This window comes from Mauremys reevesii, unplaced genomic scaffold (genome assembly GCF_016161935.1).
Source record: "Mauremys reevesii isolate NIE-2019 unplaced genomic scaffold, ASM1616193v1 Contig21, whole genome shotgun sequence".
NCBI lineage: Eukaryota > Metazoa > Chordata > Testudines > Geoemydidae > Mauremys > Mauremys reevesii.
Window position 1 is genome coordinate 213,953 of NW_024100831.1, and position 61,048 is coordinate 275,000.

General features: G+C 56.5%; 3 protein-coding genes, 1 non-coding gene and 1 pseudogene across 4 annotated transcripts; 2 read left to right on the top strand and 3 right to left on the bottom strand.

The window, feature by feature from the left end:
- Nucleotides 1-10,766: 10,766 nt before the first annotated feature.
- LOC120393496 (antigen-presenting glycoprotein CD1d-like) lies at nt 10,767-18,438 on the top strand. The gene is made up of 6 exons (XM_039518085.1): nt 10,767-10,881; nt 14,144-14,422; nt 15,800-16,081; nt 16,414-16,710; nt 18,129-18,228; nt 18,308-18,438. The coding sequence occupies exons 1-6, from the start codon at nt 10,767-10,769 to the stop codon at nt 18,345-18,347; spliced, it is 1,113 nt and encodes a 370-aa protein (XP_039374019.1). The 3' UTR covers nt 18,348-18,438.
- A 12,299-nt stretch (nt 18,439-30,737) lies between these two features.
- Nucleotides 30,738-34,469, bottom strand: LOC120393497 (T-cell surface glycoprotein CD1b-3-like). Its single transcript, XM_039518086.1, has 6 exons — nt 34,267-34,469; nt 33,278-33,399; nt 32,352-32,633; nt 31,723-32,019; nt 30,857-30,956; nt 30,738-30,777 (listed from the first exon to the last, which is right to left on the bottom strand). The coding sequence occupies exons 1-6, from the start codon at nt 34,467-34,469 to the stop codon at nt 30,738-30,740; spliced, it is 1,044 nt and encodes a 347-aa protein (XP_039374020.1).
- A 5,778-nt stretch (nt 34,470-40,247) lies between these two features.
- LOC120393523 lies at nt 40,248-40,428 on the bottom strand (annotated as a pseudogene).
- A 5,184-nt stretch (nt 40,429-45,612) lies between these two features.
- Nucleotides 45,613-60,117, bottom strand: LOC120393507 (zinc finger protein 436-like). The gene is made up of 3 exons (XM_039518104.1): nt 60,091-60,117; nt 58,186-58,389; nt 45,613-48,423 (listed from the first exon to the last, which is right to left on the bottom strand). Exons 2-3 carry the CDS (start codon nt 58,322-58,324, stop codon nt 46,724-46,726), a joined length of 1,839 nt encoding a protein of 612 aa, XP_039374038.1. The 5' UTR covers nt 58,325-58,389; nt 60,091-60,117; the 3' UTR covers nt 45,613-46,723.
- A 421-nt stretch (nt 60,118-60,538) lies between these two features.
- On the top strand, nt 60,539-60,657 carry LOC120393522. Its single transcript, XR_005592064.1, has one exon. It is a non-coding gene; the product is annotated as a 5S ribosomal RNA (ribosomal RNA).
- Nucleotides 60,658-61,048: the final 391 nt, after the last annotated feature.

Genomic DNA, 61,048 nt, shown 5'->3' on the forward strand with positions numbered 1-61,048 from the left:
GGGTGGCACACACACACACACACACACACACACACACACTCTCTCTCTCTCGCTGATTATTTCCCCAATGAGCCGTAACCTCTCATTCACCCTCTGACCATCCGTACAAGGCTCTTCCGAAAAGCACCAGAATCTCCCCTGAAATGAAATGACGAGAACAGGAGGGGTGGAGCAGAACTTTGACTCCACCTTGTTCTCCGCTAGCCCCACTGCCAGGTGCTGATGCCTCCCCACTCGCTCCCTGCCGGGCTCCGGAACTCGATTCCACCCCGACGAGTGCAGAGCCTGGTGGGCTGGAGCCCATGGGTGGCGCTGCTGATCAGCATTGCCAAAAAGCGTGCGTCGGACCCCCCCAAATCATGAGCTTTTATGAAAAAAGATTATCCTGGGATTTTAGGTCTTTCAGATTTCTGACCTCCCCCGGCCCCCGCACACGTGACGGTTAGCCTTGCTCACTCTCCCAGGTGTACGGGGTAAGGGGAGTTTGGCCTCTGCTGCAGGAGCTCTCAGCCCCACATCTGCCCCTCTCCTGCCCAGCCATTCATCCTGTCCCCACAACCGCCCTCAATTTACCCCCCTCAGTTCAGTCCCTCAGCCCCCATCATCACGACCCCATCAGTTCAGCCCCCCCCCCGCACCACCACCCTCAGTTCACCCTCCCAGCACTCACACCATCTACTCACACCCTCAATCCAGCCCTGCCGCCCCACCAGCCCTCACCCTCCTCACTTCGGCTGTCAGGATTAGGGCTTTTCCTCTAGCCACATTGTGAAGCCCGAGGCCTTTCTCTGCAGCCAGATTAGGAGAGCAGCAGCCATGAGCTAAGGAGCAAAAAGTCACATCCTCACATTCCCTGTAAACTACATGAAACCAAGGTAATATCGGGCTGTTAAGGGGGTTTCTCTCCTAACAGTGCCCATCATCACCAGATAAAGGAACAGAGCTTAAGCTGGTTAAAGAAAACTTAGTTTCATGCATCTAGGGTGACCGGACAGCAAATGTGACAAATCGGGACAGGAGGTGGTGGGTAATAGGAGCCTGTATAAGAAAAAGACCCAAAAATCGGGACTGTCCCTATAAAACTGGGACATCTGGTCACCCTACATGCGACCTGTCTGGCAGGCAGGCACTTATCAACAGTTGTGGTTATAAAATCCCCATTTCTTTATGGTTTTGTCTTTATGTTCCCCACTTCCCTACTGTTTTCTCTGTGGTTGCTGTCTGGTTCTTTGACTGTTTCTGTCTGTGACGGTTCATTTTGTGAGGTACATTAATGACGGTTGGGGGGTAGGATTGGTTAGAGAGTTGGTTACACTAGGTTAGGGTGGGTTAGGAACATGTTACTACAAGGGCCGGTTACAGTCCAGCTCAGCAAGACTCAAGTTTCACTATCTAAAGTGGGGTGCAAAAGGAGGTTCTTGGGAACCAACTCCAGGACACAGCCCCGAGGTCAGAGCTGCCGGAGCTCCCCAGATGCCCTGATCCTGACGGTCCAGCAGGGACAAGTTATCTGCCTTTCTGGGAGTGGGAGTCGCAGCATTTGGGTTTAGTCTCTGCATTGTTTTGGGTAATAACTGTTAATAACGAGCGGTTACGTGGGATATTGCTCTGTGAGGCTCTTTGCCTGGTAAAAGACCCCACACACAGGGGCGCCAACTTATATGGGCTCGAGGGGCTTAAGCCCCAGGAATATTCAAGGCTGAGGGCTCTGCTCCACCAATATTTGGAGCTGGGTTTCTCCCCTGCCCCACCTCAGAGCTTCCCTGCCTGAAAGAAAACAGCCAGTGCCGCTCTCCTTTGTTTGTGCTGCTTCTGCCTAAGGCTATAGAGATCAGCGGCCAGCAGCCTCTTGGAGCACCGGGGAAGGGGAAGAGGGAGAGAGGAGGAGGAAAGAGGCACACAGGTCCTTGGGAGCTCTCTCCCCCGCCCCCCTGGGGCAGCAGCATGGGTGGGGAGGCCACACATGATGGCAACGCCCCCTCCCCCCGCCCCGGTGTGATGAACTGGGAATGTTCTTAATGTTTTCTCTGAATACCGTGTTGGTGCCTCAGTGTCCCCTCTGCAGTTCTTTGCTGCAGAGCAAAAGGCCAGTGCACCTAAATGCCTGGCACTCTGTATCCTAGCAACTGATGGCCTGGGCCCCTCCTCTGCAAAGGTGCCAACTGAAGGTGTTGTAGGCTGTACCTACAAGCTCTGTTTTAGACCGTGTTCCTGTCATCGAATAAACCTCTGTGTTACTGGCTGGCTGAGAGTCACGTCTGACTGCGAAGTGGGGGGGCAGGACCCTGTGGCCCCCCCAGGGCCCCGCCTGGGCGGACTCGCTGTGGGAAGCACACGGAGGGGCAGAGGATGCTGAATGCTCCAAGGAGAGACCCAGGAGGTGAAGCCGTGGGAGCTTCTTGCCCTGCAGACAGGCTGCTCCAAGGGAGAGGAGGCTCCCCAGAGTCCTGCCTGGCTTTGTGGGGAGCAGTTCCAGAGCAGCGCCCGGGGACTCCGTGACACCCGGTACCCACCATAGGGGAGGTGAGTGGGCTTTCTGGACCTGAGAGAGTCCCTAGGAGCATGTGCAGTGACTGTGGTCCAGAGTGAGTGTGCTGCAGGGAGGGGGGAGAGCAGGGGTCCCTCCCCTGGAGCTTGCTGCTGCCGGTAACGGGGTGGGGGGGGAGTCCCCTCTGGCCCTAGCCCTGGGGCAGCCTGTCTGCATCCCAAGTTCCTTATCCCCAGCCCTGTGCCCCCAGCACCTCAATCCTGAGCACCCTCCTGCACTGTGAACCCCTCATCCCCAGCCCCACCCCAGAGCCCTCACCTGAGGGGAAAAACGTGCAACTTAAATTTGGTGGTCAGTTTGGTGGTCAGTTTGGAGTATCATTGTGTTTAGCACAATACTTGATTATTTTACACCCCTTTAAAGTATATAACTAGTCGTATACAGGTGTTACAAAGTGGGAATGTTCTTCTCTGAATACTGTGTGGGTGCCTCAGTTTCCCCTATGCATTTCTCAGGGATCTAGATGGTGGGATAAGGGGGTGTGATTGTTGGAAAGCCCTAGAGGGCCAGTGTGATGCCGTCTGCACAGAGAATGGCTGCAACCCTGTCTCTGGGCAACTGATGGCCTGGGCCACTCTCCTGCAAGCTGCCAACCGAAGGTGTTGGAGAACAAAGAGATCAGGTGGCCTCCTAATGCCTGGAAAAGAGACAAAGGCCAGAGGAGGGAGTGTCAGTGCCTGTGCAGACTTCCGGGAAGCGCATGGGGTGGAAGGGGATGCTGGGATGCTTTGGAACAACTCCATACAAAGCCAGTCAGGACTCTGGGGGAGCCTCCTCTCTGAGCAGACTGTCTCCAGGGCAAGTAGCTTACACCTTCCTGGGTCTGACCTCAGAGCATTCAGCATGCCCTTCCACGTCATGCACTTTCCACAGCGAGTCTGCCCAGGCGGGGTTCTGGGGCAACCAGAGGTCCCTGCACCCCAACTCCGCAGTAAACCTGACTCTCAGCCAGCTGGTAAAACAGAAGGTTTATTAGACGACAGGATCACAGTCTAAAACAGAGCTTGTAGGTACAGAAAACAGGACCCCTCAGTCAGGTCCATCTTGGGGGGTGGGGAGCCCAGACCCAAGTTCTGGGCCTCTCCCGATTTCCCCAGCCAGCTCCAAACTCACACTCCCTCATCTGGCCTTTGTGTCTCTTCCGGACAAGGAGGCCACCTGATCTTTGTCCCCAACACCGTCAGCTGGCACCTTGCAGGGGAAACTGAGGCACCCACACAGTATTCAGAGAAAACATTAAGAACATTCCCACTTTGTCACAACAGGTGCATCAAAATTTAGTACCGTATATTGAAGCAGGCAAGTGCTGCTTCTGACTTTCCACTTTTAATTGACCCTTGTAATCTTGTGGTGCCGACATTGTAGCTTCATCTTATATCGGCTTACAGGGTTAGAGATGGGGGGGGGACCACCATTTTGGGCCCCACCAAAAATTATACGAACCTGCCGCCTATGGCAACACACCCACAGTGCGAGGTTACCCTGAGCCCTCGGCACGGGGAGGGGGAGGGGGCCTAAATGACGAGGGTTACTCCTTGAGCCCTAGGACCAGGGGAAGGTGGGTCCCCCTGAGTGTGCGACGAACAGAGAATTGTGTGCGGGTAACACAACCCCCCTGCAGGCCCCAATTTACCCCTCCCAGCCTCAGCTCTGCTCCTTAGGGTTCTTCACCCTCCCCAGGCCTGCGGCCTGCCCTGGGGTCCCCTCTCTCCCACTTCCCAGGCTGGCAGGAGAGCAGCCTGCCCGGGGCTGACAGCGGGACCCTCTCCTCAGCCCCCACAGCAACGTCCCAGGCAGAGAGCTCAGCTGAAACCATAACTCGGTGACATCTGAGAGTTCTAGCCCCAGCCCGCGAGTCAGGCTGAATTGTACTTAGCAATCGCACCTCTGGCGATGAACTGGCGAGCGTTGGCATGTCTGTCCCTGGCACGGCCCTTGCTCTGCGGGCGGCGGGGGTGCCAGATCCCAGGGGAGGGGGAAAGGGCGGGAGACGCAGGGCTGGCTCTAGGTTTTTTGCCGCCCCATTATTATTTAGGAAACTGGAGAGTTCAGCGTGGAAAGACAGACTGGCCAGTAGAAGAGTAATGTGGGATTTTAGTGTTTTTGGGGAGCTTATCACAGAGTGAGGCTTTATGTGTTTAAACGTACGTGTATTATTGTGAGATGCGTCTGACGCTGCAAGATGAAAAAGCAGCAGTGCTTGACCCTGGGTCACTGGAGCACACCAAAGCGCCTTGGGCGCTAGAAACGGGAGAGAGTAGGGAGAAAAGCGTAAGGCTCTTTGGATCTGCTTCTCATCCTGAGTCAGCTCCTTCAGGTGACAGTTTCCTCAGCCCCAGACCCCCCTGAGCCATACTTGCGGCTCAGATCCCAGCCTGGAGAAGAAAAGCCACAACTGGGGCGGGGGCAAAGAGCAGATGCGTGAACAATACCTGGGCGGGGGAGCAGTGAAGTTCTGTCGAGCTGCGCTGACTCCCTGGACGTAGAAATACCTGACGGGCATCGTGAGCTCCACATCCGGACCAGGCCCCCAAACCAGGCTCCTCTCTGCACTCACGGGGCTGGAGGAGCCTCCCCGACTTGCAAGAGCAGCAGGAGGAGACGCTGCAGCGGCAGAGCCTCTCTCAGCAGCAGCTGCTGCCATGATGGCAGCACAGAGGCACAGCTGCACCCCATCCTCCTGCCCGGCACGGAGGTGCTGGGGGGGGGCGGAGGTGGGAGCTCGACACTTTTGGGGACGGGGTGCTCAGGGAGAGGCGAGCTGGCTGTCTTTGACTGGAGGGTGCTTTGACCAATCGGGCGAGAGAGCAACGACATCGCTCTTCTGCTGCCCGGCACAGCCCTCCCGATGGTGAATGGCGGGATCTGCCAGTGGAGGCGCCCGGCCCTGCCGGTGGCGCACACCGCACTAGCGCAGGGGCGGGGCAGGGCCCGAGACACTGGGCAGAAGGGGATCACCCCCCTCCGCGCTCGCCCCACCGGCCAGTTCCTCGCTGAGTCCCGTGTTGCCGATGCAGCCCCAGCTTCCGCCGGCCTCCCTCAGCCCAGGGGCGTCGTAGTGAGGTCATCAGGCTGGGCTAATCCTCCTGTGACCTCGGCCTGGATGTGCCGCCCCTGGAGATGTGCTGCCCCAGGCACCTGCTTGCTTTGCTGGTGCCCAGAGCCATAGGCGCCAGGTTATATGGGCTCCACGGGCCCCAGCCCCAGGAATAGTCAGGGCTGGGGGCTGTGCTCCACCAATATCTGGAGCTGGATTTCTCCCCTGGCCCTGCCTGGAGCGGGCACTGGCCCCTGCCACCACCATCCCCCTCCCCCCCCCCCAGTAGCGTAGTCGGGGGGAAAGGGGGGGGGGAAGCGGCCGCTCCCCTCTGAGCACATTTCCAAAATCGACGTCTTTCCAGGCAGCCAGCACTGGGCTCTGGACTCGGCGTCCGGAGCCGGGTTTTGCGTGTGGCCGCCAGCTGGCTCTGGGCTCGGCGCCGCCCTCCTGCAGCCCCAGCCCTGCTCGCTGGCTCGGGGGCTGCAGGCAGGTCGACCGGTGGCCGGGCTCCCCTCCCCGGGGGAGAGGAGGAGGAGGAGGCACCCGCTCGCAGCTGCCCGGCTCCCGGGGCCGGGGTGGGCTCTGCCGGGAGGGGGAGGGGCGGCAGCGCAGCCCCCCCAGTGCGGCGGGGCTCTGAGGGGCAGCAGCCCCGTTGGTCCCAGGCAGCCCCGTGCAGAGCAAGGCGGCCGCGCGCAGGGAAGGGGCTCTGAAGCCCAGCTGGTGCCGGTGGAGAGGGAAGGAAAAGGGGAGGGGGGAGGCTTTTTTCTCCTGGTCTCTCTTCAGCGGAGGGGGCTGAGGGAGCTGCAGGGCCAGGAGGCAAAGGAGCGACTTTGGGTTATTGCCCCCCCACCCCGTACTTAACCCCCCCTCGGTGTTCCGCCCGGGGCGGTGAAATGGGGCTTAGTGCGGCTTGTGAAGGGGGGCGGGTAAAGGTGCTTTAAGGTGCCAGTTGTGGCTCCTCATCTCACTGCTGACTAGCTGCAGACCCAGTGCTCAGAACTCAGCAGTGATCTCAGGGGCTGCACAGGGCTCTGTAGGAGTTCTCAATTACCTGCCAAATCCTTCCGCAATGCCACCTTTCCACTCAGCTAGCTCCTGAATAGTGGGGGCTGAGGGCAGGGGGGTGGGGGGAGTGTAGCAGATGCCAATTTGAGGTGAATAGGCTCTTGGCCAGATTCTACTGTGTTTATGGTGCTTTGTGGCTGGTGGATAACCAGGAATCTGGTTAATAATTGTTCTCTAAATTCAGCTTTCTTCTTTCTCTCTCTCTGAATTATCACTAATTCAAAATAGTGTGCAAGCTGACTGGATAATGGTAATAGCATAATCTCTTGTTATAGCATTGTAAACCCTACTACCTGATTAGTAATTGGATATGTCGGGTGGCACCTTTTTTTAATGTGTTCAGTAAGGATTTCACGGTTAAGCCAGGCTGGTTGCCTGCCACGTTTGCTATTCTTTCTACACATCTGGATGTTTTTTTCCTGCAACCTCAATAAGGATTCTTTAAAATACAGCCAGCTCTCCTGCACTCCTTTCCCCCTCATGTTATTCTCCCAGGGGATCCTGCCCATCAGCTCCCTGAGGGAGTCAGTCTGCTTTTCTGAAGTCCAGGTTCCATATTCTGCTGCTCCCCTTTCTTCCTTGTGTCAGGATCCTGAACTCGACCATCTCATGGTCACTGCCTCCCAGGTTCCCAGCCACTTTTGCTTCCCCTACTAACTAGTATCATTGTGTTTAGCACAGTACTTGATTATTTTACACCCTTTAAAGTATATAATTGGTTGTATACAGGTGGGAATGTTCTTAATGTCTTCTCTGAATACTGTGTGGGTGCCTCAGTTTCCCCTATGCATTTCTCAAGGATCTAGATGGTGGGATAAGGGGGTGTGATTGTTGTAAAGCCCTAGAGGGCCAGTGTGATGCCGTCTGCACAGAGAATGGCTGCAACCCTGTCTCTGGGCAACTGATGGCCTGGGCCACTCTCCTGCAAGCTGCCAACCGAAGGTGTTGGAGAACAAAGAGATCAGGTGGCCTCCTAATTCCTGGAAAAGAGACAAAGGCCAGAGGAGGGAGTGTCAGTGCCTGTGCAGACTTCCGGGAAGCGCACGGTGTGGAAGGGGATGCTGGGATGCTTTGGAACTACTCCATACAAAGCCAGTCAGGACTCTGGGGGAGCCTCCTCTCTCTGAGCAGACTGTCTCCAGGGCAAGAAGCTTACACCTTCCTGGGTCTGACCTCGGAGCATTCAGCCTGCCCTTCCACACCATGCACTTTCCACAGCGAGTCTGCCCAGGCAGGTCCTGGGGCAACCAGAGGTCCCTGCACCCCAACTCTGCAGTCAGATGTGACTCCCAGCCAGCCAGGAAAACAGAAGGTTTATTAGATGACAGGATCACAGTCTAAATCAGAGCTTGTAGGTACAGAAAACAGGACCCCTCAGTCAGGTCTATCTTGGGGGGTGGGGAGCCCAGGCCCAAGTTCTGGGCCTCTCCTGATTTCCCCAGCCAGCTCCAAACTGACACTCCCTCCTCTGGCCTCTGTCTCTCTTCCGGACAAGGAGGCCACCTGATCGCTTTGTCCCCAACACCGTCAGCTGGCACCTTGCAGGGGAAACTGAGGCACCCACACAGTATTCAGAGAAAACACTAAGAACATTCCCACAAAATATAATACTGTATATTGAAGCTGCTTCTGACTTTCCACTTTTAATTGACCCTTGTAATCTTGTGGCGCCGACGTGTTGTAGATTCATTTTATCCCAGCAACAAAAAAATGATTTGTAGGACCACTAATAATCAACAATGGATTTTTCTGATAGTGACATTGTGCAATAAAGAGAAACTTCAATGCTTACGGCTTCCAGTCCATGTTTACACTATTTAATAAAATATATATATCAGCTTACAGGGCAGGAGTGGGGGGGAGGCACCACCATTTTGGGCACCACCAAAAGTTATACAAACCTGCCGCCTATGCCTAGAGCCGGTCCTGCAGGAGGGGGGTCTCTCCCGGGGGCGGGGGGTTCTGTGTAAGAGTTCCACACACCATTTGCCCCTTCCGCTCTCTAGCACTGAAAGACAGCGCGGATGAGACTTGTCAGCTCAAATCACTGATCCCCACCCTCAGCGCTAAGCCCGACACCTGCCGTGAGACAGCTGGAAGGGACTGCTCAGCCTGCCCTAGCAGTGAGGCCCAGCCGCTAACTGCTGACGTCACCGAGAGCTGGGCTGAGCGGGGTGTGTGTGACGGTGCTGCCCGTGGGAGCCAGCTGAGGTCACTCAATCAGGGTGAACTGCAAACCAAACAGGGCAGACAAACCTCAAATGCTGGTGGTTATTCCAATACTTAGATTTACCAACCAGCACAAAACAGCTTCCGTAGTACCTCACTGGTTACTTAGAAGTCCAAACAATGTAGTTCCCTTAAAGTACCCAGCCTTAGGCCTCCGTCCAGACACACCTGTCAGATATGATGATGGTTACTGAAAATCTGATCTCATCATATAAAAGAAAAGGTTTTTCCAATCCCAGAGGATCAACCACATACCCAGGTCCAATTATAACTTAGATCTTACCCAAAATACACGCTACAGCCAATTCTTATTAACTAAACTAAATTTTATTTAAAAAGAAAAAAGAGTGTGTTGGTTAAAAGATCAATATGCAGACAGACTTGAATTCAATTCCTGAGGTTCTGATACACAGCAGAGATTAGCTTGTAGTTGCCAAAAGACCTTTTAGAAATAGTCCATAGGTTATAGTCCAATGTCCATATTCAGGGCGGCTCCAGTGGCTTAAGGTTTCCCCCTCTTGAAACCCAAAGCAGCTCTGAGATGAAGAAGGATCGTGTCCCAGGTTCTTATACATTTCCTGCAGCCTTTTGGCCTGAGAAAACAATAGGCTTAACTCTCCTTCTCCCAACCATCCTGGCAATTAGCACAGGGTAATTTATCCATTAAACCCTTCAGATACAGGTTACCACAACCTCCAAAGCGACACAGAGACAATAATACTATTTCACTCAAGTATCTTCCTAAACGTTACTTTTTGATCTTTGAATTAAAACTATAGCAATAGACAAGACTTGTTTGCTTACATCACAAGACCTGAGCAAACATCTCCCCTTCTACCTCTAACAATGCAGGCCGCATTTCAAAGCTCTGTTCATTTCCAGATCTTCCTAAGCAGTCTCTAAAGTTCACCATGGTTCAGGTCAGTCTGTGAGTTGATTACCTCTTTCTGGCCCTGTCATCTTTCAAGGAGATATTAGATCAGACTCATAACGTCACAGGGGGCTCAGGATGTGGCAATAGAAACAGGTAGCAACAGAGGAGGCAAAGGCCCTGTCATAGGTTTATTCCCCACTTTGAACTTTAGCGTTCACAAGATGGGGACCTGCATGGACTCCTCTAAACTAAAATCCTAGTTTAGATCTGGTTCTCGCTGCCACCAGCCAAGTTTTAAGTGTCTGACACACTCCCTGTTCCCCCAAAAACTTTTCCTGGGGAACACAGATCCAAACACCTTGAATCTCAGCACAAAGGGAAATAATCCATTTCCCCCACCTTCTTCCCCCTCCCCTTGTCCTTGGGAGAGATACCTTGATTCAAACTCCTTGAATCAAAACAAAGAGGGACTCACCTTCCCCCCTCCCCTTCCCCTGAAAATCCAAACAAGGGAAGAAATCAATCAAGTTCTAAAAAAGAAAAGATTTTATTAAAGAAAGAAAGTACACTATCTCTGTAACACCAGGATGGAAAATATCACAGGGTCTGACTTATAAACCTGGAGAGACTTCCCCCTCCCTCCTCCTCAGAATAATCAAAGTAACAGCAAACAGGAATAAATAATTTATCCAGCAAACACACAATTGCAAATACAGAAAGTAACTCAAAAGACTAATCCGCCTTTTTAACTAATACTCACTATATTGAATAGAAAAGGCTATTTCAGGAAACTTGGAGAACTTGAAGGATATGACTGGCCTCTCTTAAATCCAAAAAGAGACTAACTCCAAACAAAGAAACACAGACAAAGGCTTCCCTCCACAGAGATTTGAAATTATCCTGTCCCTTGATTGGTCCTCTGGTCAGGTGTTCATCAGGTTACTGAGCTTGTTAACGCTTTACAGGTAAAAGAGACTTTAACCCTTAACTATCTGTTTATGACAGGCCCCATGGCCAATGGGGGCACAGTGGTGCGCAGAGTGAACGGTGGCGTCACTCATTGTAACTCCTGCCCCGTGAATGCACCTCTGAACTCTGGGGCTTTGCTGGCCAAGGACCACACCTGTGAGAGGTGCACTGTGTGTGGGGGGGGTGTTAAAGGAGCATTTGTTTGTTGGACTTTCCCCACACAAGGTGAGGAGCTGAGGCAAAGGACACTGCCCAGCGTACTCAGAGGTGGGCGTTTTGCTCACGGTCACACACTTATGACTAGCGGTGATGGTGTTTTCCCACACCAATGCCGGGCTCCTTTCCCCTTTCTTTGCTAGACACGACTCAGGGAGGGGAAGCGTTGGCTCTGAGAGGCGCCGGGGGGGGGTTAGTTTTCCCAGGTTGCGGCTGGGACTCAAGCGGGTTCTGTGCTGGATTGTTCTGAGGAACCCCTGGATGCTGAACCCGGCCCTGGTTGCTGCCGACTCCCCTGGCAGAAGGGTGGCATTTGTACAGCAGGGGCAGGCGATGACAGGGCGCCGGAGTCTCCAGGGCAGGGCGAGGCCAGGACAATCTGGCAGCTGCAGCACCACACAGGAGTCAGGACACCTGGGTTCTGTCCGGCTCTGCTGCACTCTCACTGTGTGACCTCGGGCAGGTCACGTCACCTCCCCATTGGCTTCTCTCTGGGACAGGGGTTCATGGTGTTTCCCTGCGTGGCTGGCAGTTAACTGTCAGTGCCAACCTGAAACCACGCGAGGAAACGAGAGAAACCGCAATCTGCACAGCCCTGGTGCTAACCAGTGACGGGTGTCGGCGTCCTGTCACTGGGAATAGCCCAGGGACGGCGCACGCTGGTGGGCACAGGACGGTCATTCGTGGGCTGCCTCAGGCCTCAAATGTTGACCCTAAAAGGCACAAAACAGCAAAGCTCCCTGCTGCAAACGCAGACAAGCCCCAGCCTCACCGGTGTGAAACCCACTGCACTCACCTCGCTGCGCCCAGCGTCTCCTGCTGCCTCGCAGTGCAGGGACCCACTGCCCCTGCTCCAGGCGGGTCCCGCGATGGCGCGGGGTTTCCTTCGTCAGGACATGTGGGGCCTGTCTGTGGCGGCGAGTGCCCTGCCCCGGCCTCCTGCCCTCCGTCCACGGCCCATGGAGTGTCCTCATGGGGGTCACTCCGGAGGCTACGCCCCCTGCTGAGGGGGCCAAGCTCACTTACTCTGGGCCGCAGGAAACAGCGGACCTTATGGGGGCCAAGGCCCAAGCCGCACTCCTGCCCTGAGCCCAGCAATAGGCCTTAGAGAAGAGCCCCAACCCAGGGAGGAGTTTGGGGGAGATTCTCTGTGGAAAAGCTGCGTCGGCTCCAGGGCCCAGTGGGGAACCCCAAGCAGGGGCTCCCCTCGAACCGTGAGGTCCCAGCGCCCACAGAACAGCCGCGCATGACATGGGGTCACTTCCGCCAGGTGGTGATTTGCACCCAGAAACCAGGGATGGTCACTGAATGTCACTGTTGTCATGAGACAAGCGTGAGGCACCACAGCAATGAGAAGTAACCCTACAATAACAACCCAACACTCCCCAGCAACCCTACAATAACAGTCCAGCCTGTCTACAGCCCCAGAGCTCCGCAGCAACCCTACAATAACAACCCAGCCTGTCAACAGCCCAGCGCTGCCCAGCAACCCTACAACAAAAACCCAGCCTGTCCACAGCCCTGTGCTCCGCAGCAACCCTACAATAACAATCCAGCCTGTCCACAGCCTCAGCTCAGCCCAGCAACCCTACAATAACAAACAAGCCTGTCCACAGCGCTGTGCTCCGCAGCAACCCTACAATAACAATCCAGCCTGTCAACAGCCCAGCGCTGCCCAGCAACCCTACAACAAAAACCCAGCCTGTCCACAGCCCTGTGCTCCGCAGCAACCCTACAATAACAATCCAGCCTGTCCACAGCCTCAGCTCAGCCCAGCAACCCTACAATAACAACCCAGCCTGCCCACAGCCCAGCGCTGCCCAGCAACCCTACAATAACAAACAAGCCTGTCCACAGCCCTGTGCTCCGCAGCAACCCTACAATAACAATCCAGCCTGTCCACAGCCTCAGCTCAGCCCAGCAACCCTACAACAAAAACCCAGCCTGCCCACAGCCCAGCGTTGCCCAGCAACCCTACAATAACAACCGAGCATGCCCACAGCCCGAGCGCTCCCCAGCAACCCTACAATAACAACCAACCCTGTCCACAGCTCAGCTCAGCCCAGCAACCCTACAATAACAACCCAGCATGTACACAGCCCCAGCGCCCGTCAGCAACCCTACAATAACAACCCAGCATGTACACAGCCCCAGCGCTCCTCAACAACCCTTCAATAACCTCCCAGCCTATCTCTTCACCCCGATCTCCCCCGTCACTTGGGGGCAGCCAGGCCCAGCCCCACAGGGCAGGCCTGTCACTGCAGCGGGAGTGGGGGCGGACTCCCTCTCCATCCCCCCGAACCGCCCCTCCACGCTCGGCCAGGCTTGGCTGCAGTGCCAGGGCAGTGGGTGCTGCTGTGGGCGGAGCCCCTGGGCAGGGTGAGGAACAGGACGCTGGCCACGAATGCGAGCCCTGCAGACCAGCCCGGTTTGCCTAGGCGCAGATCCGGCCCTAGCTGTGACCTTGCCACCGGGGATCCCCCTCCCGTGCTGCCGCCGCTCCCCGACTCCATCTGCCCGGATTGGCTGGGCTGGCAGCTGCAGGCACAGAGCTGAGCAGAGACAGGCAAAGAGAGAAGTTGGTGCCGAGGCTTGTGGCCAGGGGAGGAACCGACAGCCCGTGAGTCGTCTCACCGCACTGACACCTGCCAGAGCCTGGATCCCGCTCCCCCTGCCAGGATGCTGCTCCCGCTGCTGCTCCTCCCCTGGGCATGGGGGGCCCTGGCCGGTAAGTGGGGACCCCCCCTGCCCTTTTTGCTACTGCGGGGGGGTTGTGCATGATATAATGCCAGGGCCAGGGTGGGGCAGCACCACATAATAACATAAGAGCGGCCGGACTGGGTCACACCAAAGCTCCACCTAGCCCAGTGTCCTGTCGGCCGACAGCGGCCGGTGCCAGGTGCCCCAGAGGGAATGAACAGACAGGAATCATCCAGGGAGCCATCCCCTGTCGCCCAATTCCCAGCTTCTGACAGACAGAGGCTAGGGGCACCATCCCTGCCCAGCCTGGCCAACAGCCATTGATGGACCTGTCCTCCGTGAACTTATCCAGCACTAGTGACCCTTGCTGGGGTGCAAGAGGAGGGGGAGGCAGGTTACGGTTCAGCAGGAAAACCCTGGAACTGGGGAGCATTAACGAGACTGAGACTCTTTAATCTCTCTCCTCACCCGCTTTGTCCTCCCCTTGTTCCCCCTCCTCCAGCCTCCCCTCCTGTCCCCGCAGGGTCTCTCACCCTCCGGGTGCTCAAAACCACTGTCTTCCACAATGCCAGTTCTAGGACCATGGAGGGGTTTGCTCTGCTCGGGGACCTGCGGACCCACTCCATGGATTGCAGCTCCTGCAAGATCCGCTTCCTGCAGCCCTGGGCCCAGCAGGGCCTCACTCCGAAGCAGTGGCAGGGCCTGGAGACAGTGCTCCATGACTACGTGTCCAAATTCTTCCCTCTTATTAACAAAGTGGTTAAGGATGAAGACGAGCACTGTGAGTATGGAGCGGTTCCCACACCCAACAGGGAGCTGAGAACTGACACACTCACTGCAGTAACTGTGTCCTGACCGGGTGGATCGGGGGCAAGACAGCCAGTTCCTGGCCCTTAGGCTGAATGGAGCTGGTGTGCCCTAGAAGGGAATCGCCCCGTTTCCCATTCTCCACCCCGCTGAGCCACTCCCCCAGCTCTGCGGCCAGGTTGCAGCCTGCGCCCCCAGAGGAGAAAAGCCCCGTGTCCCATCCATAACCATAAGCACATGGTTTTTCACAGCCATGTGCCCGAGCAAAGGCCCTTGTTCATGACACTGGAACCTGGCCAGCCTGAACATTGAAAACTGACACCTTCAACTCAAGAATTGGACAGGCAGGAAATGCAGAGCTAAGCGAATCCCACTCCCCACCCTCACAGCCAGCTCTGCCCAGTGGGACAGGACAGACCCAGCACACCTCTGCTCAGCTGTCTGCGCTGGGTGACACTAAAAACAGGTCCTCGGGCGAGACTTTCTCTCAGGAACCCCTTCCCCACCTGCCCCCAGATTTGCACCACAAAGTCTCCCCTGCACCTTGCTGGGGCAGAGCTAGTTTCAGGGCAATCTGCCTGGGCAGGTGATTTCACAACAGAGTGACAGCCGGCCCTGCGATCACAGCTCACCCCCACGGGAACCTCTCAGCGATGGGGATCAGACGGATGCTCCTGGGGCTCACAGGTTTCTGCCTCTCTGGCTGAGTGACTGTGAGACTCGGTGTGTCATGCCCTGAGGCACCGCTAGGGAAACAATCGCTGGCAGAGGTGTGAACTGTCTGTGGGCTCAGGTGCGTGTCACCGCCGGGCGTACGCACCACAGACAGAACCAAGGCCCAGGGACTTTGTAACGCTGGGAAGCCAGACTCATCCCTGCTACTGGTGCAGAGCTGAGCTCAGGGGAGCCCAGGGATGTACGTTTATTAAGGCTCAGGGACATAATTTTCTCTAGAGCATCACAAATCACTTTTAAAAAAAAATTAACATTTAAAAGGCAGGTGATTTGGGTGGGGGTCTGTATCTCACAAAACCCATGACCAAGGGACCCCAAATTTGCACCACAAACTCTGCCCCAGGCCCCGATATAGTGCAGTGATTTTTGAGCCAATCTGACCATATGTGTGGACCTCAGAGCGCTTTGAAAACATCAGCTCTAAACAGAAACCGCAATGTGCCCTTAACTCCGTCCAGGGCCACCCCACAAGCCTGCCGCCATCTTGTGGCCTAACATCCTCATTCCACCCGACATTATGTCTTTATTCCCCTGTCTCTCTATTTCTGCCCCTACCACTGTCCCCTCAGTGACCTTCCAATGGCCTGTCCTCATTGCCCTGCCGTTCCTATTCCAGACCCCTTTGTGATTCAGGCCTCCATCGGCTGCGAGCTCCACCCCAACGGCACCTCACGGCAGTTCTGTGATGCCGCGGTGAACGGGGAGGATTTCATCAGCTTCAGCGTGGACGAAGGCTCCTGGGTCGCTCAGCACTGGCATAAGCTGGCCCTCCAGTCACGGGACTTTCTTAACCAGGATAAGAGCACGACTGCCACGGCTCAGTTTCTCCTGAGAACAACGTGTGTCAGTGAACTCAAGAGCTTTGTCCAGTACGGGAAAGAGTCTCTGGCAAGGCAAGGTGAGGCAGGACGCCACTTCCCGCTCACTGAGATGCAGCCACTTCTGGGGTGGGCTTTTTAAACAGGGACCCTTGTGTTGTGTACAAATGCAGCTCTATCTGGGCTGGAGCGCAGTGGCGATTTCATCAACACCCTGCACAGCAGTTTAAGACAGGAAGTGAAGGGGGATTCCTTCAGGAATGGTAAGTGCAGGAGCAGAATTGGGGTCTGGCCAGGACAGGGGGGCCAACGCCTGATCCCGGGGAGTGGAGCTGGGCTTGGCTAGTGAGTCCCTGAGGCTCAGGCTGAATCGTCCCCTCTCCCCCGCCCCGTCTCTCTCCTCCTGTCTCAGAGCGGCCGGTCGCCGTGGTGTTTGCCCGAGCGCCTCCCCCAGCCGGGACCCCCGCGCCGGTGCTGCTGGTTTGCCGGGTCACCGGTTTCTACCCCCGGCCCGTCCGCGTGGCCTGGCTGCAGGACGGGGAGGAGGTGGGGCCGGGCTGGAGGCTGAACTCCAGCGGGATCCTGCCCAACGTGGACCTGACCTACCAGCTGCGCAGCTCCCTGGCCGTGGGGCCGGGCGATGGGCACAGCTACGCCTGCCGGGTGCAGCACAGCAGCCTGGGGGGCCAGAGCCTGCTGATCCCCTGGGGTAGGTGCACGTCCCCGGGGGGGGGGGCGGTCGTGGTCTCTGGGGGCTTTTCCTGCACATCTCAAGCAGGGCAGGGTCCAGGCAGTGAGAGTGGGGAGAGGGAGGCAGAGCAGATGTGTGGGGTGAGGGGGGGGTGGATCGGGGGAGCAGGGTGGAGGAGCTGAGGGGAATGGGACGGGACTGGCACAGGAGGAGCAGGCTGGGGGCTGAGGGGAGAGGTAATGGGATGGGGTGGGTTGGGGTGGGGAGAGCTGTACGGAGTGTGGCAGAGGGGAGACAATGGGGCAGGGCTGGGGGGGTTGGGGAGAGAGGCAGGAGCCAGAGGCGGTCGGACAGAGGGGAGTAGCACTGGCATGCGGGAGGGCTGAGGGGGTGGGAATGTGGGGGGAGCAGCGAGGGTGGGACAATGGAGGACAAAGAGGGAACAGGGTCTGGGTAGGGGCATCTGAGAGCAGTGGGGGTGGGACAGTGAGGAAGGCAGAGGGAACACGGCTGGGTGGGGGGCTGAGGGCAGTGGGTCGGGTGGGGGGAGCAGGAGGGACTGTGGGGGAGGCTGAGGGCACAGGGTCAAGATGGGGGCTGAGGGCAGTGGGTCAGGGTGGAGGCAGCAGAGGGGACTGCAGAGGAGGCTGAGGGAACAGGGTCAGGGTGGGGAGCTGAGGGCAGTGGGTCGGGTGGGGAGCAGGGGACTGAGGGGAGGCTGAGGAACACGGCTGGGTGGGGGCTGAGGGCAGTGGGTCGGGTGGGGAGCAGGGGACTGTGGGGAGGCTGAGGAAAGGGGGCTGAGTGGGGCTGAAGGCAGTGGGTCGGGCAGCAGGGGTCTGCAGAGGAGGCTGAGGGAACAGGGTCAGAGTAGGGGGCTGAGGGCAGTGGGTCGGGTGGGGGCAGCAGGGGGGCCTGTGGGGGAGGCTGAGGGAACAGGGTCAGGGTGGGGGGCTGAGGGCAGTGGGTCGGGTGGGGAGCAGGGCGGCCTGTGGGAGAGGCTGAGGAACAGGGTCAGGGTGGGGCTGAGGGCAGTGGGTCGGGTGGGGGCAGCAGGGGGCCTGTGGGGAGGCTGAGGAACAGGGTCAGGGTGGGGGCTGAGGGCAGTGGGTCGGGTGGGGAGCAGGGCGGCCTGTGGGGGAGGCTGAGGGAACAGGGTCAGGGTGGGGGGCTGAGGGCAGTGGGGCGGGTGGGGGCAGCAGGGCGGCCTGTGGGGGAGGCTGAGGGAACAGGGTCAGGGTGGGGGGCTGAGGGCAGTGGGTCGGGTGGGGGCAGCAGGGCGGCCTGTGGGGGAGGCTGAGGGAACAGCGGTGGGGTGTGGCAGGGCAGATGGCAGTGGGCCAGGGTAAGGAGATGGGGGGACTGCAGGGGAGGCCTTGGGAACAGGGCCCACACTCCTGTCCCCATTCCCAGCACATCACCCCTGTGTGTTACAGGGCACAGCAGGCCCTGGGGCCCTGGCCTGGCCGTGGGCATCACCCTGGGGGCTCTGGCCGTGGCCGCCGTGGCCGTGGTGCTGTGGTGGAGAATACGCAGGTGAGTCTCTCCCTCGCCGGGGTGGGGGTGGGGAGGCCATTACACCCCATAACCCATCCCCTCTGCTCTGTCCTTCCAGGGGCCACCCGGACGTCAGACCAGGAGAGCCCAGAGCCTGAGGATGCAGCACCGGCTTAGATGTGGGGATCGGCCCCTCACTTGGGGACATGGACCGTGGGGCTGACTCTGCGCCCTGAGGCCCCGTCTGGATCGGAGCACTGGGAGATCAGGGCAGCGGGTGAGGGGTGGGATTCTCCTCCCCTGGGACGTTTGGGGCACGTTGGACATGTGAGGGCGCTGTGGGATCCAGGATCCGCATGGAGCTGGAGCTGCCCTGTGCCATTCAGTAAACTCTGCAGGGAGGCGCTGGCCAGCAGGCCCCGGGTGCAGGGGTCAGGCCCGGCTACACGCACAAGGGGAGAGAGTACAGGCTGGGGCCATGGGAGCCAGGAGGGGATCCTGGCAGGGCGTTGGGGCTGAGCGGGGATGCCCGGGAAGCAAGCGGAGCCCTGAGAACGCTATGGGACACCGGGGACGCTGTCCTTGGTCAGTGCATCTGCAGAGTTCACCTCCCACCCCGGAGATGGAGGTAAGGAGGCATCTTACTTGCTCCAGTCTTTGAGGGGCCCTGCTGGCCACACCTCCCTGCCGGCTCACGCACACTGGGGAGTCTTGTGCATTAGAGACACTTTCCAAAAGCAGTTCTAATACTCAGACCTAGATGTCACTGGCTGTAACTCTGCAACATACAAGAAAACTTTCTATTGAATCCAAATTAAACCTCTTATATAAGTGAGAGCCACCTGCTGCTCTTGCAAAGACAGCCCCCAGGAAAATATAACTTAGATAATATTTTTACCTCAGGGTTCCCAAGCCACAGACAAGGTTTTTATCTCAAGACCAGAACATCAAGACACTTAATCACAGCCTTAGATAGACCAAGAGACTACTCACCCCTGCAGCTTTAACTCCTGCTCCTGCTCGTTGAACCCATGTCACCTGCCTAGCAAGTGCCATTGAGTTGGGAGTGAGTCCCTCAATCAAAAAATGCCAAGCACAGTTCTGCTGTCCTTCATTCACACAACCAGGAGACCCACCTTTATTACCCCTGCCCCAGTAACAGAGACTGGGGAGCCCAGACCAGCCAAAAGTGACCCTGTAGCCAGCAATCCCATCATGCTGAGCACCCAGGCAGGGTGGGTGGGCCCATGCAAATGAGATCAGCCCCTGAAGTCCTTTCCCACAGCTCATCACCAGTGAGCTGTCAGGAGAGAGCTCATTCAGACTCTGCTGGCAACAGCAATAACAACAGTCCTGGCTGTGGCTGGGAAGTGGGTTTGAGAAAGGGGGTGGGAGGTGGACGTGAGGACTCCTGGGTTCTCTCTCTGGGGCTGGAGGCGAGTGGAGGCTGGTGGGTTAGAGCAGGGGGGCTGGGAGCCAGGACTCCTGGGTTCTCTCCCTGGGGCGGGGCGGGGCGGGGCGGGGCGAGGGGAGGGGGGGCTGGTAGTTAGAGCAGGGGCTGGGAGCCAGGACTCCTGGGTTCTCTCCCAGCTCTGGGAGGGGAGTGGGGTCTAGAGGGTTAGAGCAGGGGGGCTGGGAGCCAGGGCCATCCCTACCACTGTGCTGCCCTATGGGCTGGGAATGGCCCCTTCCCGGGGTGGGGTTCTGCTCTCAAGGGCTGTGGGGCTGCAGGAGCGGTAGCGGTGGGGGTGGGGGTGGGGGTGGGAGAGCAGGGCGACTCACCTGACAGGACAGGGGAGCAGGCAGGAGGTGGCAAGAGCAGTGGAAAGTGCTGGTGAGCAGCACGGTTTGGGGTGACTGCCCCAGGCCCCATGCTTTGGGGGGGCCTGCAGGGCCCAGGGTGACCCGGGGGTGAAAAGTGGGGATTTCTGCCCACAAATTTAACACATACACCACAAATTGCGTACATATTTGTCACTAATACGCACATAAAAGGTTACCCTATGAGAATAGGTACCCTAACATTTCCATGGGGGAAAGACAAATTTGGGCATAGGAGGAAGGATTTCTCCCTATAAAAAGGGTGACAATCCACCATTAGGCAGGCGATACATCCAGCTATCTTCCATCGTCTCACCCTGCCTCCCCTTTGAAGGCTGTCAACTACTGATGGTATTTCTTTTCACAGCTGTAAGTATAAAGAAATCTGCTTTCTGCTTTGCCTCTAAAGCATCTAGTTTATAGACTTATCCTCAGTCTTTTTATTATTTCCTTTTAAAATAACACCTAAGTTCAGAGTGAATTAGAACTGTGTATTATCATAGATTTATATCTCTTAAAGAACTGTGATATTTTGTAACTTTGTAATCTCAAACTGCTTTTAACATTTTTGCATTTACTTCTTGTTTCATTGATTTTAAATAAAAGGTCTTGATTGACGAATTTTGTCTCAGTGTAAGTTCCTGTCATATACCCCAATCTTCTTGTATAAATTCTGCAAAGCCTGATTTAAGACGAACTCTTATCTTCTAATCACACCTATTGGCATACCATACCCATATTGTTAATATCGATTAATTATTACTAACATTATTAATTAATTAGAAAATTAATTATTAAATAAAACTAAATTAAGTGGATAAATTCCACTGACCCTACTAACCCACCCCAAATCAGGCTACAACCTTGTACCGATAGAACTCATGCCAGAGTACCGTAATGTCACTTCCAAAGAGGAGTCATTAAAGAGGGGTAAGACAGCAGATAAATCAATGGAGCTCTGCTGTTCTCAGTGGTTGCGGATGACAGAACAAGGGGCAATGGTCTCAAGTTGCAGTGCGGGAGGTCTAGGTTGGACATTAGTGTAACCCTCCTGCCTGTCAGAGCCGGCAGCAACAAGGGCCGGGTTCAGTATCCAGGGGTGCCGTTTCAATAATGCAATGCAAAACCGGCTTAAGCTCCACCCCGTGACCTGGGACAATTACACACCACCCCCCGGGTGCCTCTAAGAGGCAACACTTCCCCTCTCGCAAGCACAGAGTCTGAGTGTGGCAAAAAACCTTTTAATGAAGGAGGGAAACAATGACGCTGAGGAAATACCACAAACAGGATGCGTAACCATAACTCATGAGCAAACAAGTCCAGCAACACAGAAGTCCCATTAATTTGCCCGTCCTTTCCCTGCACTTCACTCCCAGGTGCTGCCCTTGGTAGTGCTTACCCAGAGTGAGTTCACCTCCCAACCTGGGCAGAAGGGGCAAGGGAATAAGGGGGCACCCTACACACTTCCCCAGGGGCACCCACTGCCCACACTGAACCCCATTGCCACACCTCCCTGCTAGCCTTGCCAATCCACCAGCCCTGCTGGTGCTACAGGCTACCTCAAGATGTCTTCAGGAGCCCAAAGCATCACAGCTCTTATTGATTTCAGCCACTAGCGAGGAATCATACACACTGGGAAGTGCATCAGAGATACTGTCCCAAACCCAATCTAGCACTTAAATCTAGACATCAGTGGCCCTACTCCACAACATATAACAAAACTTTCAGTTCACTCGGTTAGCTTTGCCATTACACCGGGAATCCATGTCCCCTGCCTAGGGCGTGCTGCTGAGAGTGAGTCCCTCCACTGGAAAATGCCAAGAACAGTTCTGTCGTCCTTCATTCACAGCCACAACCAGTATGATGACCCTTTATTACCCCTGCCCCAATAACAAAGAGACTGGGGATCCCACACCAGCCAAAAGTGACTATTTAGGCCAGAAATCCTGTCATGCTGAGCACGCAGGCAGGGTGGGTGGGCCCATGCAAACGAGATCAGCCCCTGAAGGCCTTTTCCACAGCTCACCACCAGGTGTTAGGGAAGAACTCATTCAGACTCTGCTTTCACTATTTCACTAGTAGGGTGGTGAAGCACTGGAATGGGTTCCCTAGGGAGGTGGTGGAATCTCCTTCCTTAGAGGTTTTTAAGGCCCGGCTTGACAAAGCCCTGGCTGGGATGATTTAGTTGGGGTTGGTCCTGCCATGAGCAGAGGGTTGGACTAGATACCTCCTGAGGTCCCTTCCAACCCTGAGATTCTATGATAACAGTTCCTAAGCAAGCCTTCTTTATTCTTAAGTTAAAAAGCATTACAGAGAAAACATTGAAAACAACAAAAGAACCTACGTTTATGCTAATAACCCTACCAGAGTTAACCCCACTTCTAACATGGATTCTGGCTTCAGTAATCCTTTAACCAGCCTGGGACATTACCCATGGTACTAGCTGGACCGATGGACAGCCACATCCCCTCAGTTCTCCAACCTGGGTGCCTTGTCCATTGCTGCACCGTGAGAGCAGCCACTCCTGGTCTGTTCACGCACAGCCTCCAGCATGTAAATCACCCCGGCTATGCTGCATGGGTGCTCTTAGCCTGAATTCTATTACCGAGAGACACCAGCCAATTCCCAGTCCCAGACTTGGCCCCAGAAATGTGTGTTGCACCCTCCTGGACAATACAAGCTCATGGAAAGTCCACTGTTTTATTACTGGAAAATGCTAGGCCAGGGGTCAGCAGCCCTCGGCACAGGGCCCATCAGGAGCTGTGAGAAGCAGCGGCCAGCATGTTCCTGCAGCCAGCGCCACTTCCAGCAGCTCCCATTGGCTGGGAACGGTGAACTGCAGCTCTGGGATCTGCGGGGGGCCGTGCCCGCGACGGTAAACGGCCTTGCAGCCCGCCAGCAGGGTTACGCTGATGGGCCCCGTGCCGAAGGCTGCCAACCCCTGTGCTAGGCACAAACCCTGTTATCCCCGGGCAGTCAGGGCTCCCCATTGCCCCAGGTTGGCACCAGGGGCCTGTGCTGCAGGGAGTGGGGTGGGGCAGTCAGTGCCAGCCCCATTGCCCCAGCGGGGCACTATGTGGCACTGATGGACTAGAATGGAGGGGGGCGGTTGCAGGGGGAGGGGCAGGAGGTGGGTCCCTGCTCTGTGCCCGTCTCTCCCCGTCAGAGCATCCCCTGTTGCAGCTGGGGAAGGTCAGGGCACCAGTGGGACGGGTGAGGGATGTGGCAGGGATGTCTGGGCCCTGCAGGCTTTCACTCACTGTGATCACGACGCTGGCGTCTCAGCACGAGGAGGAGGGTGGGCCAGCCAGGCTGCAGGAGAGACACTCTGTGGCAAACCCACAGAGCGTGGGGTAGGGTTCCCTCTCCTGGGAGCGGAGAGACCGGACGGCACCATCTGGGTCAAAGCAGCGGGAGGAGGCCGTGGGGTGGGGTGGGGGGGGTCAGCAGTGGGTTCTCCACGGAGCAGATTTGTTTGTTTAACAACCGTTTCACTTTGAGTTTGGCCCAAACTAAGCCAAGGGTCAGGAGTGAACCAGCCCCGGGCGGTTGGAAGGGGCGATGTGAGCGGAGCCTCTCTCCATCCCTGTCTCACCCCCATTCCCTTCCCAGGTCAGCCCAAGGGGAAAGTTCTCCCCAGAAAATCAGACTCCCAGCCCCACCCCCACCTGCTGGTTTGCTCCGTGGTGGGGTTTTAGCCCTCGGGAATACAGATCAAGTGGGTCAAGAGTGGGCAGGGCAGGCAGCTGGTGTGATGTGCAGGGAACGGTTCTAGAACAGATCCTGGTGATGCTGGAGATGAGCCCTGGTGCGGGGATGTCTACACGTGGCAGGCGGAGCACATCAGCCTGGGGGGCCCTTCCCCATGCACTGGGGTAAGAGCCTCTGAGTGTGGGAAATCTCTGAGCCTGCAGGGGCACCCCCCACCCTCTGGGGGATGGGCCTGCGTCCCCCACCGCTGGAGGCAGAGAGCAGGGATGTGACAAGGGGAACGGGAGGCCAGGCTAAGCCTGAACCCCCAGGCTCATTTTCACAGAGGTGCAGCCTGACTCTACCAGGAGCAAGATGCTGACAGGGGTTGGGGGCTTCGTGCTGGCGCCGCCCAGGATGTGATCTTCCTGGTGCCTCCCGGGACGCCTCATCTCCCTGAAGAATAAGGGAGGTGAATAGCTCAGAGCAGGGATGGTGTAACCCGGAATGGGTATTCAACAGGGGGCTGCTGCATTTAGCCAGCAGCCCCCACCCGACAGGTTCACACTCCCTCCCGTATCTGTCACCGGACTAACACAAAGCAAACAGGGTATAAAATACAAACAAAGTCAGGGTTAGTAAACAAGGCTCCCAACTAAATAACAGTTCACATAAAAGGGTAACTGTGACGTTCCCCTGTGGTGCTATCCGGTCCGGTGGTCTGCTGGGCCTCTCCAATCCTCGACTCTGGGAACCAGCCTGACCCGGCTCTGCTGTGAGATCCCCACTCCTGGGCTGTTCTCACACAGCCTCTGGCATGGAAGCTGCTCCCAGCTACTTGCAGGCGAATGACACCGGCCAATATCTCCAGTCCCAGACACAACCCTGGGAACCTCCGTCTTGCAGTGCCGTTATGCCTGCTGGACGCTGCAAGCTTATATAAATTCATCAATTTAACAAAGAAATTGATATGTACCAGGCTTGTTATCCCAAGGGGAGTCTCTGACACGCTTCAAACCAAACGCACTGCTTCAGGTAGGATAAACAAACAGATTTATTAACTATAAAGGGAGATTTAAGTGATTATAAGGCAAAGCACAACAAGTCGGATTTGGTCAAATGAAATAAAAGCAAAACACATTCTAAGCTGCTCTTAACACTTTCAACGTCCCTAAAAACTTAGATGTTTCTCACCACAGGCTGGCTGGTTACTTTTCAGCCAGGCTTTCCCCTTTGATCAGCGCTTCAGTCGCTTGGTGGTGGTGTCTGTAGATGTAGGCAGAAGAGAGAGGAAGAGCCTGGCAAACGTCTCTCCCTTTTATCATGTCCTTTCTTCCCTCCTGGCTTTGCCCCCTCCCCCCCTTCAGAGTCAGGTGAGCGTCACCTCATCGCAGTCCCTGACTGCCTAAAGGGGGGGGGGGTGATTCCCTCGAGGGTCTGACAGATTCTTTTGTTGCTGCCTGAGCCAGTGTCCTTTGTTCCTGGGAGGCTGGGCTGGGTTTGTCCCATCCATACCCCGATGAGGTGTGAACTGCCCCTCTGCTCCTGGAGAGTTTTGCCTGGGCTTGATTTAAGCCATGAGGACACATTTTCAGCCTCATAACAATATACATAAATCATAACATATAACCTCACTATAACCTCATTGTAACAATCACTATAACATCCCTTTAATACTCATGCTCAGTGCATCATGAGCCTTCCGCAGACACCCGACATGACAAACTTTGCACTGGACACCACACAATCATTTTATAAAGATGAACACGGGGGTGTCGGGTGTTCCCCTGTGGTACAGAGTGTCCCAGTAACACAAAGCACTCGGTTGTTAATTCAACAAATTGACTTTAAACCAGGGACCCCAAACAAATATAAGGTAGGTATACAGCTAAGTCAGGTAAGTCAGAAGATCTCTGGATGTGAGGCTACCCTGGACAGGGGACACACACACACGGATCCAGGGGCACAGCAGGATCTCCAACAATGTCAGGAACCAGAGACACACAAACCTATGACAAAGACTTACGGAGTGGACACGCTCAGGATCAGGAACAGGAATGCCAGGCAGATTTACTCTTCTTTTGTTGACACGTAGTCTCGGCTAAGACCGCTGGACTGCCACCGGGATGGACAGCCCCTGCCACTGGCTGCATAGACCTTTTATGTCCCCCAGTTACTGGGCAGATTACTTAGGTCACACGACACCACCTTTCCCAGCTTCACCCAGAGGGCACCGACTGGCCCAACACGAAGGGGTACCAACATGGTGGACAAACCACAACATAAGCAAACAAAATGGCGATTTTTACAATGGCAGCACCAGGGTTTCTCCTTGGGGAGACGGGTGGTCAGCTGGGCCGAGGGCTGGGGAAACCCAGGCCCCCTGTGCTAGGCACACTGTTATCAGGACTGTAAGCGACCCATGCACAGCCTGGGGAGGAGACAGGCCTGGGAAACGCCTGTCAAAGTGCAAATGGCCCCCGTGGTGCTCGTGCCACAGACGCTAACACAGAAGGGCAGCAAGGACCAAGGGAAAAACCCGCCGATTGGAACACAAGGCCGCCTACATCAGCGGGGGAGCCTGCCCTGCTGGGAGCCGGGGAAGCGCCAGCACTGCAGGAGGGGACTAGAGGAGACTGAAAAGGATGCCAAGGCCATGGCTGGCCACGAGCGCCCATGTGTGGGAACAGGGTGAGTGCGAGCTGGGCTGTATGTGCAGGAGGACAGGGAGTAGGAGCAGGGCGGTGGGTCACCTCTGCATATGGCTCTGGTGCGACCAGCACTGGCTCTCGGGTCCAGCTCTGGGCTCTGCCCCGCAGAAATGACATGGAGACACTGGAGGGGCTCAGAGAAGAGCTACAAAGATGAGTCAAGGCCCCAAACCATCCTGTTTTTGAGAGCTGCACGCAGCTACATATAGTTAGCCTAGTGGGACACGTTGACAGAGAGGGGCTTGATGCATCTCCAAGTACCCCGAGGGGAAGGAGATTTGATTCGAGAGCTTCCTAGTCGAGCAGACCAAAGGGCAGAGGGTCCTGGGTCCTGCAGAGCATTGCCCAGCCGTGCGACTGCCAGGCAGAGTCACTGGGGGCACCCTGGAGCCTGGCAGAGAAAATCTCCCCATTCATCCTGCTAGTCCCACGGCCAGAGGATGATTTCTCTCCCCTCCCCCTGCAGAGCTCCTGAGTTAGATCCTGGGTATCGGATCCCCAGCAGGCAGGAGTTTCCTGTCTGTCTCTCTCAGCACCTTGCTCAGCTTGGAGAATGCAAAATTGGGGGCCGGTCCCTTCTCATCACACCGCACTCTGCCATGCTCCAACCCCCGCTGCCCCTGCCTCGGGACCCAGCCCTGTCCCTCAGTCCCAGCAGAGCCCAGGGGCAACTCCTCCTGCATTAACCCTTTCCCTGCCTCAGCTCAGCCCCACGTTCCCTCTCACTGAATCTGCTGCCTTCAGGGAACCTTTGGGAGCCTCTGATCCCAAGTGGAAGGAATGAGGCATCTGGGGCTCCAGGATCTCACAGGGGCTGATTACACTCAAAGCAGTGACTGTGGAGACCCCAGTGGGCCCTGGTGGGAGGGACCAGCCGTGCCCTGCAGATGGCAATACATAATTAGGAGTTGTTTCCGTTCACTCAGCAGGTTTTATCACAGGAGCTCCACTCTCCTCCTACAGCTGGGGATAGAGCCCAGGAGTCCTGGCTCCCAGCCCCCTAGACTCTGCTCTAACCCTATAGACCCCACTCCCCTCCCAGAGCTGGGAGAGAACCCAGGAGTCCTGGCTCCCAGCCCCTTTCTCGAACCCACTTCCCAGCCACAGCCAGGACTGTTGTTGTTGCTGTTGTCAGGAGAGAGCTCGTTCAGACTTTGCTGACATCTGGTGATGAGCTGTGGGAAAGGACTTCAGGGGCTGATCTCGTTTGCATGGGCCCACCACCCTGCCTGGGTGCTCAGCATGATGGGATTGCTGGCTACAGGGTCACTTTTGGCTGGTCTGGGCTCCCCAGTCTCTGTTACTGGGGCAGGGGTAATAAAGGTGGGTCTCCTGGTTGTGTGAATGAAGGACAGCAGAACTGTGCTTGGCATTTGATGCTTGAGGGACTCACCCCCAACTCGCTAGGCAGGAGATATGGGTTCCAAAGGGTGGTCAGTTGAAAAGGTTGGGGGTGGTGTTGTGATGTGACCATTCTGGTTGCACTTCTCTAATAACAAAGCTACTTCATATTCACCTGAGGGTCTTATTACAAGCTGCAGCCCCTGGTAGCCAGCTCTAAGTATCAGACCTGCTTTGGGACAGGGTTTCTGATGCAAGAGGCTGCCTAGCCCACCGCTGCTTACTGTACACTGTGAGCAGCTGTAATCACTGAATGGTGAATGGGCAGATGGCAGGTAGAGCGCTGTGGCTGGTGAGTGAGTGGGTGGCTGGTGCGGAGGCCTAGCTGGGGGTGGGGCCTGGGGGCCAAAGCAGAACCCCACAGAGAAGGGTGGTAAGTGAGAGCCTGAGCAGCAGAGCGAGTAAGCTGCCTCCTTAGCCCGCCCTCCGCCCCCAGCATGGGAAGCGAGCTCTGCAGATGCACCTCTGAACTCTGGGTCTGCACTGACCAGGGATAGCACCAGTGAGGGGGTGCAGAGAAGAGATGGGCACGTTTGGGTTGCTGAGGGTTGGTGGTGGGTCTTTGGCTCATGGTTTATGTTTTTGATAAACCCTGTTTGGGTGTTTCCTCAAATTTACGCCTCATTATTTCCCTCCTTTTATTAAAAGGTTTTTTGCTACACTCAGACTCTGCTTGCGAGAGGGGAAGTGTGGCCTCTCAGAGGCGCCCGGGGGGTGGTGTGTAATTCGCCCATATCAAGGCATCCGGTCAGTCCCGTCCGGAAGAGTTACACCCTAGCAGGGACCGGCTCGTCTTTTTTTTTCCAAAAAAAAAAAAAAATTGCCCCCCCCCCCCCCAGCCCCCCCCCCCTGCCCCCCCCCCCCCTGCTTCCCCGCCCCCCCCCCCCCCCCCCAGACCCCCCACCCCCCCCCCCCCCCCCCCGCTCCCTCCCCCCTCCACCCCCTCCCCCCCACCCCCCCACCCCTGCCCCCCCCCCCCCCCCCGACCCCCCCCCCACACTGCCCACTGCCCCAGCCCCCCCCCTCCTCTCCCCCTCCTCCCTTCCCCTCCAGCCCTGGGTCACTGGTAACTCACGCCCAGGGCGGGTCATTCAGCAGCAATTTTGGATGTGCACAGAACACAGACAGGATTGGTTCCCATATGGTTACAGAGCTGCAGTAAAGTGGAACAATTTTCAGCTTGTGTGATTGGAGGATCTGGATGCATATTATAAGACTGTCCTACATGAATGAGAAAAAGTTGAGGTGCCTTTATTATTCTTTTGTTCCACTCTTTCTTTCTATGGGAAATTTGCCAATGAAATAGCACTGTCTTCCTTTTAAATAAACAAAAAAAAGCAATGGTTGTTGAAAATAGCAATTCCAGTGCTAATAACCACTGGGAAGCATTTCTTGCTCAATTTTATCCTGCTTTTTCTACATCAAGTTACAGTGGATCAGGATATTTGATTTGGGAGAAATTAAGTAACAGCTGCCCAAACTGAGCTTGAGCACTCCTGAATCCTGAGGTGTTCAAATCTGGAAGGCAGGTGCTGGGTGTGTGTGTGTGCGGGGGGGGCTGTGGGCTCCGTGGGGGAGCACGGCAGCATGTACGCAGCAGCATGTCTGGAGCTGCATGGCGCCAGACAAGCTGCTCTGAGTGGCATGGTAAGGGGTTTGGGGGTTGGAGAAGGGGTAGGGGGTTCTGGGGGGGCAGTCAAGGGACAGGGAACAGGGGGGATTGGATGGGGCGGAGGTTCTGGGGGCAGTCAGGGGACAGGGAGTGGTTGGATAGGCATGGGAGTCCCAGGGGTGTGTCAGGGGACAGGTAGGGGTGGGGTCCTAGGGAAAGCTGGGGGTCTCGGGAGGGGGCAGGTGGGGCCCCGGACCAGTGGGGCGTAGAGGGGGGGTGGGGGCCGGGGGGGCCGGTGGGGGCAGGGGTCCCAGGAGGGGGCAGGCAGGGGACAGGGAGCGGGGGGGGTTTCTGTGGGGGGCAGTCGGAGGGAGTGGATGGTGGCAGGGTGGGGCTTCCCTCCCTCCCCATGGAGTGTCCTGTTTTTTGAATGTTAAAATATGGTTCCCTCCCCTTCACAGTGCAGCTCTCCACTCACAGCTGCCGCATGAGGTCCCCCCCCCCGTTCCTTTCCAGTTGGTAGTGGCCAAGGGAATGCTGGGAAATGTAGTTCTTTCCCTGCTCCAGGGCTGGCTCTCTAGGCAGGGAGCTAACCAAGGAACTACAGCTCCCAGGGGCCCCTGTTGGTTCTCAGCTCCCAGCTGGATCCCTGCCGCCCCTGCAAACGGGCTGCCCCAAGCAGGTGCTTGCTGTGCTGGTGCCTAGAGCCGCCCCTGACCCCTAGTCCCAGGTCACTGGGTGGGGGCTGGAGCCGGTTCTGCGTTGAAAGGGAACCCCTGGATACTGAACCGGCCCTTGTGGCTGCCAGCTCAGACTGGCAGAGGGTTGCACTGCATTACCGCAGGGCTGAGGAGCCCGGTCGTGCCCAGGACCCCTGAGTGCTCGGTGCTGCCCAGACACAGAACAAACTGACAGAACCTACCCCTGGAGCTCGAGGTCCCTCACACCCGGTTCTGGAGATGGGCCCTGCCCCCAGGAGCTCTCAGCCCAGCCAGCGAGTTGGAGCAGCCTCCCCAGCGTCCCGTAGTGTTCTCAGGGCTCCCTGTGGGTCGCCAATCCGCTTGCTTCCCGGGCATCCCCGCTCAGCCCCAACGCCCTGCCAGGGCATTCTGAATGGCACAGGGCAGCTCTGGCTCCATGCGGATCCGGGATCCCAAGTGTCCCAAACGTCCCAGGGGGAGGAGAATCCTATCCCCAACCCAGGGCCCCGATTCAGACGGGGCCTCAGCTCTGGAGCCAGGTGCGGATTCAGCCCCACGGTCCATGTCCCCAAGTGAGGGGCCGATCCCCACACCTGGGCCGGTGCTGCATCCTCAGGCTCTGGGCTCTCCTGCTCTGACGTCCGGGTGGCCCCTGGAAGGAGAGAGCAGAGGGGATGGGTTATGGGGTGTAGTGGCCTCCCCACCCCCACCCCGGCGAGGGAGAGACTCACCTGCGTATTCTCCACCACAGCACCACGGCCACGGCGGCCACGGCCAGAGCCCCCAGGGTGATGCCCACGGCCAGGCCAGGGCCCCAGGGCCTGCTGTGCCCTGTAACACACAGGGGTGATGTGCTGGGAATGGGGACAGGAGTGTGGGCCCTGTTCCCAAGGCCTCCCCCATAGCCCCCTCTCCTCCCCCAACCCTGACCCATTGCCCCCCACCCAGCCCTCTTCCCCCAGCCTCCTCTGGTCCCCCAACCCTGACCCACTGCTCCCCCAACCCTGACCCACTGCCCCCACTCAGCCCTCTTCCCCCAGCCTTCTCTGCAGTCCCCCCACTGCCCCAACCCGATCCACTGCCCTCAGCCCCCCACCCAGCCCTGTTCCCTCTGCCTTCCTCACTGTCCCACCCCCAATGCTCTCAGATGCCCCTACCCAGACCCTGTTCCCTCCTTGTCCTCCATTGTCCCACTCTCGCTGCTCCCCCCACATTCCCACCCCCTCAGCCCTCCTGTATGCCAGTGCTACTCCCCTCTGTCCGACCGCCTCTGGCTCCTGCCTCTCTCCCCAACCCCCCCAGCCCTGCCCCATTGTCTCCCCTCGGCCACCCGCCGTACAGCTCTCCCCACCCCACCCCACCCCACCCCATCCCATTACTTCTCCCCTCAGCCCCCAGCCTGCTCCTCCTGTGCCAGTCCCGTCCCATTCCCCTCAGCTCCTCCACCCTGCTCCCCCGATCCACCCCCTCACCCCACACATCTGCTCTGCCTCCCTCTCCCCACTCTCACTGCCCGGACCCTGCCCTGCTTGAGATGTGCAGGAAAAGCCCCCAGAGACCATGACCGCACTCCCCCCCCCCAGGGACGTGCACCTACCCCAGGGGATCAGCAGGCTCTGGCCCCCCAGGCTGCTGTGCTGCACCCGGCAGGTGTAGCTGTGCCCATCGCCCGGCCCCACGGCCAGGGAGCTGCGCAGCTGATAGGTCAGGTCCGCGTTGGGCAGGATCCCGCTGGAGTTCAACCTCCAGCCCGGCGCCACCTCCTCCCCGTCCTGCAGCCAGGCCACGCGGACGGGCCGGGGGTAGAAACCGGTGACCCGGCAAACCAGCAGCACCGGCGCGGGGGTCCCGGCTGGGGGAGGCGCTCGGGCAAACACCACGGCGACCGGCCGCTCTGAGACAGGAGAAGAGAGACGGGGCGGGGGAGAGGGGACGATTCAGCCTGAGCCTCAGGGACTCACTAGCCAAGCCCAGCTCCGCTCCCCGGGGTCAGGCGTTGGCCCCCCTGTCCTGGCCAGACCCCAATTCTGCTCCTGCACTTACCATTCCTGAAGGAATCCCCCTTCACTTCCTGTCTTAAACTGCTGTGCAGGGTGGCGATGAAATCGCTACTGCGCTCCAGCCCAGATAGAGCTGCATTTGTACACAACACACGGGGCCCTGTTTAAAAAGCCCACCCCAGAAGTGGCTGCATCTCAGTGAGCGGGAAGTGGCGTCCTGCCTCACCTTGCCTTGCCAGAGACTCTTTCCCGTACTGGACAAAGCTCTTGAGTTCACTGACACACGTTGTTCTCAGGAGAAACTGAGCCGTGGCAGTCGTGCTCTTATCCTGGTTAAAAAGGTCTCGGATGCTGAGGGCCAGCTTATCCCCACGCTGAGCGACCCAGGTGCCCTCGTCCACGCTGAAGCTGATGAAATCCTCCCCATTCTCCGCGGCATCACAGAACTGCCGTGAGGTGCCGTTGGGGTGGAGCTCGCAGCCGATGGAGGCCTGAATCACAAAGGGGTCTGGAATAGGAACGGCAGGGCAATGAGGACAGGCCATTGGAAGGTCACTGAGGGGACAGTGGTAGGGGCAGAAATAGAGAGACGGGAGAATAAAGACATAATGTCGGGTGGAATGAGGATGTTAGGCCACAAGATGGCGGCAGGCTTGTGGGGTGGCCCTGGACGGAGTTAAGGGCACATTGCGGTTTCTGTTTACAGCTGATGTTTTCAAAGTGCTCTGAGGTCTACACACATAGTCAGATTGGCTCAAAAATCACTGCACTATATCGGGGCCTGGGGCAGAGTTTGTGGTGCAAATTTGGGGTCCCTTGGTCATGGGTTTTGTGAGATACAGACCCCCACCCAAATCACCTGCCTTTTAAATGTTAATTTTTTTTTAAAAGTGATTTGTGATGCTCTAGAGAAAATTATGTCCCTGAGCCTTAATAAACGTACATCCCTGGGCTTCTCTGAGTTCAGCTCTGCACCGGTAGCAGGGACAAGTCTGGCTTCCCAGCGTTACAATGTCCCTGGGCCTTGGTTCTGTCTGTGGTGCGTACGCCCGGCGGTGACACGCACCTGAGCCCGCAGACAGTTCACACCTCTGCCAGCGATTGTTTCCCTAGCGGTGCCTCAGGGCATGACACACCGAGTCTCACAGTCACTCAGCCAGAGAGGCAGAAACCTGTGAGCCCCAGGAGCATCCGTCTGATCCCCATTGCTGAGAGGTTCCCGTGGGGGTGAGCTGTGATCGCAGGGCCGGCTGTCACTCTGTTGTGAAATGCACCTGCCCAGGCAGATTACCCTGAAACTAGCTCTGCCCCAGCAAGGTGCAGGGGAGACTTTGTGGTGCAAATCTGGGGGCAGGTGAGTAAGGGGTTCCTGAGAGAAAGTCTCGCCTGAGGACCTGTTTTTAGTGTCACCCAGCGCAGACAGCTGAGCAGAGGTGTGCTGGGTCTGTCCCGTCCCACTGGGCAGAGCTGGCTGTGAGGGTGGGGAGTGGGATTCGCTTAGCTCTGCATTTCCTGCCTGTCCAATTCTTGAGTTGAAGGTGTCAGTTTTCAATGTTCAGGCTGGCCTGGTTCCAGTGTCATGAACAAGGGGCCTTTGCTTGGGCACATGGCTGTGAAAACCATGTGCTTATGCTCAGGGGATGGGACACGGGGCTTTTCTCCTCTGGGGGCGCAGGCTGCAACCAGGGGCGGCTCCAGGCACCAGCACGCCAAGCGCGTGCCTGGAGCGGCAAGCCGCGGGGGGTGCTCTGCCAGTCGCCGCGAGGGTGGCAGGAAGGTTGCGCATGCGCGGCATGCCTGTCCGCTGGTCCGCTCGTCCACGGCGACCGCAGGCGCAGGCTGCTGCTGCGCGGGCCGACGGGGACCCTGCAGGCAAGCCGCCCCCAGCCCTACTAAGCCTGCTTGGGGCAGCAAAATACCTAGAACCGCCCCTGGCTGCAACCTGGCCGCAGAGCTGGGGACTGGCTCAGCGGGGTGGAGAATGGGAAACGGGGCGATTCCCTTCTAGCGCACACCGGCTCCATTCAGCCTAAGGGCCAGGAACTGGCTGTCTTGCCCCCAATCCACCCTGTCAGGGCACAGTTACTGCAGTGAGTGTGTCAGTTCTCAGCTCCCTGTTGGGTGTGGGGCCCGCTCCATACTCACAGTTCTCGTCTTCATCCTTAACCACTTTGTTCATAAGAAGGATGAATTTGGACACGTAGTTATGGAGCACTGTCTCCAGGCCCTGCCACTGCTTCGGAGTGAGGCCCTGGTGGGCCCAGGGCTGCAGGAAGCGGATCTTGCAGGTGCTGCAATCCATGGAGTGGGTCCGCAGGTCCCTGAGCAGAGCCATCCCCTCCATGTTCGTAGAACTGGCATTGTGGAAGACAGTGATTTTGAGCAGCCGGAGGGTGACAGACCCTGGGGGGACAGGAGGGGAGGCTGGAGGAGGGTGGAACAAAGGGCGGACAAAGCGGGTGAGGAGAGAGATTAAAGAGTCTCAGTCTCGTTAATGCTCCCCAGTTCCAGGGCTTTCCTGCTGAACCGTAACCTGCCTCCCCCTCCTCTTGCTAGATAAGTTCACGGAGGACAGGTCCATCAATGGCTGTTGGCCAGGCTGGGCAGGGATGGTGCCCCTAACCTCTGTCTGTCAGAAGCTGGGAATTGGGCGACAGGGGGTGGGTCACTGGATGATTCCTGTCTGTTCATTCCCTCTGGGGCACCTGGCACCGGCCGCTGTCGGCCGACAGGACACTGGGCTAGGTGGAGCTTTGGTGTGACCCAGTCTGGCTGTTCTTATGTTCTTATGTGGTGCTGCCCCACCCTGGCCCTGGCATTATATCATGCACAACCCCCCCGCACTAGCGAAAAGGGCAGGGGGGGTCCCCACTTACCGGCCAGGGCCCCCCATGCACAGGGGAGGAGCAGCAGCGGGAGCAGCATCCTGGCAGGGGGAGCGGGATCCAGGCTCTGGCAGGTGTCAGTGCGGTGAGACGACTCATGGGCTGTCGGTTCCTCCCCTGGCCACAAGCCTCGGCACCAACTTCTCTCTTTGCCTGTCTCTGCTCAGCTCTGTGCCTGCAGCTGCCAGCCCAGCCAATCCGGGCAGAGGGAGTTGGGGAGCGGCGGCAGCGCGGGAGGGGGATCCCCGGTGGCAAGGTCACAGCTAGGGCCGGATCTGCGCCTAGGCAAACTGGGCTGCTCTGCAGGGCTCGCATTCGTGGCCAGCGTCCTGCTCCTCACCCTGCCCGGGGGCTCCGCCCACAGCAGCACCCACTGCCTGGCACTGCAGCCAAGCCTGGCCGAGCGTGGAGGGGCGGTTCGGGGGGATGGAGAGGGAGTCCGCCCCCACTCCTGCTGCAGTGACAGGCCTGCCCTGTGGGGCTGGGCCTGGCTGCCCCCAAGTGATGGGGGAGATCGGGGTGAAGAGACAGCGTGGAAGGTAGGGCAGGACCCTCCCCATCTGCCCTCCCCCGCCGTGGGCCCTCCCTCTACCTGCCTGCCCCTCTCTCCCTCAATGTCCCTCCCTGCTGACCCCTCCCTCTCCCAATAAACCCTCCCACCAGCCCCTCCCCTCGCTGCTCCTCCATTCCAGGGCCCCCACCTGCCGCTCCCTCTCCCAATAGCCCCTTCCCCTCCCATCACTCATTAGCCCCTCCCTCCCTGCCCTCTCGCCAGTTAGCCCCTCCCATGCTCTGCCCCGCCCTCATGCTCATTAGCCCCTCCCACTCTGTGACCCCGCCCCCCGTACTGTGCCGTCGTGTGTTAGCGCCATTCGTCGCTGGGTGGTGTCAACTGAGGCAGCAGGAGGGAGTGAGGAAAAAGGGTTGGAAATGGGTGGGGAGGCAGCATGAGGCGCCAACAGCTGGCTTGTTATTGTAGGGTTGCTGGGGATCCCTGTGCCCACCAGCGTGCGCCGTCCCTGGGCTATTCCCAGTGACAGGACGCCGACACCCGTCACTGGTTAGCACCAGGGCTGTGCAGATTGCGGTTTCTCTCGTTTCCTCGCGTGGTTTCAGGTTGGCACTGACAGTTAACTGCCAGCCACGCAGGGAAACCCCATGAACCCCTGTCCCAGAGAGAAGCCAATGGGGAGGTGACGTGACCTGCCCGAGGTCACACAGTGAGAGTGCAGCAGAGCCGGACGGAACCCAGGTGTCCTGACTCCTGTGTGGTGCTGCAGCTGCCAGACTGTCCTGGCCTCGCCCTGCCCTGGAGACTCCGGCGCCCTGTCATCGCCTGCCCCTGCTGTACAAATGCCACCCTTCTGCCAGGGGAGTCGGCAGCAACCAGGGCCGGGTTCAGCATCCAGGGGTTCCTCAGAACAATCCAGCACAGAACCCGCTTGAGTCCCAGCCGCAACCTGGGAAAACTAACCCCCCCCGGCGCCTCTCAGAGCCAACGCTTCCCCTCCCTGAGTCGTGTCTAGCAAAGAAAGGGGAAAGGAGCCCGGCATTGGTGTGGGAAAACACCATCACCGCTAGTCATAAGTGTGTGACCGTGAGCACCACTGCGCCGTTTGCTCCGCCCCCGTTGGCCACGGGGCCTTGGCCTCCTCTGCTGCCACATCCTGAGCCCCCCGCCCCCCGCTCAGCCCAGCTCTCGGTGACGTCAGCAGTTAGCGGCTAGCGGAGAACAAGGTGGAGTCAAAGTTCAGCTCCAGCCCCTCCCGTTCTCGTCATTTCATTTCAGGGGAGATTCTGGTGCTTTTCGGAAGAGCCTTGTACGGATGGTCAGCGGGTGAATGAGAGGTTACGGCTCATTGGGAAAAGAGAGAGAGAGAGTGTGTGTCTGTGTGTGTGTGTGTCACCCGCGTACGTAACAGAAACTCAGGCATCATGCACTCGGCATTTTGATCTGCAAGTTATTACATGCTTTTCATGCATTTAGGCAAAAAGAGAAGCAGTTCAGAGGGTACAATAAATGAGTCTCAGAGTTCAGGGGTGGGATTGCTGTTGCGTTTCTCAGGTGAGTTTGGTCTCCATTAAGGTGACCAGATGTCCCAATTTTATAGGGACAGTCCTGATTTTTGGGTCTTTTTCTTATATAGGCTCCTATTACCCCTCACCCCCATCCCAATTTTTTACACATTCTGTCTGGTCACCCTAGTCTCCGTATTTGAAATAGGGGAAGTGAGTTTGTTTCACAACTAGAGAGAAATTGGCTGATTTACAGACAGTCCCAGCTGTGTGTGCAGCTCCCTGACGTTCCAGGAGTGTGTGGGACTAGAGAGGAGACCTGGAGGGGAGGCCAGGAGGGCACCACTGTAGCTCTTGAGTCAGATTTCTGGGAAGCCAGGAGCTGAGAATAGCCCCACACTTCCTGGCCGTGGGCAGAGAGATGGGCAGGAAGCTCCTCGGTCACTAGAGAACTTGATTCAGGCCAGAAGGGGAAGCTAAAGCAAATTGTGGTGAATCAAAATTCTAGTGAAATCCTCCAGTGCGATTTCATCACAGCCCCACTGGGCATCATTTCCTGGTGCCACCGCGCTGTCCCGGAGCCATTCACCTTTCTTATTCCTCAGGTAGACGAGCAATCCCAGGGCTGTGCAGACCAACCCCAGGACAGAGCCCCCGACCCCAGCGACAGGAGAGTCAGCCTGTGCCTCCGTGAAAACAAGAGCAGGGGTGGTTTGGGCTAAGCCCAGCCTCTCCTTCCCTTTGTCACATCTCTGCTCTCTGCCCCCAGGGATGGGGACAGGTCTCGGAGACATGCCCGTGGCTCCCGAGGGCTCCATGGAGCTAGGGGTGCCCCTGAGGCCTCAGGGAACATGCCAGGTGCAGAGTCTCGTACCCTAAGAAGAGGGGGCGCTGCAGGCGAATGTGCTCCACCTGGCGGGTGTAGACATCTCAGTGCCGGGAGTTCATCTCCATCATCACCAGGTTCTGGAAGGGCCAGTCTCCGTCTGCACCTTCCCGTTCTTGGACTGCTCGATTTCAGTCCATGAGGAGTAAAACTCTGTCATGGACCAACAAGCATCTTGGGGTGGGGCTGGGATCCCGAGTTCAGGGGGGAAACTTTCACCTTGGGCTGAACTGAGAGGGAGCGGGGAGAGCTGGAGTGGGATTCGGAGAACAGGTTCCAGCTCCAAAGTAACAGCCTTCCTTGGAAGGGGATGCCCGGCACGGGAGTCTCTGCTCTGCAGCGTTTAGCTCTGAGGGCCTGTACCTATTGGGTTTCTGGGAAGTGGGCGGGCGGAAGCTAAAGGATCCCCCCACCAGCCTAAGGGGAGGATCTACAGAACCTCAGAAACCCACTAATTGCGGGGGACAACTAATAAAAGAACAGGGACAGGAGCACGGTCAGAGGGTCAGAAGAAGAGAGCCTGACGAGGACACCGAGCAGAGAACCCCGGACAGCGCCCACTGCTCCTCGAAGGCGTCAAGGGAGCTGGTGGATGCCGCCCTGGGGGCCTGTATCTATTGGGTTTCCGGGAAACGGGGCGGGCAAAGCCCGCCCCATGCTAACGGAACCCCCCCCAGCCTAAGGGGAGGTACCACAGGGCCTCAGAAACCCACTAATTGCGGGGGACAACTAATAAAAGAACAGGGACAGAGTGCGGTCAAAGGGTCATAAGAAGGGAGCCTGATGGGGACACTGAGCAGAGAACCCCGGACAGCGCCCACTGCTCCTCGAAGGCGTCAAGGGAGCTGGTGGACGCCGCCCTGGGGGCCTGTAGCAGGGTGGTCACCCGCTCCTGCCTGGGAAGGGTTAAAGCCGGCCCTGCAGAGGGCTGGGGCTGTGGAAGGAAAGAGCTGGGTTGATTGGGGGAAGCACCTGCAGCTGGGCCACGTCCCAATCAGAGCCCAGCTGGCCCTATAAAGAGGCTGTGAGCCAGGAGCCCACTCACTCTCCCTCTGGCTGTAGAGGGAGAAGGGCCTGGCTGCAGGGAGCTACAGACCAGGTACCTGAGTGGAGCAGGGCTGGGGAAAGGCTGAGGAGCTGGGGAGCTCCTGCCTGGAAAGCCCCAGGCTGCGGCCTAGCATTGGGCTAACAGGTACTGGGGGTTGCAGAGGGCAGCCCAGGGGTAGGCCAAGGCAGCAGGTCCAAACCCCTTTGCCTGTGATGAGTGGCGGATACTGCAGCCTGCCCCCATGAACAGGGGCGAGATGGAGATTGGGCAATGGCCAAGACTGAGGCAAAGTGGGGATAGTGGGGTGGGGGAGACCCAGTTAAAGGGGCACCGGGGTGCTGGGAGGGACATGGGGGCCAGTAGCTGGAAGTGGATCACTGCCTGCAGAGGGCGCTCTGGGCTGGCTGAGCTAATTCCCCAGATAACCAGCAGGAGGCGCCGCAGGGGTGAGTCTGGCCCGTCTACAGAGCCCCCCTCTCTCTCGCTCTCTCTCTCCCCTGAGTTAATGCACGTAATTGAGAACCCAGCACAGTGCAGGACCCTGAAGCGTCAGAGATTGGCCATGGACACACTGGCTCAATATATGATCTTTCTCGGATGCTGGCCTGGTGTGTCTTGCTCATGTGCTCAGGGCCAAACTGACCGATCTTGGGTCGCTTGCTCGAATCCTCTGGGTGTATCTCCCAAATCAATTCCCTGCCATTGCAGGGGCCTCAGGATCTGGTGCACCCCAGTCCCTCCTACTCTCTGCCTGCGGCCAACAAGAGGATAGTCTGCAGATGGTCTCATCCAGATGACTGGGCTCTTTGCAGGGGTCACTGGGGGGAGAGGGGGAAGTGGCGTGGGACGTGCAGGGGGTCAGATCAGGTGATTTCTTGTGGCCTGAAACTCTACCCATCTGACTCAAATCTTTCTCCTCTTCTGCTCCTAGTCTGGGGAAACCACTGACAGAGACTGTTCCCTACACTAAAACAACGATATTTTCTCAAGGGGGAGGGTCAGAAACGTTCTCTCAGGGCCCACAGATGAACGGCTGAGCCAAACCACACACTTTTGGAAAGTGCACAAAGAAGAGCAGTGTGAACACCAACAGACAAACAAATAAGTAAAGAGACACTTAAGTGATCTACAACTGACAGTAACGCAAAACTAAAAACAGCAGCAGCCCCCCACTCAACACTCACAAATAACCAAGCTGAAATAGAGACAAGACATGGGAACATCACAGTCCAGATACTGACCCCACCATTGTTTTCTCTTTCTTTGAACCAGAAGATTGTCCCAGCTGGGAGAGGCACCGCTCCTGGAAGCGCTGCAATACCAGGCTGATGTGTGGAATGAGCAGAGCAAGCCCCTCCTCTAACTCCCTTTCTCAAAAACCCTAGTGAACACACAGCTCTCCAGTGGAGAACGGATCAGATACCACACTGATTAGAACAGATATTAGCTTAGGAGATAATATTTGTATTTCACGGTCCAGGAGACACAGACACAGTTTTCATCTTGGGGCCAAAAGGCCAAGAAACTTAGATAATTTTTGGCGGTCCAAGCCAAGAATCAATGCCTCTTTCCTGCAACACTACACAACCCTCCCGCTCCCACTGCTTTCTACACCACCAGGAGCAGCTCGCAGACGGACACCAGGCAGCATTAACAAGACTATGAGAATTATGGAATGAAGTGGCAATCACTGCCCCGAAATCACTCCCATACAATCCTTCAAGGCAAGAACGCTTCACACAGGATTCTGCTCCACCTGCCTCGTTTAATTCATGTGGGCGGCTTCCCGGCTCCTGGCAGACACTGCTAATGGGCTAAGCCCGCCCACTGACAGGTAACGCCACCTGCCAGCGCTTACAGCAACGGGTCAGAGAGACTGTGCCAGCGCTGGGCCGGCGCCCCGATGCGCCTTTGTGCCCGGGCACAGCTATTGGACCGGTGCAGCAGGCGTGCGGCAGCACTTGCAGCTTCACTCGGCACAAGTCCAGCATCCTGTCTAGCCCCTGCCCAGGGGCCTGCCCTGAGCTGACCCCCAGCTTTTGCACTCAGCTCAGGGAAACAGGACTGGAGAGCTGTGCTGGGCAGGGAAATCATGCTGAGGGGAGTTTTCTGGTGGCGGGGTGGGTGCAGGGCGATGGGAGCCCCCAATGTCTGAACCATGGCCCTGCTGCGCCACACCACCCCTCCCCATCCCTCTCTGTGTCCCTGCCATCGCCTCCTTCTCCGGGAAGTGCAGGCCCTGCCGCCTCCTTCCCCCTACACCCTGCCCCATGAGCAGGTTGGGGGCCGGAGCCTGGCAGTGGGGGCGGCTGCTGTTCTGGCTGGTGCCATGGTGCGAGTGGCGGGGGCGGGGTTGGGGGCCCATCACTTGTAGCTGTCATAAGGGCCAGTGACGGGGAGGGGGCAGAGAGGAGCGAGCAGGGACATGCGTATTAATTAATTAATTCCCCACTTCAGCCATGGGAAGTGGATCTACACCAGCCTTTGTAAACCTGAGCAGATTTGCCAAACACTTCGGCAAACTCCCTGGTAAAGAGACACAGTAAAGCCAGTTTACAACACACAGATGTTAAGTGATTATAAGTGAGAGGCAGAAAGTCCGAGTTAGTTACCAAAAGAAAAGAAAACGTAACCCCGCAGTCTCAACTCTCAACCCAGTCAGACTGGCCAACACCTCGCTGGAGCAGCTGTTTCTCGCCCCACGGGATACTGCAGTTCATGGGACACAGGTTCCACCGTGGAAACCCAGGCCGGTCCCCTCTGCGGAGGCTGCAGTCTCCTGAGCGCCCTTGTTGCTGGCAGCGTCGGTGGGGGGAGGAGACGAGGCCCCACGTGGGGTCACTGTGTCTCTTTCATACCCTCAGTCCATGTGCTGGGGGAGCAGGAGCCCAGGCAGGTCTGGGGGGCATTGCTGAGTCCCCAGGCGAGGCTGAGCAATTCCCCAGCGACCGCTCAGAGACGCCCCCTCCCTCACTGGGGCGCACGCCTGCCCTCCTGCATTGCCCTCGTCCCCACCCCCACACCGACCCTCTCCCCTCGTCCCCACACCTCCCTTCCCCCTCATCCCTGCCCCCACACCTCCCTTCCCCCTTGTCCCTGCCCCCACACCGACCCTCTCCCCTCGTCCCCACCCCATCCCTTCCCCTCATCCCTGCACTCACACCTCCCTTCCCTTTGTCCCTGCCCCCACACCGACCGTCTCCCCTAGTCCCGCTCCCACACCACCCTTTCCCCTCATCGCTGCTCCCACACTGCCCTTCCCTTGTCCCGCCCCACACCGACCCTCTCCTCGTCCCCACCCCATCCTTTCCCCTCATCCCTGCCCCCACACCGACCCTCTCCTCGTCCCCACCCCATCCCCTCCCCCCCACCCCTGCACTCACACCACCCCTCCCCTCTGTCCCTGCCCCCACACCGACCGTCTCCCCTAGTCCCCGCTCCCACACCCCCCTTTCCCCCCTCATCTCTGCTCCCCCACCGCCCTTCCCCTTGTCCCCGCCCCCACACCGACCCTCCCCTCGTCCCCACCCCATCCTTTCCCCTCATCCCTGCCCCCACACCGACCCTCTCCTCGTCCCCACCCCATCCCTTCCCCTCATCCCTGCACTCACACCTCCCTTCCCTTTGTCCCTGCCCCGACCCTCTCCCCTAGTCCCCGCTCCCACACCACCCTTTCCCCCCTCATCGCTGCTCCCACACCGCCCTTCCCCTTGTCCCCACCCCCACACCTCCCTTCCCCTCATCCCTGCCCCCATACCTCCTTCCACCTCATCCCCACCCCACACCACCCCTTCCTCATCCCTGCCCCCACACCGACCCTCTCCCCTTGTCCCCTACACCGACCCTTCCCCTCATCTCTGCACCCACACCTCCCTTCCCCTTGTCCCTGCCCCCACACCGACCCTCTCCCCATATCCCTGCCCCACACGACCCTCTCCCTTGTCCCCCCTACACCGACCCTTCCCCTCATCTCTGCACCCACACCTCCCTTCCCCTCATCCCTGCACTCACACCTCCCTTCCCCTTTGTCCCTGCCCCACACCCACCTCTCCCTTGTCCCCGCCCCCACCGACCCTCTCCCCTCGTCCCCACCCCATCCCTTCCCCCTCATCCCTGCTCCCACACCTCCCCTTCCCCTCGTCCCCGCCTCCACACCCTTTCCCCATCCCCACCCCACACCACCCCTTCCCCCGAGACACCACCCCCACACTGACCCTTCCCCCAAATCCGCACCCTCGCCCCACCCCTTCTCCCCAAAGCTCAACCCTAGAACCACCACTTACGCCAAGCACCCACCCCGGGGTCGCCTCTTCCCCCTTGTCCCTGCCCTCCTCTCTCAGTCCTTGCACCAGCGCAGCCCTAGGGGCCCTGTGCGGCAGGGAGTAGGGTGGGGAGCTCTCTCCTCGCACGGCTGACCCCCGTGCACCACCACAATGCTGGGGTCACCGTGCTCCATGTAGCTGCCTTCCCCTGACACTGGGATGTCCTAGTGCGACTGTCACAGCTGGGGGCTGCACTGCTGGGGGAAGTGCTGAGGGACCCCGTGCCATGGGGGGTCCCCACCATGGAGGGGTAGCAGATCAGTCCCCGAGTGGCTCCTGGTAACCGACCCTTTTTGCTGTTCAAACGCAGGCCGAAGCCGGCAGCCTTGAATCCTTCCCAGGTGCCTTCGTGAGAGCCACTCGCATTAACCCCCCCCCCACCACCACCACCCCTGCTCTGCTCCAATTGATGCCATCCGTTGTACCCGGTCCGGAGCCCCTGGCCCCATAGCCACGATGGCTCAAGCTGCTAGAGATTCACAAAGGATCTGTCCCCTTGGGCTGTCCCCGCCCCCCTCTGCTGGGCTTGGAAGGAGGGCACCTGTCCAGGGAGAGGGCCCCATGGGGCTGGGAATGGGGGTCGCCCCTCGTCGGGGACTGGGGCAGAAGGGGAGAGGGCTGCTACCCCATGGGGCTGGGAATGGGGGTCGCCCCTCGTCGGGGACTGGGGCAGAAGGGGAGAGGGCCGCTACCCCATGGGGCTAGGAATGGGGGTCGCTCCTCGTCGGGGACTGGGGCAGAAGGGGAGAGGGCCGCTACCCCATGGGGCTGGGAATGGGGGTCGTCCCTCGTCGGGGACTGGGGCAGTAGGGGAGAGGGCTGTTATTCCCTTGGCCCATTCCTAGCCAGGCCAGTCCTGTGTGGAGCCCGCGATGGGTAGTGAGGATTGAGCTTGCACTGAAGCCTCCCCCGCATCCAGCTTACTTACAGCGTCTCTTTGTGTGAGGTCGCTGATGCTGAACAAGGGCTGATTTCCGACTGAAGCTGTTCCCGCAGTCGGGGCAGTTAGAGGGTCTCTCTCCTGTGTGGATTCTCTGATGCTGAATAAAGTTGGGGCTTTGATTGAAGCTCTTCCTGCACTTGCTGCATCTGTAGGGCCTCTCCTCAAGATGGGTTCTCTGGTGACTGCAAAGGGCTGAGCTGCTACAGAAACTTCCCTCAGTCAAGACCAGAGGTCTCAAACACGCGACCTGCAGGCTGCATGCAGCCCGCAAAGTTATTTTCTGCAGCATGGTGAGCCTGGAGCCGTTTTTAACCCCCGAGCAGTCCAGCCAGCCCCAACGCTCCAGCACGGGCGAGCCAGCCTGATGCCGGGGAAGGAACCTCTGGTAAATGTGCAGTTTGCATTGCTATTGCAGGGACACATCTTCTCATTTACTATTCTTTATTTGTGTTACAAGTGATAGTGAAATAACCACTCTACCACTCCTGGTTATCCACGTCTCATTCCCTGGCACACCCACAGTTTGTTTATGCACACAGCGATGTCCCATGAATCCTCCAGACATCTCAAGGATACTTTCCTGGAGGTAATCCATAATCCTCTGCTGAAGGTTTCTGGGGAGGGCTGCCTTATTTCTTCTGCCACAGTAGGACACTTTCCCACCACTCAGCAATTATTTTGGCAGGCATCACTGCAGGCAGGGGCAGCAAGCTGGAAAACATGGCCTCTCCAAGCTCAGCCCAGCCTGGGAAGAGCACATGGGAGTGGCATTCCAAATGTAAGAAAAAAGCAACATTTGATCCTTGCTGGCACGGAGTCGAGCATGGAGCCGATGCTGCTTCCCCATCGTACCTGCAACAGCCGGGTCCTTATCTGTCATTAACACCTGGCAAACCTCCTGTGGAAGTGAGAGTCAAGGGAGGACGTGCCTGCTGGCCTTTTAACTGCATCCCACCAGATGGCCAAGGCATCAAGCATGGAGGGCGGTTTCCTTTCAGCAAGCTCGCTCGTGGACAAGGGACAGGACAAGCAGGAAAGGACACTGGACATGAGGCAAAGGCAAAGAGCTCCACTCCTCCTCTGGCTGTATCACCAGCCAGCTGCCATGACATATGGAGCAGCCTCGTTTGAATGAATGCCAGATAGCGCAGCTCAGCAGTGTTTTCTCCCTGCTGCCTGAGAGCAGTTTGAAAATTGTGCTGATTTGCAATAACAAAAACCAGCAAAAAAACCAAACCAAAACAACAGCAGGTGAGTTAGGGGATGTCCGGCGAGGAATTATGGGCATCTGTTAGTTTGACCCCAGGCCCCAGAATTCCAAGAGGGGCACTAGGAGGAAACAAATCACACTCTTCGTCCCCATCCCTTCTCCTCTTCCAACCCCCACAACCTTTTTCCTCTTTGATTTTGATTTCCTTAATTTTTACTTATTTATTTATATATGTGCCATAAAAACCAGTGTGCTGGGAATACACAGGAGTCCAAACAAGGGTAAACATCTTGGTCTTTTCTCTTTTCTGATGTGCAGTACTTTTAAACTTGTTCTAAATTTTGGCACCTGGAATTCCTTCTGTTTGTTATAGGAAAAAAAGATTGAAACTATTTAATAAATTAAAAAATGCCATGACTTATTTAATATATGCAATGCTATGTATTTATGTTAGAGAAGGCAGGGTCACAAAAATGTGGCTTGTGTTGGGAGCAGAAGCTGGGGAGGTTTGCGATGGTCCTTAGTTCCTGGGGGAGCTCATTCCACAGTCTCTGACTGTCCCCCGAGAAAGTTGTTTCATGCACACACAGGCTTTACCCGTATTGTAGGAAGTTCCATTGTGCAAAAGGAGCAAATATGTTGACGGTGGTTTTCATCCTGGAGCTGTAGATGGCGTTCTGTTTACCCAGGGCCCTGGTCACGGAGATAAGGACTGAGATCTTGAATTTGCGTTGATGTTCTATGACCTGATGTGCCATGGTAGAAGATGTGCTGCAGTGTTCGGTAGTAGCTGGAATTTCCTAAGCACAGATGAGTTCATGCCCAGGTATATCACCTTGCTGTAGTCCAGCCATGTAGTGACAAAGGTGTGACTGAGAAAGGCCAGGTCTTCATCCACTAGGATGGGATGGCGTCTCCTTGCAAACCGGAGATGACAGAAACTGTTACCTGTGGATGCTGGGGATCTCAGTGTCAGCAAGGAACCCAAGAACACCCCTAAATTAGAGGATGAATCGACCAGTTGTGGGTAATTAACTTAAATGTAGGAACTGAACAGCGGCTATTCAGAGCTACTTGAGAAGTAAAATCAAACCCAGTCACAAGGTGGATACCTTACCTCAGCCTCTTGCTCTGCGCAGCTCTAGTCCAGGAAGGCGATTTCATTCTCTGCTTTAGTAACTAAGGCACGTCCTCATCACACCACCACTCCCGCCTGGCCTGACCTCTGAGATGCCTGGGAATTGGCACAGGTGTTAGTCACTTGGTCCATCCGGAGACACGGACATTTCTAGCCTTTCTCTTCCGTGTGGATTCTCTGATGCCTAATAAAGGCTGAGTTGTCCCTGAAGCTTCTCCCACACCCAGGGCACTTGTAGGGCTTCTCGCCTGTGTGGATCCTCTGGTGCGTAGTGAGGGTTGAGCTGCGACTGAAGCTTTTCCCACAGTTCAGGCAATTGTAGGGTTTCTCTCCTGTGTGGATTCTCTGATGTGTAATAAGATTTGAGTGCCGATCAAAGCTTTTCTCGCACTCGAGGCATTTGTAGGGCTTTTCTTCGGTGTGTTTTTTCTGATGCTTAGTGAGGTCTGATCTGTCACTGAAGCTTTTTCCACACTCAGGGCATATATAAGGTCTCTCCCTTGTGTGGATTCTCTGGTGTATAATAAGGTCTGATCTCCGACCGAAGCTTTTCCCACATTTGGGGCAACTGAAGGGCTTCTCTCCGGTGTGGATTCTCTGATGTTTAGTGAGGTCTGATCGGAAACAGTAGCTTTTCCCGCAATCAGGGCACGTGTAGGGCTTCTCTCCGGTGTGTTTCCTCTGGTGCTTAGTGAGGTCTGATCTGTCACTGAAGTTTTTCCCGCACTCATTACATTTATAGGGCTTCTCTCCTGTGTGGATTCTCTGGTGTATAACCCGTTGTGATTGCCGAACAAAGCTTTTCCCACACTCGGAACACTTATAGGGTCGCTCTCCAGTGTGGATTCTCTGATGGTGAATGAGGCTTGAGCTGACAAAGAAGCGTTTCCCACAGTCAGGACAACTAAAGGGTCTCTCTCCTGTGTGCATTCTCTGATGTTCAGTAAGGCGGGAGCTCTGAGTGAAGCTTTTCCCACAGTCGGGGCATTTATAGGGCCTCTTTCCTGTGTGGATTCTCTGATAGTTAATGAGGGTTGAGCTGTCACAGAAGCATTTCCCACAGTTGGGGCATCCACAGGATTTCTCTCCTGAGTGCATTCTCTGATGTTCAGTAAGGCAGGAGCTCTGAGCGAAGCTTTCCCCACAGTCGGGGCATTTACAGGGCTTCTCTCCTGTATGGATTCTGTAATGTTTAATAAGGTTTGAATGCTGCCTGAAGCTTTTCTCACAGTCAGGGCAACTGTAAGGTTTTTCTCCCGTGTGGATTCTCTGGTGAGTGATATGGGATGATCGCCAACGGAAGCTTTTCCCACAGTCATCACACGTGTAGGGTCTCTCTCCTGTGTGCATCCTCTGGTGAGTAACGAGGGCCGAGTGGTGACTGAAGCTTATCCCACACTCACTGCATTTGTAGGGTCTCTCCCCTGTGTGGGTTCTCTGGTGTTTAGTGAGGGCTGAGCTGTCCCTGAAGCTTTTCCCACAGTCATTGCATTTATAGGGCTTCTCGCCAGCGTGGATTCTCTGGTGAACATTAAGGACTGATCTCCAGTGGAAGCTTTTCCCACAGGCACTGCACTTGTAGGGTGTGTCTCCAGCGGGGATCCGCGGCTGAACGGTTTCTTTGATTTTCCTAACCCCTTTGCTCCTGTGAGTGGATTTACCCCAACCCTCTGCTAACTGGATTCCCTGCTGTCTCTCTGGCCCGTGCCGCCTCTCATGGTTTTCTCCCTCCTCAGGGCTCGGGGAGACGTCCCCTTCAGATGTTCTCAATACTGTCCCATGTGGTTCCACTGGCTCAGGGCCTTCCTGCTGAGGCTTCTCCTCCTCGTTCTCACTCACGGTCCCAGCACCTGCTGGGACAGAGAGAGAATCCAGACAGGAGTCAGTCCCTGTGCCGGGGGAAAGGGTAAGCAAGGTACAAACTCTAGTAACGATTCCCCCTCAAAACCCCTTCCCCACTGGAAGGAAAGGATTGGATTGATTCTGCTTTCACATCCCATTGAGAGAGTCAGAGAAAAAGCGAGCGACTGCCAGGTGACTGGGAAACCATGACTGACGTCTCCCGTGAGGATGTGTCACCCGCTGGGGCAATCCTGGCCTGGGTGAGACAAGGCAGAAGAAACCAGAATAACTGCTGGGGAGATCAATCAATCAATCGGGGCTGAATCCCCTTCAAACCTTCCCCAGAGCAGGGAGAAGAAGAGAGTGATTCTGCCTCCCCATCTCCTCCCTATGTGGACGAGAGAAGGGGTTTCTGCGGTCAGATATCTTTGGTGAAAACCCGTTAAGGATGCCTGCCATGAGAATAGAAAAGCAGGGCCAGTTTCGCTGATTCCTCACCCATGTGGATGTCTCCTGGGATCCCCCTTTCCTCACAGCCCTGGAGATCCGGGACCCAGGGCTTCTCTTCTCGTTCCAGCTGGGAGATCACATCAGGTTTGGAAACTGGACACCCTGCTGGGGGGCAGGACGACAAGTGTTGATCTTGTCCATTAGGGTCTGGGCTGTTAGTATTCCAGACCCAGGGTCTGAGCAGCCCACCCAGAGAGGTGCCGCCTTCTTCCCAGCCCCACCCTACAGAGACTGGGCTATAAATGGTACAGGACCCCACTCTGCCTAGGGAATTGCCCTGACTTACTCCCCTGGGGAGCTGAGCAGAGCTGCTACCCTCTCCAGGTATCTAGTTTGCATCTAAGCCTTCGTCACTGCCAATGAACTCCTCTCTCCATCCCCCTCCCCCACAGCCCTCCAAAACACACGTGAGAACTGGAAGCTGTTACTTATGAGTGTGAGCAATTTGGGGTGGGGACTATCCCTATTTCTCCATGCAGCACCCGGCTCACCACCCTGCAGATGTCTGGCCAGCAGCCTGCCTTGCACAGAGACGTATGAGTGCCGTGCAGACAGGGATCAGTGTGACCATGTGTCTAGAAGAGGCGGCCTAAGGAAATGACAATGGTGATGACTTTGATGAACCAGGGTTTTCAGTCCTGTATTTCAAGGCTAACTTCCCTAGGATTACCAATGATCAGTGTTTTTTCTATGTAAGTAATGCCTCCCTGTGTTCAAGTATAATTTAAAAAAGTTGATTTTTAAACATTTTCTCTATTAGGTATCTACATGATTGTTCCTGGTGTGTCATGTTTGGTACCATTGTGTTAATGGGAGAAAAGGCTTTCGAATGATACCCAACTCAACCCTTTCCCTATGACACTGTATTATCAAGATTTCCACTAACCGGAGGAACCTGGAAGAGGGAGCCAGGAGGGACAGTCAGTTCCCCCTTCCAAGCTGCAGAGAGCGACACCATGGAAATTACGGTTCTGTAGATTTTTATGAACCAAATGACACATCCCTTACCTTTCTATCACGAACTTGCCCACGGAATACGATTGCACTACACTATGCTTCCAAACCATGTTGTTTGCTAGACTGAAAAGCCCTCTTCTTTTCCACTTGTAGGTATTTTTAGGCCATTATCAAGTCACCACTCTACCATCTCTTTGTTTAGGTGAACAGAGCGATCTTATTAAGTCTTGCACTATAAACCGTCCCTGGGATTTCTAAAGGTTGGAGAGTAAAACATCCTACATCAAAGTGTGTGGCACCCAACTGTTGCATCACATCGGGATCATCATTTGTTGCATCACAGGAGCAGGAACGAAGTCTGACAACCAAACTTGATCACAAGCAGAGAACTCCTTTATTCCCCTCCAGCAGGCTCTTATATACAATTATATTAGACAATCAGGCAACGAATAACAGGTTAATTAGCTCTACACAAGCACAGCTGTGACCTCATAGGATAATTATCATCCTACACACCTGTCTAACTTTCCCAGCACAATCAACTCGTCCCAGAAGCCCAAACATCTCACATTCCTTTTCCCACACCCAACATGGAGGAATTTGAAACCTCATCTTGACAAATAAAGAAGAACTGATTAGAAAACATGAGTAAAAGGTAGAACAAATTAGTAGTAGCTTAGGTGTAAGGGACAGAATCATAGAAATGCAGGGTTGGAAGGGACTTCCAGAGTATGTCTACACTGCTGCATTGTAAACACAGGGCTGCGGGACCCATGCGTGAGCATCCTCACTGAACTGTAAACCTGGCTTACAAGTACCGGACGTGGGTCTCGTTGCCATGCTAACGCGTCCGTACTGCACTCTGCACTTGGGTCTACACCTCGAGCTGCACCCATGCTGCACAATGACAGGGCTCTGCCCCTCCTCCGTAGCAGGGTTCTAGGCCGTGGGTCCCGAGAGCTTGCTGACCCAAGGTGTGAGGTGTGTGTGCAGGGAAGGGGGCTTTGAGCTCAGCCATGAGTCAGAGGCCTGGCCTAGTGCAGTCTGCCCTAAGAGATCAACAAGCCCTTCCCCCTGGGCAAGATTCAGTTAATCTAAACATCCCTGCCAGGAGTTTTTCCAACCTCTTCTTACAACCCTCCAATGACGAGGATTCCACAACTTCCCTGCTAGGCTTCCCCAGTGCTGAACTATTCTTAGAGCCTAGATAGTTTTTCCTGAAATCTCCCTTGCCCCAGACTACGTTGATTCCTTCCTGTCCTGCCTTTGGTGGACATGAAAAGCAATGGATTACCATCCTCTTTACAACAGCCTGCTAAATAGTTAAAGACTGTTATCATGTGCCCCCGGAGCCTTCTCTTCTCTAGACTAAACATGCCCGACTCCTTCAATGTTGCAAAGATTAGCATAATGGGAGGATAAAACCCATCACACAGAGAAAAGAAAAGGCAAAAGTACGTCCCATATTTCTGGATCACGGTTTCATTAATGTCCTCTGTTTTGGAGTTATTATGAGGCAAATTGTCCAAAAGGTGCTACACAGACATTACAAAAAAGAAAGAGTGAAAGTCCAAGGCCACAAGGAACCATTGTGATCACCTGGTCTGAGCACCTGTGTAACACAAGCCATTAGAACTTCCCCCAAACAATTCCTGGAAGAGATCTTTGAGAAAAACATCCAATCTTGATTTTAAAACGGTCAGTGATAGAGAACCCACCCCGACCCTTGGTAAATTGTTCCAAAGGTTAATTACACACTATTAAAAATGTATGCCTTATTTCCAGTCTAAATCTTACCAGCTTCAACTTCCAGGCATTGAAATAATAGAACCATAGGACTTCGGGGGACCTCGAGAGGTCATCTAGTCCAGTCCCCTGCACTCATGGCAGGACTAAGTATTATCTGCAGTCTAGATTCTAGACCATCCCTTGTCTAACCTGCTCTTAAAAACCTCCAATGATGGAGATTCCACAAACTTCCTGGGCAATTTGTTAGGAAGTTTTTCCTAATATCCAACCTAAACCTCCCTTGCTGCAATTTAAGCCCATTGCTTCTTGTTATTCCTTTCTCTGATAGATTGAAGAGCTCATTGCTAAATATTTGTTCCCCTGTAGGTATTTATTAGACTGTGATCGTCACCCCCTAACCTTCTCTTTGTTAAGCTAAATAGATTGTGCTCCTGGAGTCATTCACTATAAGGCAGGTTTTCTAATCCTTTACTAATTCTTGTGGCTTTTCTCTGACTCCTCTCCTGCTTATCAGCTTCCTTCTTGAATTTTGGGCACCAGAACAGGACACAGTATTGCACCAGCACCAAAAACAGAGGTAAAATAACCCTCTCTGCTCCTACTTGAGTGTCCCCTGTTTATGCATCCAAGGATTGCATTAGCAACTGGACACAAAAGTCATACCGGAGCTCATGTTCAGCTGATTATCCACAACAACTCCCCATTTTTTTCCAGTCACTGCTTCCCAGGACAGAGCCCCCCGGCCCTTGTGAAAGTATGGCCGACATTCTTTGTTCCTAGATGTTTTCATTTATATTTAGCCATATTAAAACACATATTGTTTGCTTGCCCCCAGCTTAGAAAAATAAAACCTGGCTAACTGATACATCTCAAAACACAGCTGTAAATGGAATCATTGTCAAGCATGTTTGTTTCAAGTGGGGTCCCGTCTTGGCCCTAAGCTATTTAACATTTTTATCAATGCTGTGGAAGAAAGTTTAAAATAATCACTGATGAGTTTACAGATGACACAAAGACTGGGGGAATGGTAATTAAAGAAGCGGACAGGTCACTGATACAGAGCCCTCTGGATCGCCCGGTGAGATGGGTGCAAGAAAACACTGCTTCAATATGGCTAAATGTAAAATTATACATCTAGGAACAAAGAATGCAGGCCCTCCTCACAGGATGGGAGACTATCTTTGGAAGCAATATCTCTGAAACACAGTGTTGGGGTTACGGTGGATAATCAGCTGAACGTGAGCTTCCGGTGCGACACTGAAGCCAAGGTAGCCGTTGCACACCTTGGAGGCATAAACAGGGGACTCTCGGGTATCAGTAGGGAGGTTTTATTGCCTCTGTGTTTTAGAATCATACGACCACTACTGGAATTCAATGTCTATTTCTGTTGCCAGCAATTAAATAAGGCTGTTGAAAAATTCAGGGTCGTTCAGAGAAGAACCATGAGTGTGACAAAAGGATTGATAACAAGCCTTATAATTAAAGCCTCCAGGAGCTCAATCTCTCCTGTTGATCAAAGAAAAGGTGAGGGGGAGACTTGACCGCAATCTATGAATGCCTACACGGAGAACAGAAATGTAACCACAATGGGCTCCCGGTCTAGCAGAAAAAGGTATAACAAGATCCAGTGGCTGGAAGTCGAAGCTAGACAAATTTAGACTTGACGTAAGTCACAAAGTTTGAAAAGTGAGGGCAACTGACCCTTGGGAAAGACTCCCCAAGGGTTATGGCGGATTCTCCATCACTGGGAATTTTTAAATCAAGATTGGGGGGGGGTTGCTAAAAGATGTGTTCTATTTTAAACAGGGTGATTCAGGGGAGCTCCTATGGCCTGTGTTACACAGGACATCAGAGTAGATGATCGCATCGGTCCAGTCAGCCCTTGTAACTATGAATCTCTAAAGCAGGTTTTCCAGTCAACAAATCATTCTTGTAGCTCTTTTTGAAACCTGCGCTAAGTTGACACCATCCTTTTTTCAGTGTGAACGCCAGAACTAGACACAGCATCCATCAATGGTCTAACAATCCCATTTAAAGAGGTAATATTGCCTCGTTAGGACGTCTCCAGTCCCACACATGGAGCCAGCCCCACCCTGGACTGGACATGGATCTCAGAAACACCAGAACTGCCCCTCTGCATCCATTCGAGCTACACCATGCAACACAGAACCAGCGAGCTGGGATAACGTGCTTCTTCCCAGCTAGACTCAAACGCAGACATAAAGTCCTGCTAATCTGTGAAGTTACCTGCCAGAAATGAATGAACCACCCCAAATCCCAGCACGCGCTGAATGAAAACTCTACCCCGCCAAGAGGCCAAGGAGCAGAAAGATTCGCCAAGCATGACACTCACTTCCTGACTGCCGCTATCAACATCTGGCACTGCAGAGCCCCATGCCAGGTCCTGGGGCACCTGCAGAAAGCAGGCAGGGATGGGGCAAACTGGAGCATTGACGATGGGGAGCCCCAGCAGAGATGGAGACTTTGGTGCAAGGAATTCTTGTGACCCTTTGCCACAGCTGCTGCTGCAGGAGGGAAAGAGACTATTCATTACACCAGCACTTGGAGTCTCCAACTGAAATAAGGGCCCTGTTCTGCGGCCACTGGTTCTTATATGGCCTCCACCATTACCACAGTGTCTGAGCAGCTCACAGTTTTTAATGTATTTATCCTTACCCCTCCCTTGTGAGATAGGGAGGGGCCATTCCACCCATTTTACAGATGGGGAACTGAGAAACTGAGACCCAGGGCTGGATTCACAAAAGGACTTAGGTGCCCAAATCCTATAATCGGGCCCCACTGAGATCAACCATATCCCTGCTCAGCAGCTGCTGAACCCCATAGGCCCCTAAACTCATGCAGCACCTACATTTTTGGAGTAAACATTCTCTAGGCACCTCTGAGCACGCACAGTGCAATCCCTCACCAGGTGTCCAGACGGGCATAGGTGCAGGAACTAGGGATATGGGGGGTGCTGCAGCATCCTCAGGCTTTACGCGAGGCTCCACTCCCGGCCCTGCACCTTGGGGTCCCAGCTCTGCGCCTGCCCCAGCTGTGGCCCCAGCCTGGGCCCTCTTACCCCTATCCGTGTCGGCCCCTCCCGGCTCCACAGCCCTGCCCCCAGCCCCAGTTTTGGGGGGGCAAGGGAGTGCGGATGGGGCAAGGGGGGGCACAGCACCCCCACTCTAGAAATGTTCCAGCACCACTGCAGATGGGGAAGTGTCAATCTGGCAAGTGTCCCCAGAGCTCGCCTACCAGACTGCATCCCTGTAGACAAACTTCCATACAACAGGCAGAGGGAGAACTCCCTCCCAACTTTTAGCCCAGTGGTTAGGATATTCCCCTGGGCTGGGGGAAACCCGCCACTCTGTCTATGGGATAATCTGATGCAGATCTCCTTCAGTCTCTCCCGTTGAAGTGTTTCCGCTCTCAAACTCTGCTGGGAGGATGGGCCGGGATGGGATGAGCTATAGATCATTGAAGAAGTGCCTGAAACTGTGGCTGTCCTGAACAGATGGCAAGGGCTGCATCTGATCCCCCTTTCCTCCCCTTCCATTTTCCATTTCCCCCCACAATGGATAGAGTTCTGGCCACGGCTGCCTAGAACGTTGGCTGGAATTTTGGAACGGATTAGATGCAGCATTCAGTAACTATTGTGTTACAGGCAGACAGAGAAAAGTCTTCCAGTTGCGCGTAAAGCCTTTGTTGTCTCAGCAGGCTACTTCATGAACCATCACTCAGCACAGGAACCGAGCCCCTCTCCCTGAGAGGAACCCTTTTGCAGAGATCAGTCATGGCCAGGAAAGGACACCGGGAACAACACCCTCCTTCCAAGAATTCAGCACATGGGCACAAGAGATGTCCCTGGAGACACTAATGGTAACTGGATCCTGTCCCATGACTCTGGGATGGGGGTGATAGCTCAGTGGTTTGAGCATTGACCTGCTAAACCCAGGGTAGTTGTGAGTTCAATCCTTGAGGGGGCCATTTGGGAACTGGTCCTGCTTTGAACAGGGGGTTGGACTAGATGATCTCTCCTGAGGTCCCTTCCAACCCTGATAATCTATGATTCTATGGTCTATGCCCATCTGGGCTGGTGAAAGAGAGCTGAGAACATCTGGGTGGGGCCTCCCCCTAACACAGCTGGCAGAGACGGAAGATGTGCAAATGGAGATCAAGCACATTTGAAAATCTGGCCAGTGAGGACTTAGGCAGAGCTGAGCCAGAAAACACTGGTCCAATGGCTGAGGGGCTGGAAGACCCACAGACTGGTGGAGCCAGCCTTGGTTTTTATATCCCTGAATTGCCTGTCACATGGGAGGGGACGTGGAGGGGACAATGTCTTGCACACAAAGTCTGTGGATTATCAGATCTGATCCCCCTGAAATCTGGGGGACTAGTTAAGAAAACTGCACAGAAGCTGACCCCTTTGCCTCAAAGACCACCCAACTTCCAATACCCGAGGGGACAGGAATCCTTACCCAGCCAGGTCACAGTCTCATAATTCTCCTGCATGACGTCCCTGTAGAGGGCTCTCTGACCCGGGTCCAGCAGGGCCCATTCCCCCTTGGAGAAATACACAGCCACCTCCTCGAAGGTCACTGGCTCCACTGCAGCCATTTCTCTTCCCTGGCCCTTGGAAGGGTGGGCGGATCCGTAGCACAACGTGGATATTATTTTGCAGCCTGGCAGGATGAGACAGCAATTGAGGACGTTTCAGAAGGGCTTTTAGTCCGTTTTATACCCCAGCTCGTCCTGGACTTGTCCCTGACAGACAGACCTTCTAGACTCTGCCATACTGGTGAAAGGCTTGAGCCAAGTTTTCAAAAACAGCAACCTAACGGGAGGTTCTTAGAGCCACGCTCGGTTCTCTCAATAAGTGGCCTGAGTCCGAAACGTGCTGAGCCTGACACATTAGGGTTCCGTCAAGTGCCCAGGACTGCTGGCAATCAGAGCATTTATTCAGCTACCTGAATATGGCACCTCTGAGCACGCACAGTGCAATCCCTCACCAGGTGTCCAGACGGGCATAGGTGCAGGAACTAGGGATATGGGGGGTGCTGCAGCATCCTCAGGCTTTACGTGAGGCTCCACTCCTGGCCCTGCACCTTGGGGTCCCAGCTCTGCGCCTGCCCCAGCTGTGGCCCCAGCCTGGGCCCTCTTACCCCTATCCGTGTCGGCCCCTCCCGGCTCCACAGCCCTGCCCCCAGCCCCAGTTTTGGGGGCAAGGGAGTGCGGATGGGGCAAGGGAGCAGCACCCCACTCTAGAAATGTTCCAGCACCACTGCAGATGGGGAAGTGTCAATCTGGCAAGTGTCCCCAGAGCTCGCCTACCAGACTGCATCCCTATAGACAAACTTCCATACAACAGGCAGAGGGAGAACTCCCTCCCAACTTTTAGCCCAGTGGTTAGGATATTCCCCTGGGCTGGGGGAAACCCGCCACTCTGTCTATGGGATAATCTGATGCAGATCTCCTTCAGTCTCTCCCGTTGAAGTGTTTCCGCTCTCAAACTCTGCTGGGAGGATGGGCCGGGATGGGATGAGCTATAGATCATTGAAGAAGTGCCTGAAACTGTGGCTGTCCTGAACAGATGGCAAGGGCTGCATCTGATCCCCCTTTCCTCCCCTTCCATTTTCCATTTCCCCCCACAATGGATAGAGTTCTGGCCACGGCTGCCTAGAACGTTGGCTGGAATTTTGGAACGGATTAGATGCAGCATTCAGTAACTATTGTGTTACAGGCAGACAGAGAAAAGTCTTCCAGTTGCGCGTAAAGCCTTTGTTGTCTCAGCAGGCTACTTCATGAACCATCACTCAGCACAGGAACTGGCCCCTCTCCTGAGAGGAACCCTTTGCAGAGATCAGTCATGGCCAGGAAAGGACGGGAACAACACCCTCCTTCCAAGAATTCAGCACATGGGCACAAGAGATGTCCCTGGAGACACTAATGGTAACTGGATCCTGTCCCATGACTCTGGGATGGGGGTGATAGCTCAGTGGTTTGAGCATTGACCTGCTAAACCCAGAGTAGTTGTGAGTTCAATCCTTGAGGGGGCCATTTGGGAACTGGTCCTGCTTTGAACAGGGGGTTGGACTAGATGATCTCTCCTGAGGTCCCTTCCAACCCTGATAATCTATGATTCTATGGTCCATGCCCATCTGGGCTGGTGAAAGAGAGCTGAGAACATCTGGGTGGGGCCTCCCCCTAACACAGCTGGCAGAGACGGAAGATGTGCAAATGGAGATCAAGCACATTTGAAAATCTGGCCAGTGAGGACTTAGGCAGAGCTGAGCCAGAAAACACTGGTCCAATGGCTGAGGGGCTGGAAGACCCACAGAATGGTGGAGCCAGCCTTGGTTTTTATATCCCTGAATTGCCTGTCACATGGGAGGGGACGTGGAGGGGACAATGTCTTGCACACAAAGTCTGTGGATTATCAGATCTGATCCCCCTGAAATCTGGGGGACTAGTTAAGAAAACTGCACAGAAGCTGACCCCTTTGCTTCAAAGACCACCCAACTTCCAATACCCGAGGGGACAGGAATCCTTACCCAGCCAGGTCACAGTCTCATAATTCTCCTGCATGACATCCCTGTAGAGGGCTCTCTGACCCGGGTCCAGCAGGGCCCATTCCTCCTTGGAGAAATACACAGCCAGCTCCTCGAAGGTCACTGGCTCCACTGCAGCCATTTCTCTTCCCTGGCCCTTGGAAGGGTGGGCGGATCCGTAGCACAACGTGGATATTATTTTGCAGCCTGGCAGGATGAGACAGCAATTGAGGACGTTTCAGAAGGGCTTTTAGTCCGTTTTATACCCCAGTTCGTCCTGGACTTGTCCCTGACAGACAGACCTTCTAGACTCTGCCATACTGGTGAAAGGCTTGAGCCAAGTTTTCAAAAACAGCAACCTAATGGGAGGTTCTTAGAGCCACGCTCGGTTCTCTCAATAAGTGGCCTGAGTCCGAAACGTGCTGAGCCTGACACATTAGGGTTCCCGTCAGGGTGCCCAGGACTGCTAGCAATCAGAGCATTTATTCAGCTACCTGAATATGGATTGAGAAAATGAGCTGTAGGCCAGGGCCGCCCAGAGGATTCCGGGGGCCTGGGGTCTTCGGTGGCGGGGGCCCCCGCTTCGGCGGTAATTCGGCGGCGGGGGGACCTTCCGTTCAGGACCGCCGCTGCCCAGCGCCCCGGGGCCTGCCGCCCTGCGCGGCAGGACCCACGCCCAGTGCAGCGGGTCTTCGGCTGTAATTCAGCGGCGGGGGGGCCGCGGTCTTCGGGCACCGGGGCCGCAGCAGGTCCCCCAGCAAGCCGCCGACCGACCGAAGACCCGGCTGCGCCCGGTGGGTCCCGCTTCAGCGGTAATTCGCCGGCGGGGGGGTCGTTCCGCCCTGTAGTGGAAAGACCCCCCGCCGGCGAAGACCGGGAGCGGGAGAAGCTCCCGGGCCCCGGGCCCCGCAAGAGTTTTCCTGGCCCTGCGGAGCGAGTGAAGGACCCCGCTCCAGAGTCCCCGAAAAACTCTCGTGGGGGCCCCGGCGGGATCCGGGGCAAATTGCCCTTCCTGCCCCGCCCTCTGGGCGGCCCTGCTGAAGGCTTAGGGAGACCAGATAGAAAGTGTGAAAAATCAGGAGGGAGGGTGGGGGTAATGGGCATCCATATAAGGAAAAGCCCCAAATATCAGCACCGTTCCTATAAAATCAGGGTCACCCTATGTAGGCTCCAATATTTAAGGACTCGGTCCTGTAGTACCCACAGCACAGGCACTGCCCCTGCCAGCGAGGCCGGCGCTGTTACTGCGCTGGGTGAGGGGACGGGGCCACTCGTGCTCGCGGAGGGCGGGTGGGTCAATAGCGGCCGGGCTGGAGCACACAGACAGTAAGTGTCACTGGGCGGGGCACAGTCCAGCCGGGAGGCCCCGCGGAACGGGCTCCTGACCGGACCCCGGCAGGAGAGGAGAGGGGCCCGGGACCCTCCGGGGGCCGCGCGGCCCGGGCGAGGGGGGGCTGCCACCGGGCACAGCTCCCCTCCCTCCCCGGCCGCTCTCCTCGCCCGGCCGGGCCGGCCGCCCCCTGAGCCCCGGGCTGCCGGGGCTGCCGGGAGCTGATGGCGGAGCAGGACCCCCGGCCCGGGGCGCGGGACAGGCAGGGGCAGGGCCGGGGCGGGGGCTGCAGGCCATGGGGCGGGGCGGGGCGGGGCTGGGGGGGCGGGACCCCCCCCCCCGCCATCGCTCCTGCTGCCCCGCCCCTCCCGCACCTGCCGGCTCCGGGGCGGGGCGGAGGCCCGGGGGGCCGGGGGGGGGGCCGTGTCCGCCTCTCGCGGGGAGGCAGCAGCGGCCTGTGCCCGGCTCGCGGCCCCGGCACTTCGGCCCCGCCCCGCCGGGCCTGGAGAAGGCGGGTGGGGGGGGGGCCGCTGTAGCGCACTGACCCCCCCCCGCACCGCGCTGCTGGCAGCGCTCACCGAGGGGCGGGGCCTGGGGGGAGCTGCCCCCCCCCTTTCTGCCCCACGGGGGAGTGGCTCGGTGCCCCCCCCCGCCGGGATTTGCCCCGGACACCCTCTGGCAGCGCCTCCCTCCTGGGCCTCCCCAGCCCCGCCCCTCATCCCGCCCCCTGTGACCCCGGCCAATAGCAGCCCCAGACACGCCCCCACCCGGGTAAGGGCCGGGGCTTCAGCAGATGAACTGCGCATGCTCCGGGCAGAGCGCTGTGCTATGCGATACCCGCAGGGAGGCTGCTGAGGGCGGCGGGGCCGAGGGAGGGAGGTGCGGGCTGTGGGGCATGGGGCAGGCTGGGTGATGGTGTGAGGAAGCTGGGGGCGGGGAGAGGGAGGGGGGGGTGCATGGCTGGTGTGACGCAGGCAGGCGCAGGCTGGGGACTGGCTTAAAGGCAGCAAAGCAGCCCCTGGCAGTGCCTACGGCCACACCACCCTGAACACGCCTGATCTCGTCTGATCTCGGAAGCTAAGCAGGGTCGGGCCTGGTTAGTACTTGGATGGGAGACCTCCTGGGAATACTGGGTGCTGTAGGCTTTTGCCTGCCCTTGCCGCACTGCTCGGCTCCCTCCAGCGCTCGCTTCTGCCATCGCCAGCTCGCCCAGGACGAGGGCGTTGGGCACCATCTCCCAGCCCTGCTTTGCTTTTCCCTTGTTTACCGCCAGGCAGGGCCGGATTAACGCAGGGGCTCTGGGGGCCGCAGACCAGGGCCCTGAGCTAAGGGAGGCCCCGCAAAACGCTCTCTGGGCGGCTGCTGAAAGTCCAGGTCGTTTGGGGGCCCCCCTTACCCGGGACCCTGGGCTGCAGCCCCTAAAGCCCCTGCTGCGATATCCGGCCCTGGCTGGGGGCGGGAAGGGGAGGTGGCTCCGGACGCTGCCGTTCCCCCCGCTGGCCTGGAGCCCCCCCTGCGTGGCATCATCTTGTTCTA

Excerpts from the sequence above, each read along its gene's own strand:
- LOC120393496 (XM_039518085.1), top strand. The coding sequence starts at position 10,767 with ATGGCCAATGGGGGCACAGTGGTGCGCAGAGTGAACGGTGGCGTCACT. Across the intron at positions 16,082-16,413 it reads AGAGTCTCTGGCAAGGCAAG|AGCGGCCGGTCGCCGTGGTG; the intron begins GTGAGGCAGGAC and ends CTCCTGTCTCAG. Across the intron at positions 16,711-18,128 it reads GAGCCTGCTGATCCCCTGGG|GGCACAGCAGGCCCTGGGGC; the intron begins GTAGGTGCACGT and ends TGTGTGTTACAG.
- LOC120393507 (XM_039518104.1), bottom strand. The coding sequence starts at position 58,324 with ATGGCTGCAGTGGAGCCAGTGACCTTCGAGGAGCTGGCTGTGTATTTC. Across the intron at positions 48,424-58,185 it reads TGAGACTGTGACCTGGCTGG|GTGCTGGGACCGTGAGTGAG; the intron begins GTAAGGATTCCT and ends CTGTCCCAGCAG.
- LOC120393497 (XM_039518086.1), bottom strand. The coding sequence starts at position 34,469 with ATGGAGGGGATGGCTCTGCTCAGGGACCTGCGGACCCACTCCATGGAT. Across the intron at positions 32,634-33,277 it reads GTTTCTGCCTCTCTGGCTGA|ACCCCTTTGTGATTCAGGCC; the intron begins GTGACTGTGAGA and ends TTCCTATTCCAG. Across the intron at positions 30,778-30,856 it reads CTGTGGTGGAGAATACGCAG|GGGCCACCCGGACGTCAGAG; the intron begins GTGAGTCTCTCC and ends CTCTCCTTCCAG.